The 72,089-nt window shown below is 37.2% G+C and overlaps 2 protein-coding genes across 2 annotated transcripts; one reads left to right on the forward strand and one right to left on the reverse strand.

Annotated features, from left to right (window-relative positions):
- Positions 1 to 11,962: 11,962 nt before the first annotated feature.
- Positions 11,963 to 13,721, forward strand: LOC145115701 (adenine phosphoribosyltransferase 1-like). Its single transcript, XM_079052087.1, has 6 exons — positions 11,963 to 12,345; positions 12,431 to 12,541; positions 12,951 to 13,043; positions 13,134 to 13,283; positions 13,374 to 13,432; positions 13,507 to 13,721. Exons 1-6 carry the CDS (start codon positions 12,036 to 12,038, stop codon positions 13,558 to 13,560), a joined length of 777 nt encoding a protein of 258 aa, XP_078908213.1. The 5' UTR covers positions 11,963 to 12,035; the 3' UTR covers positions 13,561 to 13,721.
- A 15,910-nt stretch (positions 13,722 to 29,631) lies between these two features.
- Positions 29,632 to 30,270, reverse strand: LOC145113380 (uncharacterized). The gene has a single exon (XM_079049484.1). The coding sequence runs from the start codon at positions 30,268 to 30,270 to the stop codon at positions 29,632 to 29,634; it is 639 nt and encodes a 212-aa protein (XP_078905610.1).
- Between the last annotated feature and the right edge of the window lie 41,819 nt (positions 30,271 to 72,089).

Consider the following 72,089-nt stretch of genomic DNA (forward strand, 5'->3'; position numbering starts at 1 on the left):
CAAATGATTATTAATTAATATTTTAAGTCTAGTAAATAATTCCAGTGCGGGTCTCGATAAATACCCAAAATTAGGGTTTCATGACATTAGGGTTTTCCAAACCCTAATTAGGGTTTCCAACCCAAATACTAACCAATTAGTCAAATGGTTAGGCTTTTAGGTCAATTAGGGCTTCATTCGGCCCATTAGGGTTAAACAAGTCGGGCACCACCCACTACCACCTCGGCTAGTGGTGGTAAACGGCGGCTCACGGTGGTGGTGACGGATTTCCTTAATCATTCCGATCAAAATACAATATTACAACGTAATAACCAAATGAACGCACACACACAAATAACATATACACACACACACACACCTAGCCACCCTTGTGGCGGCAGGTGGTGGTTGGAGGTGCTGGCCACCACCTCACAGTGGTGGTGGTGGCTCACTTTTGATTCCAGATTACACACACACACACACGTGCCCAGAACAGTAACACCACCACCCACCTAGTGGCGTACGGCGGCGGAAACAGTAATTGCTCGACATGGCGACATCGGAACAGCCGCTAGAGCGGCAGCGGCAGCGTAGCAGCAACACAGAACGGAGAGTAGAGGAGATGCGATCCTTCACCGAGAGCAGTAACAACGACTGAAACCAACGTCTTTCTTCCGTCCCGACAGCGGCCAGCGACGGCGGAGCTTGGTGGCGACGCAACCTGACAACGATAACGACAGCATGACAAACGACGACTCAGAGGAACGAAGGAACAGCGGTTGAGAAAACAACAACAGCAGCCACGATATCGAGCTTCAATCCCATCGTCGGAACAGTCCAGTAGCGGCAGTGGAGAGACGCCTGCTCGTGGTCATCGTCGGCGACAACCCCGTCTTCAACAGAAATGGTGCAACGGCGGCTGGAGGTGAGAATCCGGCAACACCCAAAGGTCGCATGCTGTCCGTCGTTGGTCTCGGTATCTCCTGTCGTAGAGGAGAGGCGTCACCGGTTGTCTTCGTTGGTCGGAAACACGAGAGGAAAGGAGTGGTGGTGCGGCGCCGGAAGGAGTGAGAGGTAAAGGTGGCGGCTGAAGTTGGATATTAGGGTTAGGGTTACGGAGGGGTGAACAGATATATACCCCGCCCCATAAGGCTTTATCCCATAATGACGCATTTAGTCCCTCATTGTTATTTTCTTTCAATTTAAATCTAATTGTTACCAAATGGCGCCTCCTCCACAAAACCCTTTTCAACTTAGGTCCATAATTTACCCTTTTAGCCCCAGCCATCCAAAATCCTTTCATATGTGGATGCTTGGGTCCACAATAAGGTTGGGCTCCCCTCCTGGTAAGTAATTATTGTCGTTAATATCATATTATATGAAATATTATATGGAGTATGAATAATATACAGACTGATTCATAGGTTTGCCATGCCACTGGCGAAAACGACTTAACAATGCCCTCTTTATTTATATCGACCCAATATACGATATAGCTTCTTAAAACAAAAATTTAAATACATTTTTTATTCAATGAAATGTGTATGCATCAAACTAAAATTTGCAAATATCATCTAAAACAATGCATCAAACTAAAATTTGCAAATATCATTTAAAAGAGTGTTTTGAACACAATCATATTAAAACTTTAGCAATTTCAAATTAACAATACGGACAATATAAACACAAATTCAACAACTTTCATGTAGAAATCACTCATATATTGAGAAAATAGCTATCTCCTAAGCATAATATCAATTAATAAAAAAAATAAAAAAATTATCAAAACCTTCAGAAATATGAGTAAGAAGAATTGAGTCAACAATGGTCTATAATCATCAGCCTAAAAGGAACATAACACAATGAAATTCATAACCAACATTAAAGAAACAAAAGAAAGATTTATCTTGTTGTCCGTTTTAGTTGTTCAACTGTTAGGTTGTAACACCCCTTGCATGGGCCTATTTGAATTGGTACTTTCTAATGATACTTTCTTTTATATATGAAATTTTCAATTGTTCTAAAAAATATCACATTTAAAAAAATGTTTCATAGCTCATCCAATAAATCCAAAAAATATAAATAGTTTGCAAGATCTGAATATAGGCTTAAATATACTTGTGGAATCGTAGATTATGATACTTGAGTTTATAACAACAAAGTGCCAATCGCATATGCTGATATATTGTTCCATAAGATGATTGTGTTCCCCATGGTAAAGAATTATTGTGGACGATGCCCGATTAGAAGAAATATTACCTGAATCTACTTAAATCACATAATCGAACGAGCATTAACTATATTAGGAACATTACCATAAATGTTAAGCACGGAGAATGAGAAATGGATTAAAATCTAAAAAGAAAACTTAAGAGAAAGAAAAATAGATTAATGATGTCTCAGTAGATTTTTGAAGACTTCTACAAAATTTCTTCAAAGTCAAATACTTTTATACTCACTAATATTTTTAAACAATGTGTTGTAGGTCATAAAGCTACAAAAAAATAAAAATGTTATAATTTCGTCATATAGGCTTAAGTATCCTCCATGAGAATTGTAATTGGCTTAGATTGATCAAAGATCCAACTATGATTATTTGATGTTTTATATTATTTTCTACTATCTTGTATTTATTTGATGTTTTGTATTATTTTCTAATATCTTTTATTTTTTTAATTAAATTTCCTTTATTCAAAAATACTTAACGATCACATATGTGGATGCTTGGGTCCACAATAAGGTTAGGCTCCCATCTAGGTAAGTAATTATTGTCGTTAATATCCTATTAGATGATATATTATATGAAGTATGAATAATATAAGGGACCGGTTCATAGGTTTGTCATGCTCCGGGTGAAAACGACTTAACAATGCCCTCTTTATTTGTATCGACCCATAAACGATATTGCTTTTTAAAACAAAAATTCAAATACATTTTTTATTCAATGAAATGTGTATCCATCAAACTAAAAATTGGAAATATCATCTAAAACAATGTTTTCATTCCTTCTTTAAATAAAATACACAATCATATTAAAATCTTAGCAATTTCAAATTAACAATACGGAGAATAAAAACAAAAAATCAACAACTTTTATGTAGAAATGTCTCATATATTTGAGTCCCCAAGTTCTTCCCTCCAAACACCACATCAATTTGACACAATATTTTCCCTCTAGCCACCTACATAATAGCTATCTCCTAAGCATCATATCAATTAACAAAAAAAATAAAAAATAAAATACCAAAACCTTTAGAAAAATAAGTAAGAAGAATTGAGTCAACAATGGTCTATCATCATTAGCCTAAAAGGAACATAATACATAATGACATTCAAAACCAACATTAAAGAAACAAAAAAAAATTATCTTGTTGTCCATTTTAGTTGTTCAACTGTTAGGTTGTAACACCCTGCCATGGTTGTAACACCCATTGCATGGGTATATTTGAATTGATACTTTCTAATGATATTTTCTTTTATATATGATATTTTCAATTGTTCTAAAAAAATATTACATTTAAAAAAATGTTTCATAGCTCATCCAATAAATCTAAAAAATATAAATAGTTTGCAAGGTCTTCATATAGGTTTAAATAATCCTTGTGGAATCGTAGATTATGATACTTAAGTTTATAACAATAGAGTGCCAATCGCATATGCCGATATATGGTTCCATAAGATGATTGTGTTCCCCATGGTAAAGAAGTATTATGGACGATGCCCGATTAGAAGAAATATTACCTGAATCTACTTAAATCGCGTAATCAAATGAGCATTAAATATTTTAGGAACATTACCATAAATAGTAAGCATAGAGAATGAGAACTTGATTAAAATCCAAAAAAGAAAACTTAAGAGAAAGAAAAATAGATTAATGATGTCGAAGTGGACTTTTGAAGACTTCTACAAAATTTCTTCAATGTCAAATACTTTTATACTCACTAACATTTTCAAACAATGTGTTGTAGGTCATAAAGCAAAAAAAAAAGATAAAAGTGTTATAATTTCGTCATATACGCTTAAGTATCCTCCATAAGAATTGTAATTGGCTTAGATTGATCAAAGATCCAACTATAATTATTAAGTATCCTCCATAAGAATTGTAATTGGCTTAGATTGATCAAACATCCAACTATGATTATTTGATGTTTTATATTATTTTCTACTATCTTGTATTTATTTGATGTTTTGTATTATTTTCTAATATCTTTTATTTTTATTAATTAAATTTCCTTTGTTCAAAAATACTTAACAATCATATATGTGGATGCTTGGGTCCACAATAAGGTAGGACTCCCCTCTATGTAAGTAATTATTGTCGTTAATATCCTATTAGATGAAATATTATATGAAGTATGAATAATATAGGTGACCGGTTCATAGGTTTGTCATGCCCCGTCGAAAACGAATTAACAATGCCCTCTTTATTTGTATCGACCCCATATACGATATTGCTTTTTAAAACAAAAATGCAAATACATTTTTTATTCAGTGAAATGTGTATCCATCAAACTAAAATTTGAAATATCATCTAAAACAATGTTTTCATTCCTTATTTAAATAAAAAAACACAATCATATTAAAACTTTAGCAATTTCAAATTAACAATACGGACAATAAAAACACAAAATCAACAACTTTCATGTAAAAATCTCTCATATATTTGAGTCCCAAAGTTATTCCCTCCAAACATCACATCAATTTGACACAATATTTGCCCTCTTGACACTGTCATAATTAGCTATCTACTAAGCATCATATCAATTAACATAAAAAAAAATTACAAAAACCTTTAGAAAAATGAGTAAGAAGAATTGAGTCAACAATGGTCTATCATCATTAGCCTAAAAGGAACATAATACATAATGAAATTCAAAAACCAACATTCAAGAGGGACACGTGTTCCAAGGTAAGTGTTAAGTAAATAATACCAAGTGAATATACCCAGAGTAGCATTTATGATAATTCCTAAATAAACTTGATTGTTAAGTATATAGTTCATACCTTGCTCATCTATTTTTTAGATCTTCTCTTGAGCTTGTTTTGGTCTTTTTGGTCCCTTTTGGAAGGTCTTGATGAGTTAAGACCATTTGAGATGCCAAACCTTGTAGATCTAGATGTTTAGTGGCCTCTTTCAACTTAAAGGTGCAAACTTTTTGGTGTTTGTGACCTCCATGCAAACATTAAGTCAATTATTAAGCTCTTTTGGGATTTTGGGCTTCATTAAGTCATGCATGCACGTAAAGTTGGCAACTTTACGTGATTAACCATTTCAAGGAGGTCAGATCTAGGTATTGGAGCAAGTGTCTTAACCAAATAAGAGCTTAATGCAAAATTAGAAAGACTGAGGAGTATGTTAGGCGTACAAGCTCGTACACGCAACGTACAAGCCATTAAGCGTGTATGCTTAGTGCACAAGCTGAGTACGCCCCGCGTACTCAGTAGTGGGTTGTAGTAATTGGGCCTTCGGTGGTGGGCTTCATTTTTGGACCATAGGAGTTTAGGGCTGTATCGTGGGCCTTATCCTGGTTAGCTTAGGTGGACCAGTCTCCTTTGTGGGCTTCTAGAGTTATGGGTTGGGCCTTTTGGGCCTTAGTCCCATTATTGTAAAAATATGGTTGGGCCCATTGAAAGGAATTGCTTTTGGGCCTTATTTGAAGAGTCTGGACTTAGGGATTTTGGGCCCTGGTTGGATTTGTTTCATAATTTTAATTAGGATATTTTGTATAATTATTCAGTGTGATATTTTGGAGATTGGTAGCTGAGCAGTTATTATTTTCAGCACACTGAGGTAAGTCTCCTCACTATATCAATGGGTCGAAGGCACCAATGTCGGCCCATTATCTGACATGTGGGTTGTTAGTTATTATGAAATTAATTGTCTGAAGACCCCGGGGGTAGCCTGTGACACTTGTGTAAAAACCATGGGGGTAGCCCATGGCACTTGGATATCAGGCCATGGGGGTAGCCCATGGCACTTGGATGTGAGACCATGGGGGTAGCCCATGGCATTCCAGGTAAAGACCATAGGGGTAGCCTATGTCAATCTTATATATGTGGCATGGTATTATGTGGTTGTATGATATTTTGGGAACTCACTAAGCTTCTATTTACAGTTTATTTTGATGTTTTCAGGTACTTCCGGTACTAAGGGGAAGGGCCCTACTTGATGGCACATCGTTCACTCTTAGTAATTTCCGCATTTATCGATATTGATACTCTGATATTTTGATATGATATGATGTAATGGATTTTGAGAAACAAATAATGATTGTAATTTCTATTTTAAAATGAAAAATTTTATTTGGATTTTTGGGCCGTTACATAGCAGCTCTTAATAATCAGAACAAAATAAAATAGACAACCTATTAAATGCTCGAGTGAGCTAAAACAAGATAGAAATCCACGTTTTCACATTCAATATTTCCAATACGTCCAAAGTAATATAAGAAATTGGATTTACAAGCCAAAGATAATATAAGGGTATTACATGCCCAAAAGGTTTCCAAAAAGCATTTAATTTTCCAAAAAGAGACAATATGTCTCACAATAACAAAGGGGTAAAACAAGATCAATCATAATAAGTAAGATGCAATTCATGAAAAATACTCTCAACCCCTTGTCAATCTCAAAGTCCAACTCACAAGCAACATCGGATGTGAAGTACTCATGACAGACAACCAACTTTTGTACTCACCTCCGACAACAAGGTAATGATGATCGGGTGTGAAGAATGCACGACATACAAAAATTTCCGAGTCGCCCTTACACCCACAACAAACCAGACACTAGGGGCCATCCAAACTAGGCCACACGAGGGGGTAGCGAGCCTCTACGCATGGACTTGAGGATTATCTATAAATCTACTCACAAAAAATAATAAGCAACAACAAATGTCCATTTGGGTACCCGGGACCACAAAGTTACACCCATCCTAGCATGATATGCATGTATGAAACAAGTAGGATGCCAAAAATCTCTTTTCTCAAAATAAGCATTTTAGCTTTATATCAATCAAAAACATTTCTGAAAATAATATTTCATGAATGCACAAATAATCCCATACGGGCAACTAGCAATCAAGGATATGTCAAACAGTTTCCAGAAACACAAAATCAATAATAACGGATGTGTACTTCCAATATTTTACAAGAAAAACCAAAAATACAATTGTGTCCATAATACTAAAGAATAAGTTTAACCCCCACAAATAAATCAACTTATTAAAACATATCCTTAATTCAAGAGGACGTTCCCAAATAACAGACTATCATAACGAGAAAATGAAACATATATTTTTATATAATATACATATGTATAACATAAAACAAAATGGAAAACATAAGTAAAATACTCATTTTGGGGACACGTGTTCCAAGGTAAGTTTACTCACCTTAAGTCCTAAGCTTGCAACACTAAAGATCTTCTAATCATTATCTATGTCATTTCCAACTCCAAAATCCCCAAATAAAACACCTAATGTCATTACAAGGTGTCCAAAGACTATAATGCCCTTATATGGGTCAACTTAACATTCTAAGTTCAAAATACCCCAAAATGGTCTATTAAGTCACTTATTAAGTTCTTAATTCCAAAACTTAGTTTTTATGGTTTCAAAACCTTCCTCACGTTAAAACAAGAACGCAGGTGAAAACGGTGCGTGATTTCGAGTCCGAATGAAAAAGTTATGATCAAAACAAGTTTTTCCATTGTGACATGAGATTAGAGCTCCGGACACGACCCGTGTCAAACCCAGCAGGTCAAAGATGGTCAAAATTTCACTTTTAGACATCTTACTGTTGGTCCCAATGCATCCAAAAATCCTACAAGTTACCCAAATGACTCAAGGACCTTTAAATACATGCTAAAACACTTCAATTGACATAGGAAAGGATCTCCAAAAGGTTCATATCATTGGAATAAACATAATTTTCCAAATGGAAGACAATTAGGTATATAAAGCTCAAATTACACCAATTCATTGTGTGTGAATGATAAATTTCAACCAACAAGACCAAACATGATTTCTACAACTTAAAACACATGAGTTAAGAGGTCATGATTATTCACTCATTAACCGAGTCCAAGTCTTCATATGAACTTGAATGAAGCTCAACATCTCATAAAAGCTCAAAAAATATCAAATTGAAGCATGAATCACAATATGCATTAGATTTTGTAATATAAATCATCATCTAAGTATGAAAACAACTTTGCAACAACATTGGTTCACCAAAACTGGATCAATGATTCCTAGAATTGAAAACACCCAAATCATCCACATGGATGTTGGATTTGAACCAAGCATCGAGTAAATCTCACCATAACTCACAATTGACAAATAGATCATGGATTTGGAGTTACATACATTTTTTTTGGGAAAGGGAACTTCCCTAACGAGGGTTTCCGGGTCAGCTTTAGCGCACCGACTAATCCCTCGCTGCAAACATGAGGCTTTGCCTCATGCCCTGGAGTCACTGCAGGCGGACCTCCATGACCACAAGGGCTGAGTAGTGCCAGGATTTGAACATGGGTCAATAGGTTATCCACCATATCTTCCACATGACTTACCAAGTCACCACAACCCAAGTGGTTGAGTTACATACATTCGTAAAGCATAAAATGAAGCTCAGTTCTAGATTTCAGTCACTAGATTCAAATTTCACTTTCTAGGGTTTGGACAACCCATCAAAACAAACCAAATCATCTAAATCTCACAACTATATAGCTAGTTGGAAATTGGAGATGGATCATGGAGTGAAATTACAACGAATTGAATACCATGAATTTAAGGAGAAATCGGACTTAGAGATCCTTATGGATAATAACACGATAATGAAGAGAAAATGAAGTAGAAAGCTATCTCTAGTGGTTAGTTTGAGAAGAAATTTGACAATTCTTCAAGTGGAATCTTCAAGCATCAAAGCATCTTGGAGTTTGATTGGGAAAAAATCATTCATATGGGAGGAAAATGGCTGAATATGTGAGTGATTGAAATGGGGGAAGAATGTGACTTCAAATAGATCCAAATTTGGTCACTTAGGCAACTATGGTCTCTCCTTACAAAAGTCTTTTAAAAAATACTCTAAACTAACTAAAGAACATTTAATATCTTTCAAAACAGTACCTCTCCATCCTAATACTCATAAATTAAGTCCAAATCATTAAGTTGGTAAACTCTCCTAACTTTCACCTGTTTGACGTAAATGACCATTCTAACAAAATACTTTGCTAGACATTAAAATTCTATTATTTTAAAAATACAAAGTAATAGCAAGATTTATTATTATTATTATTTTTATAATTTCATTACATTTTAATTATTTAATTTATTTCGCTTTGTTTTTATTTTATTTCAAATTAAAGAAAAATTTTTATTTTTACCAAAAAGTCTGACACTTTTAGCCTCCAAAACACGATGTTACATAAGTTTTATATTGGTGTCCTACACAAATAAGATGATTTGAATAAAGATAAAAAAAAAACATTAATAATAATAAAAATTAGAAAAAACTTAAACATAAACTAAGGGTAAAAGACATCTACATCTTTAGTAAAAAAGTAAATGAAATTAGCAATTGAACGAAATTAAATCTAATTTAGAAAGTTAAATTTAACTCTTATTTTGAAATTATAAACAAATGTAACCCATTGACTCCCACATTTTATCGACACACAAAATGAACAAGGACCAAAATGAAAGTAATGTTGAAAAGTTAAAAGTTATTTACACAAAGCTTAATAAATTCATTTAAACATTTCATAGATATTTAGCCGGTCATAATTTTTAGACAAAACTGTAACATCTGTCATTAAAAAAACTTTAGATAGGGTCCAAAAAGTTCCAACAGGAAGGTCCAAAATCAAAGTTTTTATGGGTTTTGGTCCCTGAGACACTTGAAAAGTCGATTTTGTCCTTTTCGTTTCTTTTTTCTATTTTCTTTATTTACTTTGGTATTTAAATAATTAAAAATAAAAAATAAAAAATAATCTCTCTCTCACACACACAAAAACACAGATCGGTTTCTCTCTCAGCAAGATGCATTCCTCAACAAACTACTTGTCGGAGCTACTCTCAATACACCACCGTTAACCACATTTCAAAATGGGAAAGAACTCGAAATTCTTCAAATCACTCCTCGGATTCAGGACCACCAAAGCCCCCACCACCCAATCTTCACGTTCAGAGCATAAACAGCCAAAGCGACGGTGGAGTTTTGCGAAATTGCACAGAGATTCCTCAGCGTCGACTCTGGGAAACTTCCAAAAAAATTCCCTTTTTTTAGACCTCCGATGTTAGATCTGCGCGTTCTTGGGCCTCCGATTGTGCTCTGTAACTCAACTTTAGATTTCATCTTCTCCCATAGAGCTGCCCCGACGGATAGAATTTTGTTCAAAACTCGATTTCAGACGTTCAACCCTTCCAGATCAAAAATTGATTAAAAAAATAGATTGGAGATTTCAAGAAGATGATACTGTTGTATATTTGGCCATTGATGTTCCTAAATCGAGGTGGAGGTAGACAGAGACAAAGTTTTGTTGAGAAATCGATATCTTACCTTCAATTTTCATTTCGTTTTTAGGGTTTTGCTGAGATATAGGCTTCGCAGCGCCGCCTGCCATGGAGGTTATCTCCGGAATTGCAGAGCTAGGGTTTCCAGCGATGGTGAAATAGTTATGGTTTTTTTGCTTCATCTTTGTTTCCCAGTGCGAAATAAATGAACGCGAGGACGACAAGGCAAAGGTGTGGATCGGAAGAGAGGAAGGTATCTTACAACCAATTACAAAGCAAATACTTGCCTGAGCCGGAGTCGAGAGAGGATGTGAGCGAAGAAGATACAATGGTGTTCTTGAATGTTGAAGAACAAAGCAATAAATGTGAGTGTTATTGGTTGCTGACGAGAGAGAGAGAGAAAAGGGGGTACGGTGGGTGGAGTCAGAGGGGTAGGGTGATATTTTTTATTTTTTATTTTTTTATAATTTTTTAAATACTAACACAATAAAAAATTGGAAAAAAAAATAATAAGGATAAAATGGACATTTCAATATTTTCAGGACCAAAACTGAAGAAAAACTTTGATTTTGGACGGAAACTTTTTGGACCCTATCTAAAGCTTTTTGAATACCACAAGGACCAATTTTGCAGTTTTGTCTAATTTTTAAGTATGTGTTTTTGAGGGATACATGATTTTGAGGGATACATCTCAATACTCTTTAAACAATATAATATGCAAGACAAAATTAAAAATCAAATGAATGGAATCCGAGAAAGAGCGAATGAACTCGAAAAAGACAGAAAGGGGCAAAGGGCATTAGGACAAAGACGAGTTACCGTTTTGCTCCAATCGATTTTCATGTATATGTTATTGTTCATATAATATAACGATTTTTTATTCGATAATATCATTCAAAGAATAATAAGAGAGTGCATATTCTAGTGTGATATAGACCTCATTACTTTCATGAGTTCATCATCACTTTATTCGATGGTTGCTTGTCTTTATTATTTGTAACAACATTGGCATAAGAAACCTTAGCATTATGATCAACACCCTCCTCCCTCGTAAGTGTAAGTTTTTCCCTTATCCACCCGATTGCGACTGATTATAGTTATAAACTATTTCAATTTTCTTTATTATAATTGGTTACAAACAATGTATAAATGATCTTTTTGTGATAAAAAATGATTACAAATATTAAGATTTTAAGGAATGATTTTTAGGTTTCAAAATTGTAACAAATATAATTATCTTTTGAAATTATAAGTATCGTGAGTAAACTTACATTTTTTTTACTAAATAAAATTTACAAAAAAATAAAAAATAAAAAACCTTCAAATTGTATTTTTGTATTTTTGCGGCAGACAAAAGTGCACTTATCAAAGAAATAAGATAATAACAAGATATTATTATTATTATTATTATTATTTTATTTGTAGTGTACTCCTGGGTTGGATAAAGCTTGTTAAGTACACATACCTATTTGACCAAATTGCCCTCGACGATAACATCCGGTTCATTAACTCCCTTCTTTTCCTCTGAAGAAACCCACTCACGATGAACACGCTTAAAATCAGTTTCGCCGTCCTGAAGAAGCCAACTACATATTTCTTCAGTGGCAATTCCGTCATTTCACTAAAATCACTTACCCCTCCTTCTTCTGTAAAACCGGCATCGATCTCCGGTGGCCCCCGTGTCTACTCTACCTTCGCCGGTGCCGGCGTCCGTACCGACTTCAAAGTGAACTCCTACTCTAATATGGCGGAACCTGATTCCGATCATAAGCAAGGAGATGTCGCCGTCAAAGACGATCGCATTGCTCGCATTTCATCCACAATTCGCGTCATTCCGGACTTCCCTAAACCTGGTACACACACTAACAGTTTTAATTGATCAATTGATGTTTGGATATCTCATTTGACCAATGGATATTGAGGTTTATGTATGTGTAGGGATCATGTTTCAGGATATTACGACGATGCTGCTTGATCCAGTAGCATTTAAGGATTCGATCGATCTGTTCGTCGAGAGATACAAAGACAAAGACATCTCCGTTGTTGCTGGTAATTTCTCCTTTTCACTTAATTTGAAGTACTTTTTGAAGATTCATCGCGAGATCACTAGCTTTTGTGCAGATGCTATTCAGTTGAGCTAATTTTATATGTTGATGCTTTCCCTATTTGCATAAAGTTGAAATCAATGAATTAGTAGGCAGTAGATTCATGCTGATGATTATAAAAACCTGTTAATTTACAAAAGAATCGATTGATTTTAACCTGATCTTCAGCTGGTAGTTGATAATAGAGTAACTATATTTGGTTGTTTGCTACCCTGAACTCATTGTAGAAACCATCAAAGCACCCGATTTTATTGTAGTAACTATAATAGAGTAATTCATTACCTCATTTTAACTTCTCCATAATCAACTGATAAACGAATATTATTTGATGATTTTGGTGTTACAATGCACAGGTGTTGAAGCAAGAGGATTCATATTTGGTCCTCCTATTGCATTAGCCATTGGTGCTAAATTCGTTCCAATGAGAAAACCCAACAAGTTACCCGGTACATCTTTTCTACCATTGACATTAGTCACGGTCTAAGTGTTAGTCTAATAACTAACTCAGAAGAACATGTTATGTCATGTCATGTCAGGAGCTGTTATATCAGAAGAATACTCGTTAGAGTACGGAAGTGACATAATGGAGATGCATGTTGGAGCAGTAGAATCTGGTGAACGTACTCTTGTAATAGATGATTTAATTGCAACAGGAGGAACCTTAGTGGCTGCCATTAACCTACTTGGTAAGTAATTTGATAATTACAATTTATTTATTTATTTGTTTATTTTTTTACCACTTTTTTTAGATTTGTTCAAATTTTGTTTTGTTGCAGAACGCGTTGGCGCGAATGTAGTCGAGTGTGCATGTGTCATTGAATTGCCTGATCTGAAGGTACACTGTGTTGTCTAGACAAATGATGTTTGTTTAAACAGTATTTGATCTTGAATTAATTTTGAAAATTTCAGGGTCGGGACCGATTAGGAGATAAGCCGCTATTTGTGCTCATAAGCTCAACTTGATTTTCGATTATTTATTAAAAGATTTAATTGGAATTGAAGGCTTGAGAGAAAATCATGTACTCGTTGAAATATGCGAGTAGGCTTCCGTTTAATCATTTGCCGTTTCCAAAAAAAAACTATAAGTGGGATCTTAATTCTTAATGTAATGACTGATTTCGTTATTTCCTTCGAGTCTTTAAACGTCGATGAGTTTGTTTACTGTTGCGACAATTTTTTGCTTGTCTCCGTATTTTTCATCATGTTCAGCAAATTTAAATTAAAAACAATTAAATTTAACCAATAGCCTAAGAAATAAAAAATATGGTTTATAATAAAACCAAAACCAAAACTCAAATATCACGAACATAATATCAGTAATCTCCATTTAAGGATCCTGGGTTATAAGTTAGATGACCGATGACACGAAATGGAAATATGAACAGAGAATTGTTCACTAAACTCCCAAGATAAAAGTTTTTATTAATTTCCAAGATGCATCTCCAACCTACCCCCAAACTCCATTTTTCACCCCATTTTTTCTCCCATTCTTCTCCAACGATATCCAATTTTCACCTCCATTTTTTGATATATGAATAGTATTCCCCATATCTTATTAATTTCGAAGACGTCATTAAAGGCTCAAGATTTGAAGGTGTTGTCAAATTTCAGAAATTTACAGTAGACTCAAATTCATCTTATTAAGCACCTAAATAAATACGGAAAAAAAAGTAAAAAACAGTATTACGGAAATAAAATATCCTGCCACAAAAATGGAATAATTTTTTTTTAGGAAATGAGACTAAACCGGGGGAAATTAAAATTGAGGGCTTAAGCTGACTTTTTGGCGATGTCAGCAACAGTTTGTTAGGAACTTGGCCCGAAGAGAGCTTTTCTGCAATGTAAAAACGGACCTACAAACTCCAATGGATAAAAATTATGCACGTTTTAAGTTGGGGTTCTTTTAGCCTTGTTTATCTATTTCTCATTTGTCCATAGGTTAGTGACAGATCTTATATATGATATGCTGGTAGTTCTCAAGATACACAACTTCCTTTTGCTGGTAGTTCTAGCAGAGATACAAGAAATTGAAAGTCTTGGAGAAAGATATAATTTAAGCTGATCCACCATTTAGGCGTTATCCTTAATCTTCCTTGAAAAAAATTTAGTGATCATTGACTCAATTTAATATATGCCTCCAAAAAAAATAGGCTCCATAAGAAGGTATATCATCACCTCATCTCTCACCTCAGATATATTGGGATGACTATGGTTGTTTTTAGCATTGTATTAAGCATTCGGTTGGGCAATATAACCTTTTAATTTTTAATCTAAACAAAAAGTTCTTAATTCAAAAGTTATTTCAAATAGTTTTTTGGAACTTTTAACTTCTGGTTTTTTATGTAATATTACAATTTTAAAAGTCAATAGTTACTTTTGCCCAACATTTATGTACAAATAAAAGCTAGAGCTTCTCGTTTTCAGATAAGAATTTTCAAATTTCAACTAATAACTAACGGAGTCTAGTTTCCAACTTTCATCTAATTTTGGCAAACACGTCCTCAACAAACAAGTCCGCAAACTGAACATGTTTTAAAGATTTATTTAACTTATACTATCAAAATAAAAAAGGAGATGTTTGACCTTTTGGGTCATTGGCCAAAAACTATGATGACTTTATGAATTAGGAGTGGACTTCTAAATTTTTGCTACATTGATCTTTCAGTTCTATAGGAGGTTGACTTTTTAAGTTCTTTGACTTATTATGCATTTGAAAACTATGATAATTGTTGTTAGTCAAAACTTATGCTTAACTTTATATATATATATATATATATATATATATATATATATATATATATATATATATATATATATATATATATATATATATATATATATATATAAACAAGAAGAAAGAGGGTTACAACCAATGAGATGAATGTGGTTTCATAACAAAAATATCGTTCACAAGTTGAGCAAAATTAAATATACATCAACATCTGATTTTCAAAGTTCTCAAGGAACTTACTAAAAACAAATATGTCTTTGTACTTATGATGGATCACTTTTTATGCAATTTATTTGGAGTATTTGTTCTATTAATCTAGGAAAGATATCCATGAAAGTACTATCTAGAAAGTGGCGGGTACTATCTAGAAAGTGGCGGATCCAGAATAAAAATTCAGAGGTTGCACAAAATTTTTAGGGGTTGTACTATTAGAAAAAAAATTGTTTCCAAAGAAAGTTTGTCACCAAATCATCACTAAATAGACGAATTTACACTAAATTCACAATTATCAAACATTGTGATGGATTGTCGACGGATTTTCGAAAAAAATCACTAAATTCACATTTGACAGGAAAATTTGAAGGGTAGCGCGGGCTACATAGTAGCTCTAACCCTGGATCTAGATGGTAGCCGATCAATATTTAAGTTGAATATTTTGTTTGGTTAATGATAACATTTGTTTTATATATTAAACACATTGTTGATTGAGTTGGAATTCATATAGTATATAACAAGCTTGCTTACTTTTCAAAAGTAACTTGGTTATATCTAGTCAATTATAGGAACCAAAACTGATACATTTATATATTGGTTTTACGTTACATTTGCGATATAGGCCTCTAGCTTTACTGTATTTTTTGCTTTTAGCTAGCTTTTATGTGTATGTCCTTTAGAAGGTGTGAATTTAATAACATTTAGGCATTCTAGCCCATCAGGATTGATGTCACAATAATATTTGAAGTTGAAACCTGTGGAGCCATTTATAAAGAATAACCGATAATTCCATTTGCTTTGTGGCTTGATTCATGCTTTCCTTTGGAAGTTACGAGGTTGACCCTTCATTTATTTTTAAAACATTTTCGACACTGATTTTTTATTGCATTGACATTAAAAATGTTTTGTTGGACTTGTACACTATTAACAAAGAATAAATAGTGTTTGATCTTTTATCTTAAAAGCCAAAAATTGCAAGTCAAACCCTATTATATGTTGACTTTTACTTCGTTTTCGATTGGTTATTCCTTATTTTTATAAGGGTTGACAACTGACAACAAATAATCATTTTTTTAGGAACAAAAATGATTTAGTATCGGGGATCACGCTTATAGGTTTTTTTTTTACAAGAAGACCGAAAGCATTTTGGATCTTTTATGTATATTTGGATTGACATATATGGATATACTTTCAAAACATGCTAGCGTTTGTGATTCCAACTTGAAAATATTATGTCTCTTCTTGTTCCATGTCCATTTCTTATGGAGCTTAAAAGTTCTCCCCAAATCATCTCATGCATTTGTCTTTCCTTGTATCATCTAAACCTATCAATAAACTTACCAAAAGGTTAGCTTATAGTATAACGGTATCAGGAGTTGACGTATAGATGTCAAAATTTATGAATAAAATAGTGGGTGCATGCAGTGGCGACATAGAGAAATATAAAGGGATACACATTTTTTTAGGGGATGCACAATTTTTAAGGGTTGCACTACTAAAAAAAACTTATTTTTTAATGGTAGTTTCCATCATGAAACTCATCACTAAAAGGGGTATATTTTTACACTTATTAGGACTTTATGACGGGCATCCAACAGATTTATGATGCATTAGTGATAAATTTGTGACGGATTTTGACGAAATTATACTAAATTATGCATTTGACAGTAAAATTTGAAGGGTTGCCAAGGACACTCAGGGACACCAAGTACTTACACCCCTAAGTGTGTGTATTAGCTGTAGGGAATATTAGGGTTTGTGGTGGAGATCTGGATACCGACTTGGATCGTGATATCACTTTCCGAACTGATATTTCTACCCAATGCCTAGGTTACAAAAAATTCAGCCTAGGATAATCCAAGTGGACACTTACGATTCTAGGCACAGAAATCGTAAGCCAAATCGCTAGAGGATTCTGTGAAAGTGTGATGAAAAACGAGAGCTTAAGATCGTAACCCTCTTCTGAAAAGAAGAGCCGTTTATATAATAAACGATATTAGGGTTTCATTAGGTTGGGCCGTCATTAGTTTCTTTGGAAGCAAGTAATATTAATCCGGATTTAATGAGGATTTAGGGTTACCAAAACTAACGAGTTTCGTTAGTTTTACCATAAACACCCTCAAAAATTTGAATTTTCCACTATGGTCCCATATGTAAAATTCGGTGAGGTTTTGGGGCGCTGCCCCAAAATAGCGGGACCCCCGTCAGGGACTCTGCCCCTTGGACCCCGCTAGGGGCGCTGCCCCTAGACCCCGCCAAAGGGGCGCTGCCCCTTTAGAAACCCCGGACCCGGGGGCGCTGCCCCCGGACCTCCGACTAGTCGTCGAACCGGCTTCTAATTCGATCTTATACATGCGTGCACTCCGCACAACCCCGTACATATAATAGAGTACAAATTATGAAGCCCCTTAGCTCACATGTTAGTTTCAGTTACTTGAAATGACATGGTGACACTAAAATCACCAACAATCCTCCCCCATTTTAGTGTAACCCTTAAACAAACATAACATTTATTAAACAAACCAAACTAGTACATAATGAAAATATAGAAACGATTGAATTTCCACTTAGTATCATACATTTTCAAATACTTGAGAATCAGGGTGTTCTAAGAATTGAACCCATCAACCCATTTGAATACCAGAAAGTAAAATACATACTAGTTTATTGAATTTCTAGCAAATTACAACTTGAAACTATTATAAAGCCGTGTGTCCCAATCCTCTGATGATCGTATCAAGGTCAAGTCCACAACCTCTTGAAATGCGGCTACACTTCACAATCACGTAGGTAACTCCTTTCCATGTATCTGCACATACATTTATCAAAGGAATTATTAAGAAGTTAAACTTCAACCTGGCTAACATGCAGAACCGAACACATACATGGGATGAATACTTCATGTGTTCCAATCTATAAGTATGAGCTTTCCACATTGAATTCAACTCCTAACATTATATTAGGAGGGAATTGGGTGTCTCATCATTATAGAATTAAATGGACTTTAATCCCATCCCGATTACAGACTTGTGCACTAAGTCTCTTGTCAGACCTTTAGTCAAGTGATCTGCCAAATTTTGTTGCGATTTCACAAACTCAACTGAAATCACACCATTCATGATTAGTTCTCTAATCATACTATGTCTAACACCTAAGTATCTAGACTTGCCATTATAAACCTGGCTATATGCCTTAGCCAAAGCGGCTGCACTATCACAAAGGATAGAAATAGGTGATATCGGTTTAGACCACAAAGGAATCTCATAGACTAAATTCCTTAGCCACTATGCTTCTTTACCAGCAGCTGCTAACGCAACAAACTCAGATTTCATTGTCGAGTTTGTAATGCAAGATTGCTTCTTGGAAGCCCAAGAAATGGCACCTCTCCCAAACAAGAATACCCAACCAAAAGTTGAGGAATGGTCCTCCATGTTGGTTATCCAACTTTCATCCGAATGACCTTCTAAAACCGAAGGACTTCCCATATAACTCAATCCATAATCCATGGTTCCCTTGAGATACTTAAACACTCTATTCACTGCTTGCCAATGTTGAGCACTAGGATTACTAGTGTACCTGCTCAACTTACCCACAGCAAAAGCAATATCAAGTCTGGTTACTTGTCATGGCATACATCAAGCTACCAATAGCCTTAGAATATTCCAATTGTGAAATAGGAACACCATTATTTGGCATTAATTTCAAACTTGGGTCCATAGGAGTACTCACAGGAGAACAGTCGGTAAAATTAAACCGCTTGAGAATTTTCTCAATATAATGATTTTGAGTCATTACCAAACCTTTGTTCATCCTTTAATTCTTATTCCAAGAATTACATCAACCTCTCCTAAATCTTTCATAGAAAACTTAGATGATAACAATTTCTTTGTTTCATCTACTTGATTTTGGTCGGTACCAAAAATCAACATGTCATCTACATATAAGCAAATGATCACCCCAGCTTTAGTAGCATCATCAAATCTGTTGGATTAGTGTCTAAGTCCATAACTATTTTGGTATGTACTTGACCCGATGGTGCATGGTCCTTTTGAGTTGCCTTCACCAAAGCAACTTGATAGGATGAATTATGGAGAGAAAGGATTAATTATGATTTATTAATATATTATGAGAATAATATATTAAAGGAGAAATCATATTGTTTAATTAATATTAGTCAAGAATTAATTGATAATTAATTTTGTGGCTAAAAGAGATTAATTAAACTTAAGGGACTGGAACTGTAATTATAAGATAATTGCATTTGGGCTATGGATCACCTTGGAATAATAGGTTGGACGAATTCTATGGGGAAACCCATTAGAAATCGCCCAAGGGATATTCTAAAAGGGTCCATGGGCTGCTTAGGGCTTAAGCAGTCAGATTAGGGTTTCCTAGTTGAAAACCCTAATAGCCTACATGTATATATAGTACCCTTAAGCCCCAAAAACGTGGCTAAGAGTTCCTCTAGGGTTTCCACACGTTTTGGGCAGCCTCCTCTTTCCTTATTCTTCATCCTCTTGCTCTTGGTGTTTGTAAGCCATTAGAGGAGTGACATTTGTGACTCTAAGCTTTCTAAAGCCATTACAAGGAGGATTTGAGATTGTTATTGCTACATAACAATTAAGGTATGATCTAAACCCTAATTCATATGTTAATATTGATTATCACGTGCTAGATCTAGGGTTTATAGTCTTGGATGAATGCATGTACAATAGAGAAACCTAGATCCAAGCATTAGGGTTTGCATGAGCACATAGGATGTTCTTATGGCTTAAACCCATCAGTGGTATCAGAGCCTTGATTGGTTTCTATTGTATTGATGCCTTGGTTATTTGTTCAAGCTTCAAAATCAATTTTTTGACTCCCTGACTAATGAACTCGGCGAGTTCCAATGTGGACTCGGCGAGTTGCTCCAACTCGGCGAGTCCATAGAGGAACTCGGCGAGTTCGAGCGTCAGTAAGAGCAGATTTCGGGATTTCTTGCTATTTTGCTTGAGGATACTTGCCTTAATTGTTTTGGGTCTTTAATATTCGAATTTTATCTTATATTTGAGAATATCCTTGATTAAACAAAAGATAATTACCAATTGATTAGATAATAACTTCCTTATATGATTAAAGATTAATTATTTGTATTAATTGGGTAACTTATCTTGCAAGAAATTGAAATTAGGTCAAATTTAGATAATCATTAAATTAATTGTTTAATTTAAATTATTTGCTATTTGATCCTTGTGTTTTTGAAATGTTTCAAATACTTGCCCTCAAGTTTTGGAATTTAAATTTTGATTAAAAGGTTTGATTTGAAATATTTAAATTCTAAACCCTAATGTTTTGAAATGTTTCAAAACTTGCCCTCAAGTTTTGGAATTTAAAAGTTGATTAAAAGTTTAATTTAGAAATGTTAGATTCTAAAACCCTAGTATTGTTTTTGAAAAGTTCAAATCACACCCTTATGGTTTTATTAAATTAATTAAGTGTATAATTAAAAGAGAGTTAATAAATCCATAGTAATATGGTTTACATTTAATTAAATTAAAAGTATGTTTTATTAAATTAGACCACCTAGTATTTTAAAAGTGTAAAATACACCCTATACTATATATAACATTAAAAGTCTAGTATTATATATATGTATGAGTAAACAGTCAGTCTTACCGTTAGTAGGCCTCATTCACGAAGCTAGTCTATAAGAGGTGTTTAAGGAAATTGCCTATAAAATGGCGATTGAATGGGTATCCACTCTTACCCACCGCACTCTTGACTAGTGGAGGGTCGTTAGCCGAACGGGTAGGATAGGACAGATACCTTCCATTATAAGTATAATGAAGTACAAAAGTAACTAAATGCTTTTACAAAATTCCCAATCTTAGTTACTTTAGGCAAAAGTGAATTGATGCAATTCCATGAAATTACACTTTGTGCCCTTGCGAAGACGTTAGTGGAGCGTGTGTGGTTAACCGGCACACTAAATGGTTCTAAGCAAAGATAGCAAAGGGTGACTCATTGTTTGTCATAGTTCGGTGGAGCGTGTGTGGTTAACCGGCACATCGAATAGGTGACTGTAACATTGGGGGCACCATGTAAGTTTGCATGGTTATTCACACCCTGTTTTGTGATCCTCGGCATCCCAGTCACAAATCGAGGGGCATATCGAGATTTAAACATGCCATTGAAATGTTCAATGAATCTCAAAAGATCTAGGAATTTTCAATAGATTTAAAACTTAAATTTCTTTTTCGTTTTTCATGGTGGAAATTAGTGAATCGTCATTCACTTACCTTCAAATGTTCTGTAATTTGGGTTACGGCATCCCTCTCCCAAGTTGCAGAGTATTGTGTTGGGTCCTAGCCTTAATATCTCATTTGGGTGATTTATTAAGGACTCAATCAATCAACTAACTTGAATTTTTCTCCCGTTTTGTAGATGTCAAAATATGACAACTATGGTCTTCTCAAATTCCGTGGAACAAGCTTTTCACATGAAGATGATATTCCACGATTCGATCGAGGAACACGAGATCATGCTTCACTTCCTCCACCTCCTACTATTGTTCTCCCTAACCCACAAGTTCAAAAGGTTGAAAAGTTCAAACTCACTCAAGCCCTTTTGGCAAGTAAACACGAAGAAGGAAAGTCAGTGTGTGCACACGTCCTAGAGATGAAGTCACACATTGATAAGTTAAGAATGTTGGGGTTTGTTGTCTGTGAGGAGCTGGCTGTTGACTAGGTTCTTCAGTCACTTCCTGACTCATATAGTGAGTTCGTAAGAAAGTACTATATGATGAACCACGACGTAACCCTCATTGATCTCACCTATATGCTTATTGCTGTTGAATCAGCAATGATTTGGCGCACTGGAAAAGCAAAGTTGATTGGTGGATCTGCCTTCCAGACCTCTATGGATATAGACAATGGCAACGAAAGGCATGCCATGATCGAAAAGTTTGATCATAAGAGAAAGGCAAAGTCAGAAGTAGTTCCGTGTGTTGTTCCAAAAGAGTCAATTTGCTTTTATTGTCAAGAGAAGGGGCATTGGAGACGAAGCTGCCCTATTTACCTAAGAGATCTAAGAGATGGGAGAGTCAAAACGTATGGCTCTACTTTAGGTAAAATCCATTAAATAACTCTTTTAAGTTCCTATTCTAGATTCTTAATACATAATGTGATAAGATTACATTTTGATGTCTTGTAGGATCGAAGAAAAGAGAGGAATCTTAAGGGAAGAAGTGAGCGGAATCTAATCGTGAAGAAATGGATTTCGATCGCATTACTTGAAGATTAGAATCTTAAGCTACTACTTGGAGTTAGAATAGATTGCTTAGGAATATTTAACAACATAGTTTTTCAGTTGAATTGCATTGTAAGGACAAATTTTTTCCGCAACAATATAAATTTTGATTTTATATTATTTATTTATCCTTGCAATGGCGTGTATGAAAAATTGATGTAAGTGTCTATTATTAGCAATAATGGATTTGATTCTTAATTATGTTATTTGTGGAAAGGTCAAGAATTTACCAAATAGGGAAAGTTTCTCATCGCCAAAGTTTCAATTGGACAGAAACTTGGAATCATACAACTTGGTTGCATGATGAATGAGAAATTTCATATTTGGAAATTAGACTAATTCATTGACAAAGTGTCAAGTGAAGGACTAGGAGATCGAGTACACAAGGTTGTGTGTTGATCAAGTCCACCACAAGAGTAACAAAGATATTCGTCATGATTTACTAAGGTTAAGTAAATATGATTATACTTATGAGATTAAGTGTAATTCTCAATTGATTGAAAGAGTTTCAATAAATAGCAGAACGAATAAGAAGAATCAAGTAGGCAGAAAGATAAAAGTTTCTCTATTCTAAGAAGAAGGGAGAGTACCTTTTTATTATGTTTTATGATAGGTCTTAATGATTAAGAACCATATCTCAATTGATCCTCTAAATGAGTCTTAGTGCAATTGTATGTCTGAGAAGAGGAATCAAGAATTGAAGAAATGGTTAAATCAAGAAGTCAATCATACCTCGTTCCAACATCAAGTCTTAGAGTTAAGATTGTGAATTGAGTGATAAGTCTAAAGAAGGTTTATAACATTCATCAAATGTGAAATTTGAAAAGGTTTTCTTATTCTTGCACAATTGGAAAGTTGTGATGTCTTGGATAAGACAAAGACCAACTAGGGCCAATTTAGTGAAGTGTTTTGTCTTGATAAAAACTACACTAACTCTTGAATATTTGTTTGTCGAGAAATGTTTATGGACAAAAGAATCTTATATGTCAAGGAGTCAGTGGGAGTCTTAATGGTCTTGAAAAGTTTCAAGAACTAATCGAGAATAAACCTTATCGATCATCACTAGCACACGACTTGAGGTTTACAACCTATCGTGTTGACATTATTTTGTTTCTATGCCATTCCAATTAAGTTAATTATGCATGTGAGTTCTATGAGTTCTCATTTGAACGCATAAAAGGCAAGCACCTTGATCAATGAAAAGTACGTTGATATGAAAGGGTGAGCTGCTTAACTACTTGGAAGACATGGTGGGCACTCGTGTTACCATAAGGCAAGAAATCAAGACTGAGAAAGTTCATTCCATATGAGTTTGGATTTGTCGCAAACTTTGGTTTTGACAAATTCGCATGGATAGGAACACATACACCATTAAAATCTAAGTGTCATAAGATTCCCTCCTTCATGAAAATGACTGTGAGGAAATGCTTTCACTAAGAGAGATTTTAAGAAGATAGTGATTGTGAAATTGTATTCTCGAATTCGATTATGGTTACGGCATCCCTTTCCATAATTCGATTGTGAGATTTGGCAATTAGTCTGGATTGTTTAGACACACATATGAACTATCTAAGGCAAAGGTGTATAAGTTTAAGAAGCTTAGATAAAGGATTATCAAAGCATTAGGTATTAGAAATATGAACTTCAGAAATTCAATAAGTATTGTTTTCTGGAAGTTCAGTTGTTTTCTAAAACATGTCAAAGCTAGTGGGAGCATAAGTGTTATGCTTATATGATAATAATCATCATGATAGTGGGAGCATAAATGTTGTGCTTGTATGATTATTAAGGCAAGTATTGCAAGTTAGCAATATTAATTATAGAAAACAAGAGTCATACTTTGCAAAGTCGTAAGGGTTGAATAGTTGTTTTGCTATAATTAAGGGAGAGAATATTGTACTTCGTTTCAAAATCTAAAGCTTAGATTGAGAAATTTTAATAAATTTAGTCAAAGGATACATAGTGTGTTCTTAAATTTCGATTATGATTACGTCATCCCTCTTCATAGTTCGAATTGTAAGAACGAGACACATAAAATATTATGGCAGAAGATGGATAAAGCATCATATCTTTATGTAAGACATTATGCATCGTGTTCCATACACTTTGGTATAGGATCGATTGCAAGTGCTATAATATTTGACCATTCTAAAATTTTCAAAATGTCTAGCGCATTTAGAGGGAAAAAGGACTAGAATCGGTTTTGACTAAAATAATTAAACAACTATCAAAGGACGATCCAAAGCTCGCTGAGGATTGGTCGCTTGTGAGTAGTTGGAAGTATGGTATTGGATGACATTATTATGAATAGATAAGATTCTATTAAGAATGAATTGTCATATGCCAAATATGGAAATGTTTCCATATTGGGAGTTAGATATTAAGAATCTATGTCTAGATTAGAAACTTTTATGCAAGAAGGATGTTCAAAGGAATGTACTTTGAGTGAGAGACATCATATCTATAGAATTGTTTCTGATAGAGATTGGCCGAGTCTTGATGATTTTGAGCTGTGACTTTACGAAAGAATCATTGCATAAAATGTTAGAATCTAGCATAAGTAACAAGAATTTGATATTCTTATACTTGTGATAAGGATTGGGAGTTGTGAAATGAATATGATTGGAAATGTGTTCATTTGATCTATTTCACAAAGAAAGGACCATAGGTAAACATTGTGTGCATGCTGAGAGCATGGGACAAGTGTAGTAATAATTCAAGTAAGAAGTTGATTACCCGAAATAACAAATAATGAGTAACCAATATGGTGATTAAATAAAATGTTTTATTTATACCCAGAGTTTGGGGCCATATGGGATTAGTATTATTCTTGTGTTTCACTTTGCATGTTTTGACTTCCTGAATAATTAAATTATTTCAGAATAATCAAATTATTCGAATGGTCCACAGTCGTTCATATGTTGGAAGTAGGTATGAATGAAGACTGTCATGAATTGGTTTGTAGATTGTCTAAAGTGTATTAGACATAAGCAAATGTTTGCTGCAACGTTCATGAGTGCTTATGAATATGATTTGAGCATTGGATTAAACCCACGCTCACTTGGATCACTTCATGGATTTTATCACGAGTGACTGGTGAGACGATAATATCTTATATTCTTGAAACCGAGATGTGTGAGTTGTATCTTGTGAGTCGGTTACACATTGATAATATGTAAACGCACCAGTAACTTGGTGTCATAAAACATATTGTTGTGTGTGATTCGGTAAGTGAGTGCAAGCAAGCATTGAATCAAAGTTTATCCGTTCCTTTTATCCAAAGTAGGATGAAAGCGATATCTGTGGGCCCCTCGATGATTTAGTGATGACAACTAAGCGCTTGGCCAAGCCGGGACTAATTTGATGTGTTCAATTATAGTCTGTTGTCAGTCGTCATAAATCGGAAATCGGGAAACAACACATAGACAGAGAGAATGATTTAAATCCATGTCTCAGTCTATACGATATCTAGAATGGAGGAATATATGATCCCTTATCTAAAGGACACGCTTCTGATAGGATCAGAGTTGACAGTGGTTTTTGAAAGCTACGATTGCAGATCATGATCTGAAGTCATACACAGAATAGTTATTAGACTTATCCAAGTGGGAGACTGTTGGATTAGTGTCTAAGTCCATAACTATTTTGGTATGTACTTGACCCGATGGTGCATGGTCCTTTTGAGTTGCCTTCACCAAAGCAACTTGATAGGATGAATTATGGAGAGAAAGGATTAATTATGATTTATTAATATATTATGAGAATAATATATTAAAGGAGAAATCATATTGTTTAATTAATATTAGTCAAGAATTAATTGATAATTAATTTTGTGGCTAAAAGAGATTAATTAAACTTAAGGGACTGGAACTGTAATTATAAGATAATTGCATTTGGGCTATGGATCACCTTGGAATAATAGGTTGGACGAATTCTATGGGGAAACCCATTAGAAATCGCCCAAGGGATATTCTAAAAGGGTCCATGGGCTGCTTAGGGCTTAAGCAGTCAGATTAGGGTTTCCTAGTTGAAAACCCTAATAGCCTACATGTATATATAGTACCCTTAAGCCCCAAAAACGTGGCTAAGAGTTCCTATAGGGTTTCCACACGTTTTGGGCAGCCTCCTCTTTCCTTATTCTTCATCCTCTTGCTCTTGGTGTTTGTGAGCCATTAGAGGAGTGACATTTGTGACTCTAAGCTTTCTAAAGCCATTACAAGGAGGATTTGAGATTGTTATTGCTACATAACAATTAAGGTATGATCTAAACCCTAATTCATATGTTAATATTGATTATCACATGCTAGATCTAGGGTTTATAGTCTTGGATGAATGCATGTATAATAGAGAAACCTAGATCCAAGCATTAGGGTTTGCATGAGCACATAGGATGTTCTTATGGCTTAAACCCATCAAAATCTACTATAAACACATTTGTCACATTGGTTTGTCTTGAAACCAGAGGAAAAAATAACTTCATCAAATTTCTGATGCCATTGTTTAGGCGCTTGTTTCAGCCCATATAAAGATTTGACAAGTTTACAAACCATATGCTCTTTACCGCGCATAATAAGACCTTCAGGTTGTTTCGTGTAAACTTCCTCATCAAGATCACCATTTAAAAAGGCTTTTTTCACATCCATTTGATGAATAACCAGATTGTGGATACTTGCCAAAGCAATCAACAATCTAATAGTAGCGATACGTGCAACCGGAGCATACTTATCAAAGTAGTCAATACCGGGTTTTTGTCTAAAACCTTGAATGACTAACCGGGCTTTGAACTTGTCAATAGTCCCATTAACATTCATTTTCTTTTTGAAAATCCATTTACAACCGAGTGGTTTAGAACCTGGAGGCAAATCAGACAACACCCATGTGTTGTTCTCAAGAATTGATGACATTTCATCATCAATTGCTTCCTTCCAAAAGGCACTATCATGAGACTCTATGGCCTCTTGATCAGTCTTATGATCATCTTCAATACTATAGCAATAAGGGTATTCAAGGTTAATTTCATCTCTTGAACCTTCCACTAAATACAGTTGTAAGTCGAATCCGAAATTTTTTGCAATATTGCCTCTTTTGCTTTTACGAAGCTCTTGTGGTTCTTGCACATTACCACCATCTTGACTTTCTGAATTTTTCTCTTTAAGAGCACCAAAAGTCAGATCCTTAGGCCTTTGAATCGATGAAAACCGCATCTCATCAAAAATTGCATCTCGTGATTCGATAACAGTGTTAACCGAAACCGAATCATTTGGTTCTATTACATAAAACCTATATGCCTTGGAATGTTCAACATATCCAATGAATATGCAATCAATTCCACGTTCTCCCAAATTCTTCTTTTTGGGCTCGGTGAGTTTTACAACTGCCCGACATCCCCAAACCCGAAAATAACTCAAATTCGGCTTTTTCTTGAACCAAAGTTCATATGGGACTGTTTTGTTCCTTTTATTTGGAACCCTATTTAATAAATAGCAGGCCGTTAGCATGGCCTCTCCCCAGAATCCTTCACTCAATCCCGAGTAAGACAACATCGAGTTTACCCTTTCCTTTAAAACTCGATTTTTGCGTTCAGCAATACCATTCTGTTGGGGCGTGTAAGGTGTCGTGGTCTCATGAATGATACCCACTGATTGGAAGTATATGGGATCCATATATTCACCTCCCCTATCAGTCCTGAGACATTTAACCGGAATGCCCAATTGCAATTCCACCTCGGTTTTGTATATTTTGAATTTATCTAAGGCTTCATCCTTAGAATGCAACAAATACACATTGCAAAACCGAGTGTAGTCATCAATAAAAGTGACCACATACTTTTTATTTCCTAAAGAAGGAGTAGAGTGGAAATCACACAGGTCACTGTGTACAAGTTCCAAAACAGCTGAATTTCTAGTGACACTAGGAAAGGGCTGTTTTGTTACTTTTGTAAGCATGCATGTTTTACATTTATCAGATGTCATATCAAAGGCTGGAATTAATCCATCTTTTGACATCTCATGCATCCTTCTAAAGTTGACATGACCTAATCTTACATGCCAAAGCATAGATTTATCAACATTAGAAGCAGAAGATACAAATGCAGAACTCTGAACAGGTAATAATTTGTCAACAATATTCAAACGAAACATTCTATTATTTAAATATCCAAAGCCAACAAACAGTCCACCCTTAGACAAAACAAACTTATCCGACTCAATAACTTGTTTAAAATCATCAGAATTCAAACAACTAGAGCTAATAAGATTCTTGCGAATCTTGGGAATAAAGAAAACATCAAATAACCTAATTGTCTTTCCAGAAGTAAATTCAAGACACACGACACCTAAACCACAAATAGGAATAAAAGAATCGTCTCCCATTTTCAGCACCGATCCATCTTCAAGCGGAGTTAATGTTTCAAACATCCGTTTATCCTTGCATACATGGTTCGTTGCACCAGAGTCGATCCACCAAGCAACATCATCATCCTGCACATAGAATGATTCAGGGATAAATGAAACATAATAAACATAATTCTGATTAGAATTATCAAAGTTAGTCAAAAACTAACCTCCTTTAACTTGGGCCGAAGATCCGTTCACTTTCCCATTGGCTCCACTGTTTCCAGCACCATTGTTGCCCAGATTCACACGACAATCACGCTTGCAATGCCCAACTTGATTGCACCTCCAACAAACCAGATCCTTTCTCTTTTTGTTGGAGTTGCTTGGGACATATTCCTGCTTACATTTGCCATGTCCTTTGTGGTTCTGGTTCCTTGTTTTGTTTTCAACCATATGAACCGAGGGCTATCCAGGTTCAACTTTTCCTTTGGTTTTTTCAGATTTGTCACTTTCCTTCGCACGAAGAGATTCTTCAATACGAATGTGACTAGCAAGTTGAACCAATGACAGTTCCTCCTTTTGATGTTTCAAGTTATGTTTGAAGTCTTTCCAGGATGGAGGCAGTTTGTCAATGATAGTGGACACAACAATGGATTCATCCATATTCATACGGTGCAGTTTAAACTGACCGTATATGCCAAGGAGTTCATTGTACTGTTCACTGACAGACCTTGAATCTTCCATCTTATAATTATTAAAGTCACTGACCAGAAACTTCTTGCTAGAAGCATCCTCAGTAATGTATTTCAGTTCAAGGGTATCCCACAACTCCTTGGCACACAAGGCTTCACTATAGATATCAAACAATGCATCAGACATACCGTTTAGAATGTGACCTTTGCAGATGTAGTCATCATTATCCCACTTCTGTCTCTTTCTTGTCTCTTCAGCCGTCTCAACAACACCTTCTACAGGCTCTGCTGGTCTTGGAGTAGTCAGCACATATGCTGCTTTCAGAGTAGTCAGCATGAAGTGCATCTTCTTCTTCCAACGCCTGAAGTCGACACCTTCGAACTTCTCCAGTTTGGCAAACTTGGTAGTCATCTCGCGGATTGAGTCACCCATCTCCAGGAATAGAAAGTATCAGTTCGATTGTAAGGAATATTAGGGTTTGTGGTGGAGATCTGGATACCGACTTGGATCGTGATATCACTTTCCGAACTGATATTTCTACCCTATGCCTGGGTTACAAGAATTTCAGTCTAGGATAATCCAAGTGGACACTTACGATTCTAGGCACAGAAATCGTAAGCCAAATCGCTAGAGGATTCTGTGAAAGTGTGATGAAAAACGAGAGCTTAAGATCGTAACCCTCTTCTGAAAAGAAGAGCCGTTTATATAATAAACGATATTAGGGTTTCATTAGGTTGGGCCGTCATTAGTTGCTTTGGAAGCAAGTAATATTAATCCGGATTTAATGAGGATTTAGGGTTACCAAAACTAACGAGTTTCGTTAGTTTTACCATAAATACCCTCAAAATTTTGAATTTTCCACTATGGTCCCATATGTAAAATTCGGTGAGGTTTTGGGGCGCTGCCCCAAAATAGCGGGACCCCATACAGGGGCTCTGCCCTTTGGACCCCGCTAGGGGCGCTGCCCCTAGACCCCGCCAAAGGGGCGCTGCCCCTTTGGAAACCCCGGACCCGGGGGCGCTGCCCCCGGACCCCCGACTAGTTGTCAAACAGGCTTCTAATTCGATCTTATACATGTGTGCACTCCGCACAACCCCGCAAATATAATAGAGTACAAATTATGAAGCCCCTTAGCTCACATGTTAGTTCCAGTTACTTAAAATGACATGGCGACACTAAAATCACCAACATTAGCCGTTCTAAACCTATCAATAAATTTTGTCATCGTTACATAACCTATCAAACTACTAATAACAACTTAAACATAATTGGTCCCATATGTTATCAATCAACATTTTATAACATTTTGACTCTAACTAGTATTGCAAGGGAGGAGGGGGGGGGGGGTATTTGCTAAAGTTTATAATAAATTCGTATTCAATAAACTTTGCATAATGATTTTCTAAGAACATTTGTAGTAACGGAGGAGAGAATCAAACACGGGTTAGACAAATTTATGGGAGGTACCGACGGTACCTCCAAGGAACCATCCCTTATTTAGCGGATTAAAAGTGGTGGGTTGAATGAGTTTCATACACAACTTCACTAACCCGATTCTATCATTTTCAACTCATCCAACAATCACTTGTATATTATGCATCAAAACTTATACCAAAAACTATTTTGTATGTTTTTAATAGTTTCTAAATTAGTTTGTATATTTTTTATATTATGTAAATTAGTTTTGTAAAATTTTTATTAATTTGTGTTTATTTTAAAATTAAAAATTGAATGGGTTGGAAAAATGGAAGAGAGAGAAGAGAGAAAATATAATGTGAAGCTGATATAACAGTGGGTTAAATGGATTGGAAGAAAATATTGGGGGTGAATTATTTTGTATCTATTCTACCTCTTTTGATACAAGTCTTAAAGCAAGACATGGTTTCATACAATGTTTTAAAAACCGATTTGAACCGGCCGGTCGAACCGGTTGGACCGGGAATCGGTTGAAGGAGCAGTTCAACTATCACCGGTTTTACATTGATTTCTGAACTGGATTAAACCGGCCGGTTTTTAGAAAAAACTGATTCAACCGATTAAAATAAACGGTTGAACTGGTTAAACCGAATAAAAACACATGGAAAATAACAATTTACATAATAAACTTTGGTGATTTTTTTATATCTATTTAGTTTTCTCTAAATAAAAACATATGATAAATGTTATAAAGTTTTTTGATATGTTTGTATTCATTTAAAACTATATTTCGTTATGGTATTATACTTTATTTTTTCTTTTTAACGTATATGGATTGATGTAAAACACTAAACTTATGGTTATGTGTTATTTTAATGTATTTGGATTCATCTACAACTTATTTTTATGTGTATTTTTAATGTTTGAATTTGTAAACATCAAATTCATGATTTATATATGTATGTATGTGTAGGAAAATAGAAAAAAACATGAAAACTATAGAAATCGGTTGACCCGGCGGTGGAACCGGTTAAACCGGTTGAACCGAGAACCGGTCACCATACCAGTTCAACTAAAAAACCGATTTTTAAAACATTGGTTTCATAAATCCTCATTGATTGTTGATTATTATGAACTAATGAAGCGTCATCTGATTGTATCTATTCTACCTCTTTTGATACAAGTCTTGTATCTATTCTACCTCTTTTGATACAAGTCTTAAAGCAAGACATGGTTTCATAAATCCTCATTGATTGTTGATAATTATGAACTAATGAAGCGTCATCTGATTGAGAAGTATTAGAATCGTTTATTTAGTTCCAACATTCCAATAATTGTTAGTTACAATTCCAATTCCAAACATTAAGATGGTTACCTGCCTATATTCACCTTTAGTATAAATGGCACAAAAATATATTTAGAGACCCTAGATGTACAAACACTAATTCATAACAATTCTGCAAAAAAATTGGTTTCTAAATTTTCAGTGTGTTCGTAAAATAATTTTATATATATAAGGTAGAACGAAAATTGTAGACTTCTTTTTGCAATAATGTGACTACGTGAGAATCATGAATCTAGATATTTATTTATGTTTTACCAAATGAATTGTTATTCACAAACAAACAAACGGCTAAACTTAACCCGTTTCAATATTTCATTGTGATTGCCTACTAAATAAAATATCTATACATTCAAAAGTCAAAACTTAATGTATAGACTTTTAAAGGCCTGGAGTTTCTCGTGGAGATGAGATAAGCCTATTTAAGAATTAAGACAATTATTTATACAATATTCTTCCTTAAGCGTAATTATGTTATCCCTAACAAAGATAATATAAACTTGATTAGAGTTTAGTATTTAATATTTATATATAGTTAAGAATGAAGTTGAAACTATGACTCTGGCTATTCATATAGTAAATTAAAATGCTTAGTAAAATACTATTTTTTCTAATGGGATATTATAAATGCTAGCAATTAGCTAAACAAATAAAATAACAATTACAAATAATTAAAAGCTAAAACTGAATTTTAAAGCTAAGATATTCAGTTGACATTATTTCTTTTTTGTTTTCACGAGTACAAAAAATAATTGATAAACAATCTTGTCAAAAAAAAAAGCGTCATTATCATTCAATTGCTTTGGTCATAAAAAATTATAAAAAATCTAAGAGTTTCTAAAATTCCACAACATCTAATTATTAGACGATATATTTTATATTATTGTAGGTTTATTATAGGTTTCAACCATCTCTTCTTCCCGGTGACCATCATTGTCGTCGGTCATGCCTTGAGACGAACCTCCTCCACCGAAGGGTGCTCTTCATCCTGTCTACATTGTTACAAATATCCAGAACAAAGTAAGAGTTTTGGATAGCGTTAAAGTCACATATTCTTCATGTGTCAAGCTTTTTAAGTTTCATGCTCGCGGATGCAAAGTTATGACCCACATCAATGACACTACACCTCCGGCTACAACAACGGCTGATTATGAACATTGGTTTGAAATCGATGCCATTGTCTTGTAGTAGATCTACGGATCATTTTCTGAAGATCTCCTCAATCGAGTCTTAGACAACGACACCACTGCCCTCACTGTGTGGGAAAAGCTTAAAAACATCTTTCTCAACCACAAGGACTCTAGGGCTGTTGTCCTTGAACATGAATTCAGGAACCTCACTCTCAGTTCAATGAATTCCTTTGAATATTACTGTAAAAAGTTGAAAGATCCTGCTGATCAGTTACAAGATGTTAAGAGTATTGTCTATGAAAAATGTTCGGTTCTCCAATTGGTTTGTGGCCTTCCTCCAGAATATGACATTGTAGTTGCCTATAATCACCAAAATTTACCTGACTGGGATACTGGTCGAAGCATGCTTCAACTTGAACATAATCGCAAACAGGCATGTGAGGGGCACTCCTCCACCTCTGTTGGGTTGACTGCTGCTACTACCCCCGCTGAATCCAACATCGTTGTTGATTCTCGCTCACAGCCGCCTTCTCGCTCGTTTTATGGACCTCCTCCCAATCGAAAATTACAGAAGGTCCCCAACAGGTGTGATCGTCCCACCCACAACTTCGACAACTCTTCTCAGCATTGATCGTCATGTCCCTTCGGAACCGGGTATGATGACTATGGCCGCTATGCAACCCCTCCATGGTGGGCAATGATGCCACCACCATGTCCATATCCAACTCAAAATGGTTGGACATATCCTTGGTACCAGCCACAACGCCCACAATCAAATCAGTCCAACCGTTGGCCTCCTCAATGACATTCTGACGCCACATCTACCAGGTACCATGATACTCCTCAAGCCCACGTTGCTGGTTCCTTTAATTCCCTTGAACCAACTGATATTGGATCTGCATTTCAAGCAATGATGTAACACCTCGTTTATTAAATAAATAAATAAATAAAATAAATTAATGAATGAATAGTATCTCCAAATCAATAATTATATAGCAAGGTGTTGGTTTCGAGGAGTAAATTGGCATAATTTAGAAGTTTGGGAGTTAAAAGTGTAAGTTCCGGATTAGTTGTGTAAATATTTATGAAGGTAGGGACCACTTGGTAAATTATTGGGACTTAAGATGGATAGATTATGGGAAGCAAGGGCTAAATGGTAAATTTCGGACTCAATTTGTAAAGAGTTTTGAAGGATGGGGTTAAAAGGGTAACATATGGACTTTATTTGAGAATAATTTGTAAAGGAGGGGCTGAATGGTAACTGTGGGACTAAATATGAAAGGAATTATATGAGCAGGGGTGGGAAGAGTAAATTATGGACTTTCTGTGAAAAGAATCCTATGGGGAGGGACCATTTTTGACATTATCGAATGAAGTTTGAGTGGGTGTCGGGTATATAACTTCTGATGCCCTCACTAACCCTAACCCTAATAACAATTCATCCACCATCTTATCTTCTCCACCCTCCCAGCCGTCACCTCCTCGCCACCACCGAAGGATCACCGGAGCAGCCGCCTTGTTCCGTCGCCGGCGAAGACGAAGAGGCAGGACGAGATCGGGAAAAATATGGTTCGTGGGTGCTATTACGGTTCGTGGGTGGGTCGCACGCTCTCTCTTCATGTCTCTTCTGTTGCTGCCTCAGCCTACGCCCGCCGCCGTCATGTTGCTATCGCCTCCGGCCGTTGCTCGTCGCCGAGAAGATGGTTGCGGCTGCGTTTCTTTGTTTGGTGTGGACTGCCGACTCGCATCTGTTCATGGCGGTGCTGTATGGGTCGTTTCACGTATGGGTGTGTGTTTCAGATCATGTTGGCGTGTGTTTGTGCGTTTGTTGGCCGGAGATCGCTCGGACCACCATGGCAGCCAACCATGGTGGGTGCTGCCGATACTACTTCTTCTGCCGCCACCAGCCACCGTGAGAGGTGGCTGGGTGCGTGTTCTTTGCGTGTGTAATTCCGCTGAGTGTGTGTTTGGGTGTTTTGTCGAAGTTCACGGAAGAGCCACCGCCACCACGTACCACCGTGTCTGGGTGGATTTTAGTGAATGTGTGTGTCCATTTGGTATCTTTTTCATTGTAACATTGTAACCGGAGCTAGAATAATAAAAAGAAAACTCAAACCACCACCGTGAGGTGGTGGCTGCCGCCACCAACCGTCGTGGTGGTTGGCGGTGTGCTTTTGCTCGCGTGTAGTTGATTTTTGGATGCTTGGACAAAATGGACTAGAAACCCTAACTACCACCGTGAGCCGCCATTGACCACCACTACCCGAGGTGGTAGTGGGTGGTGACCGACTAGTGAAACCCTAATGGGCCTATTGAAACCCTAATTGACCTAAAGATTTGGTTTTGGGCCTATTGGGCTATGATTGGGTTGGAAACCCTAATTAGGGTTTAGAAAACCCTAATTTTGGAATCATGGATTTGGACTTATCGGGACCCGCATTTTGGGCCATTGGAATTGGACTATGTATTAAGCCCAATCACACCATATGATTTATCTTAGTAGAGTGGTGTACTTAATGGATTAAGTCCTTAATGGATTAAGTGAGAAACACTTAACCCTAATTATCATTTTATGTGAAACCCTAATTTCACTTGGGCTTTGAGTTGGGCCTTTCTATTGGGCTTTGGTGATTGGGCAATAATGGGCCATCCAAGAACAATCAATGGACTAGAATAATTAGATGGGCTTTAGGGTAAGGCCCATATGAAGGTTTGGGCCTAATTTGGAAAATTGGGCCATAGATGGGCCATAGTTTGGGCCTTAATGATTGTATGATATTGGGCCATTAGAATGTCAAATGTTGGACTGGAATAAATGGTTGGGCCTTAGAATAAGACCATGTAAAGTTTTGGGCCCAATTTGGAAAATTGGGCCATATGTTGGGCTTTGATTCATAGTTTGACCTTTGGGCCTTTGGATTAGGCTTTGGGCCTGAATCAAGCTAAGTTAGGGGTAAAGTAGTCTTTTACCCCAAGCATGGACTTATGGATATGTGTTGGGACCTAATTATTAATTGGGTGTTATTTTGATGATTGACAGTTCGAGAACCTGTCATCCAGCAGCTAGAGTTTTGTCTACGGGACTTCAGCAGTGTGAGGTGAGTTACCTTCCAGTAGAAGTGGGTCTAAGGCACCAAGGCCGACCCACTAGTAGTTGATTATAGTTGATATGATTGTCTCTGTGATAATTGTCTGGTTTGCTACTACCTGGTATGTTTATGTGATAGTATGATATGTTATATGTGATAGTGGTAGTAGGAGGGGAATAGTCCCCGAGTTCGGTTGTTAGGACCGAAGGGTAGGTCAGCACCCCAGATATGTCTGACAGTATGATTATGTTATGATATGTGTGGTAGTAGTAGTAGGGGGTGAAATAGTCCCCGGAGTTCGGTTGTTAGGACCGAAGGGTAGGTCAGCACCCCAGAACTACTTGACATGGGTAGGTCAGGACCCTAGAACTGCTTGACATGGGTAGGTCGGCGCACCAGAATGGCCATACAAGGTAGGTCGGCACCCCAGAATGGCCGGACAGGGTAGGTCGGGCACCTCAGAATTGCCCGGCAGTATGTATGTTATATGTTATTTGGTATGTGGTATGATGGGGAAACTTACTAAGCTTTGTGCTTACAGTTTACAGTTTTGGTTTCAGGTACTCGTTTTCAAAGGAAAGGAGTCGGCTTTATCGCAGCGCATCACACTATGTTTTCCGCACATGAGATCTTTGGGATTACACTCTGATATGGTTTTATGATAATATGTTTTAATTATTGACACTTTGGTTTTGACATGAGATATTATTATGAATGTTTTTATACCGTTGGTTTTATATAATAACTTAATTAAAATGAAATTTTTGGTCTTAAATTTTGGGATGTTGCATTGGCATAGACTATGAAGACATTCAACCCAGTTGCCAAACCCACCACGATTCGAACCATTATTACACTGACAGTCTCTCGTTTTTGGCATATTCATCAGCTCGATGTCAAGAACTCATTTTTGCATGGTCACCTCACCGAAACAGTTTTTATGCATCAACCACCGGTATTTGTAGATCGATCTCATCCAGACTATGTATGCTGGTTGGGTAGATCCTTATATGGCCTCAAAATAGTCCCTGCGAGCTTGGTATCACCGTTTTGCCACGTATATAACCTCCCATGGCTTCAAAAGTGCCTCCACGGACACCTCCCTTTTTGTCTATCGGAAAGGGCAAGACGTTGTATACTTATTACTATATGTTGATGACATCATTCTCACTGCTTCTAATGAATTATTTTTTCAAAGTGTCATCAACACACTTTCTAGGGAATTTTCTATGACCAATTTGGGCCCTTTACATCATTTTCTCGGCATTCAGGTCATTCGTGCATCTCGAGGTCTTTTTCTATCACAATCACAGTATGTAAAGACATCCTTGACGGGGCAAATATGACAGGTTGAAATTCGGCTACCACTCCCGCATACACCTCATCTAAGCTCAGCGCCACCTCTGGTTAAACTTTGCAAGATGACACTGTTTATCGAAGCCTAGTTGGAGCTCTTTAATACCTTACATTTACAAGGCATTATATGTTGTATGCCATACAACGAGTAGATTTATTTATGTATGCACCAAGGGAACCCCATTTTAATTTCCTCGAACACATACTTCGCTACTTGAAAGGAACCTCAGATCAAGGTTTTCACATCCATGTGCCCCTAACCTTCGCAATATGGCTTATTAGAGTTAGTTAAGATTGGAAGAATCCACGTCATCCACGTTCTTACCGATCATCAATATGCATACCTATTCATTAAGGGTCTTCCTCGACAACTCTTTCACCGTTTCAAATCCAGTTTAAGCATTCGACCACCTCCTGCTCCAATTGTCGGGGAGTATTAGACGATATATTTTATATTATTATTGTATATAGTTTCCTGTATTATCCATTGTATTTCAGTTAGGTTTATTATGTATTATACCTATATATTATTTCATGTATCAATGAGAAAGACAAATGATTCTTGGTATCCTTTACTAATGTTGTTATGTCATCTAAATGAATCGTAAACAGTAAAATCAACTACATATATTCCTTTTGGAAGATTTTACATGTTATTTTGTTGAAGTATTTTGGTTTATTGAACTCTTTTATTGCCTAGCAATATGTTGCTCTGAGTGGAACATTTTCCGGAACTGATGTATTTGGTTGTGTTGAATTAGAGTAGTATTTTTCTTTGTGTAATTTTTGCATTTCTGCTGTATATTTACTTTTAATGTGAATTCCAAAATTATGACATCTTATGGAGTTAAGCCTAGTACCAACCTAAAAATGTAGTATCAAACTTGAAAATATGAGTTTTTTAGCAACAAACATGATGAAATGTTAAATGAATTCCCACTTTTTGAAATTTTCTTTACAAATTTTTAACTTTCCCTAGCTAGTTGAAATGAACAATGTTAGAGACTATGAACAAGGCTAGATACAAACGACGGCTAACAACACACCTTACTCTGTACACAAAGATACTACTACCCTTACCCTCTTTCTTTTCTTCAACACTGAATTATACGAAACGGAAACCAAACCTAGACCAGAGAAATTCCATCCAAACTAACCAACATTTAACGAGGTTGCTAATGCGTTGTGCACATGACTTCAGGCTCATACTCATAGCTTTTTTTGGCTTCTCCCAATACCTAACCACTTGTCAATGATTTCCACCCTAGCTGGAAAAAGGCACCAAATTTTATAACCATTAGATTTCTGAGGTAGGGAGTTCGACCCGTGTCAAACCCTCTTAATAGTTTCTCATTTGGGGAATTTTCCCCTGGAATCCTTATGGGGTCGTGTCTTCCCTATTGGATGATTCGATCTCGGACACTTTGCTGAAATACGTGAAGGGGCTTACGTTCACACAATCGTTGTTCCAAAAAAAACCATGCAAGTCCCACCAAATACAAATAGGGATTGAAATCATTGAATATAAGTCGCAATATGCCAACATCACACAAAGACATGAGGTGATAGATATTGTCCACCTACATATGACAAACATAAGATCGTATCATCAATACCTCTAAAAAAAGCTTTTGTATAGTAGGTAATCTATCCATTAACATTCTCCAAACCATTATATTCACCTTCTTAATAACAAGAATGCTCCATTTGGTAGGCTCATTTTGTAGTTAAAAGGCTTGTTAACTAAGTGAAGATAAAATAGTCTATTTAATAATAAATATTAGTATTATTGTTGTTTTATAACATTTCAAATGCTACTATACTACAATTAAAAAAAAAGGTACTATACTACATAAGTAAATTATCACACAGATCATCCATAATACTATCGAATAATAGATTTTTACCTATATTGCAACATCGGCTTTGAATATTTGTATAAAAAAAAATGTATGAACCATTTTCAATATAATATTTAATATGTTAGATGTTTTTTCGACCTTTCTTGTATCCATTGAAATATATGTGTTATAAAGTACTTAATTTAATAAATAAGAAATTGCTCGTACAAAATGTTTGGTCCTTTTGTTAATCGGCTAGTGGTTGATGCTTTTTCAATTGACATGATTAACTAATTAATTTAGTTTCATTACTTAATTAGTTTGTTTGACTAATAAAGGTCATATGAGTCTCCTTATTTATTTTTTTTTCTTTTCATCTCCATATTAATCGAAGGATTGCTGAAATACATGCGTGGTTCACGAAGCTATAATATATATATATATATATATATATATATATATATATATATATATATATATATATATATATATATATATATATATATATAGGGTTACGTTAATGTGAGACGGCCTAATTTTGTGAGACCGTGAGACGCAATCCTAGCCACTCATTTAATAGATAAAACAAAAACATTTTTAAAATGCAAAATAATTGAAAATTTTCGAAATATTTTTCAAATATTATTTTCAAAATATATATTTTCCAAAAAAAAAATAAAAAAAAATAAAAAAAAATACCAAAAAAAATAAAAATAAAAATACATTTTTTTACATATTCTAGTACAATATTAGAATATTCTACATATCTGTCAAATCTAGTTGAATATTCTAACATTCTAAAAATCACATTAGAATATGTATAGTGTAATATTCTATTAGAATATTTCATGTATTTTAAAAAAAAACGGTAATTTTTTTATATATTTTTTAATTTTTTTTAGGTAAATAAAGTTCCGAAAATAATAATTAAAAAAAATTTTTTTAGATTTTTCCTTTTATTTTGCATTTTAAAATTATTTTTAGATTTGGTCTCACGGTCTCCCAAAATTAGCATGGTTTCAAATGAACCTGAACATATATATATATATATATAGGGAGAGAGAGAGAGAGAGAGTGAGAGAAAGAAAGAGAGAGAGAGAGAGAGAGAGAGAGAGAGAGAGAAAGAGAGAGAGAGGGAGAGAGAGAGAGTTATGTTCAAATGTTTTCACCAAGTATTGTGTGCACATATGAACAGTGGCAAATCTAGAACCAAAATCAACGTGGTTCCTTATATAAATGAAATGGAAAAAGGTATGAAAATATAGGTCTTTTGGCAAAAATAAGGTAGTTTCTTATGTTTTTTTATATAGAATTTTTGTATTAAAAATGAAAAAAGGTAGGTCCTACGACCTACCTTGAGTATGAATAGCTACGCCCCTGCATATGAACCAATCAGAATTTAGCACAAATTAAAATTTTAAATAAATCAATGAGGGTAAATCAGTAATATTGCATGTATATTAAATAAATTCCAAAATTAAAATCAAATCAAATCCCTATAAAATTGCAATCAGTTTTTAAACCCTACAAAAACCACCATAACAAAAAGTAATCGACGGCCTCCTCCTTCCTTATTGCTACTGTTGCCGCCGACGTGTTCTTTCCCCACAGATCCAATACTTTGAACGGAAAGATTCCCATCATCATCTTCACTCATGAGATTTAACTGAAAAGGAACATTAACAGACATGTCCCTACAGACATCGAAAGATCGAGTGGTTAAGAGGATCTTACAATAGGAATCCCTTAAAGGAATTCCCACAACATCTAAGTCGATCTTTTCCTAGACATCATCAAGGACTAAAAGGATATTCGTTATGGTAGCTTCCACCCTCATCTTCAGTATTCGAAGAATTCTGTTGGCTAAACTGTGAGTGGTGTCTCCTGCTTCCACTTTTAAATGAAGTATCTTGACAATCTGAGTCTGAATCATGCTCAAATTCAAGTCCCTAGAGACTTGAACCTAGATCACGATATTAAAAGAATTTCGAGAGGAATTGCACAAGTGATTGATCAAGGTTTTTTCCTACTTTTTTTTTACAGAAATTGTGATTTGTTTTTCTCCCTTTGCACTGATTTCATGAATCTTTCTCATGCTTTCGGTACAATTTCTGGTGTTGTGAAGGTGTTTGGTGTTTAATACAACTTGTTGAAGGTGTTTGACATTATATTTCAAGGTAAAGCTATGACAATTTTATAATGCACAGAAGGTGTTCGATAGAATTCATAAGAGAAGTTTCAAGGCAAATTCTCGGTAATTGACTAATTCCATATTTAAAACACACTTCTAGTAATTTTTACAATCAACATGCTTGTGAAATATTTGACCAGTTGTGTCTGTGGTAAGGATGAAATTTCCTAGCAAACATTTCTAACACACCCATGTACTCTGCCATATTTTATGTATTCTACCAGAATATATATCAAGATTTTGAAGAATCTATGCATTATTAAACTTGTAATTCTCAGTAGGATACCATTAGTGTTTGTTTTTTACTTTTTCTCTTTTGCAATGTATAAAAAAACCCAATTGGTGTTGTTTTTTAGAAGAAATTAGTCTATTATGATGTGAAAATTGAGTATGAGGTGTGAATGGATTTGTGTATATTCTATCAGAATTTATTTATATAAATCCATTCCTTCAGAATGTGTGTATTCTAGCAGAATGTATTTTATGTATTCTGCTAAAATTTATAAAACAAATCTTTTCAACAATATTATTTTAGAATGGATTAATGTTTTTGTTAGATTTTAATGGTTTTTTTTTCTTTTTAGGTTTTGAAGAGTTTTTCATTCATGTGGAAAAGAAAGAAAATATGGAGAACAAGAGTGTCTTATAGTAGAATGTATTCCGCCAGAATGTATAAAATGAATCTTAGCAATATTATTCTTTCAGAATGAATTAGAGTTTTTTGTTGGATTTTGATATTTTTGTTCCATTTTTTATAGGAATGACTTGAAGACCTTATAGGAATGACGTGAAGAATGAATCAAAGATTGATCATACTCACAGTTTAAAAATGTTGTTGTTTTTTAAGAATTACACTCGTTATTCTTTCAGAATGTTGTTATTATTCAAGAATGTTTTTTTTGTATCACACTCATAGAATATAATTATTTGAGATATTATTAGTTCAAGAATCGATTTTGTATATTGTTTCATAATGTACTTATTCATGTTTTCTTCTTATTTATGTATTTTTAAAGGATGTCATAAACTGTTATTCTAACGTAATGTCATTATAAAAAAATTCATTCTAATAGAATCACATTTTGACAGAATAAAATAAGCTATAATCGGTTATGATTACAAATTAAATTAGAACTGAAATTGAATTATTTTTTTATAAAAAAATCAGAATTATCCCTTTAATTTTGAAAATTTCCTTCTTTTAAATATACTTAATTGTCTAAAATACCCTTTTAATTAAATTTGAGTGATTATATGGTACATGTTACCCTATTGTAATATCGTAGACCTTCAGATCATGAACATTGATTTTATTCATCTATTGGTCCAGAATTGTGCTTACGGGCACACAATAGATGTAAGAAACAAAATAAACTAGATATATATATATATATATATATATATATATATATATATATATATATATATATATATGAGATTGCTCCCCTGAGATTAATAAAAAAAAATAGAGATTGTGAGATTAAACATCAGCCAATGGAACTTAACGTTAATTTCCGTCAACTGTTAAATGATGCAGGGGTATAACAGTGAGACTCCAGACGGCCCAGAGTCGGCAGTTAAATGATGTAGGGGTATAACAGTGAGACTCCAGACGGCCCAGAGGGTCATGGGGATTACCGAAGTGATACTCAAGACGACAGAGATGATCCAGCAGGTCCGGAGTAGACTCCAGACGGCCCAGAGTCGGCAGAAGAGTTACGTCGACAGACGACGATCATACCTGGAGTTTCAGGTAGAAGATATGGTCTTCCTGAAGGTGTCACCTTGGAAAGGTGTCATCCGGTTCAAGAAGCGGGGCAAGTTGGGCCCCAGATACATCAGACCGTTCAGGGTTATAGCCCGGGTGGGCAAGGTTGCGTATTGGCTGGATCTGCCAGTTGAGCTTAGTCAGATCCACAACACTTTTCATGTCTCCCAGCTGCGGAAGTGCTTGGTATACGACTCCGCAGTAGTGACCCTAGAGGATATTCAGGTGGATGACAGCCTGAACTACATCGAGCGAACAGTAGTCATCCTCGACAGGAAGACGAAGGATCTAAGGAACAAGAGGGTAGAGTTGGTGAAGGTGCATTGGTGGCACCGCAAGGGTTCGGAGTGGACATGGGAGCCAGAGGATGAGATAAAGGAACACTACCCCGAGCTATTTCCAAGCGCAGCAGACTTCGAGGACGAAGTCTAAAATAAGTGGGGGAGATTTGTAACACCCAGTTCCTGGTATGTATTTAAAGTTATAAGTTATTCATTTTTGTACAGGAACTCGACGAGTTGGAGGCCCCAAACTCGTCGAGTAGAGATGGATTTGGACGCGGGTTATGAAGTCTACTCGATGAGTTGAGACCCTCAACTCGACGAGTAGGCCTGGCAGAATGAAACCTTTTTTTTAGCTTTTCAAAAAAAAAATTTACAGTCTCCATCGTCCCAAACCCTAGCCAATAAACCCTAATCCACTTTTGGAGAGTTTTGAGCCATTTTGTGCATTCTTTGTGATTTTGAAGCTTGTGAAGGAAGGAGAAGCTTGGGGATTCAAGAGGAAGCTAGTAGATCCAGAGTTTGAGCTGCATTTCTGACTCATTTGAGGTATAAAGTTGATACCTTGGCCTTCTATTACTTAGATCTTCATTTAGGGTAGTATGTTGTCACTTTTGGGCCATATTGAAGTCATTTTCGGGATTTAAGTATATCATGAAGTTGTGACTTCAGATCTAGGTACTCATGAGCTTATGAGGCTTAAAGTTGCTAGCTTTATCAAGCTTTGGCCCTTCTCCATGCCCTAGATCTCTTATATAGCTTAGTTTTGGTGTTTCTAGCTTCATGACACCATGCATGGACGTAAAGTTAGAAACTTTACGTGGAAACTTAGTCCTAGGGGACCAAATCTATTGTTTGGAAGCATTGAACTCGATTGGAAACGAATGAATGGGTGTAGACTAAGGGAACTCGACGAGTTGTTCATGCAACTCGGCGAGTTGGATCGTGATCCCCAACCTTTTCTGATTCCTGAGCAAACTCAGTGAGTCTAGGAGACGACTCAACGAGTAAGTTAAGGTTTTCCGAGTTTTTAAGATTAAAGAACTCAACGAGTTCAAGGAAGGACTCAACGAGTTGTAGTGAAATGTCCCAATTCTGTTGATAAGAGAAACTCGACGAGTTTGTGCAAGAACTCGACGAGTTGGATCGTGATTTCAGGGTTTATGATTCATGGAACTCGACGAGTTGATGGACCGACTCGGCAAGTTGAGTCAACTCAGGATGTTGACTTTGACTAGAAGGCTGACTTTGACCAGGGTGTTGACTGTGACTTTGACTTTAACCAAAGTTGACCTGTAAGGGGTTATGGGTATGAAAAGGTAATTAAAGAAGATCTTTTGTGTGTTGGAGATTGAGTGGAGTTGATTTCAGAGCCGAGGACAGTTCAACTACTTCACGACATTTAAGGTGAGTTACCTTCCAGTAGAAGTGGGTCGAAGGCACCAATGTCGGGCCACTAGTAAGTGTTATAGCAGATATGATTGTCTTTGTGATAATTATCTGGTATGCCACTATCTGTTATGATTTATGTGCTAGTATGTTATGATATTATGTGATAGTGGTAGGAGGGGTAGGATAGGCCCCAGTACCGATCGAAAGGACCGAAGGGGTAGGCCAACACCCTGATATGCTAGGCAGTATGTGAGTTATGTGTTTATGTACTAGGATATTATATGGTAGAAGCAGGGGGTGAAATAGTGTAACGCCCTGTTCCGAATCGCTTTCTTAATTCGAGACTGTGGCCTGAAGATGGGTTATCATTAGGCTTAATGCCTTTGGAAAGAGACATCTAGACCCATTTAGGCACGGATAATGTAATTGAGGTGATCCGAGAGTTGGGTTGTGCCTTGGAGCCAATGGGTATATCGGTAAAGTGGCAGTTCGATCTCTTTATGACTTTTGAATTTTCGTTCGAAAGGTTTTGAGGTGAAGATAAGTTGATATATGTGTAGAGCTTCTCTCCACCTTTCCGTGGATATAAAGAACGTAAAAAATGGAGTTGAAACGAAGAAGTTATGGCCGTTTGAAGTTGTAGTAGTTCGGGTGAGGGATCGTTGACTTGTTGACCAAGTTCATTTAAGGCTCACGACGTGAGCATTAAAGGCTCACGACGTGAGGAGCGCCTGATGCTCCAAAACCCTAATTTTTGGGTATTTAAAGGTATAAGATGATTAGGGTTGCTTCTCCTCAGCCTCTTTCACTCCCAAGACCTCTGGAAACCCTAATCTCAGCCCCCATTGAAGTTCTTGGTCATTTTGATGTTATTCAAGAGATTTTAGAGGCTTTGAATCTCATTAAGGAGAAGAAGATCATTGGTGGTGCATTGGTTAGCTTATTGGGTTCATCATCAGCTAGTTGTGGAGCTTTTGGACCTTTGTAAGTCTTCAAGTTCATGCCTTTCCTTTCCTTGCTTGCTAGATCTAAGTTTCCATGCATTTTATGGCTTGTAATGTTGGTTAGCATGCATGGAGTCCATAAAGTTGGCAACTTTATGGATGATGGTTATATCTTAAGCCTTATAAGTCTCATATCTAGATTTTGGTCATGGTTTTGGACTCCAAGTTTAAGTCATGTACTGGACATATGTGACTAAAAAGCTTCGATTTTTATGGTCCTTGGGGTCAAGGAAGACCCTATAAGATGTCCCATGTTAAGGCTTAATGGATTAAGAGCTTAATGCTCATTTTTGGTCAGATATGGACTCACGACGTGAGGAATGAAGCCTCACGACGTGAGTACATATTCGAGGAAGTTCCTGGACTGAAACTACGACCCCACGACGTGAGCATGAAGGGCTCACGACGTGAGCAGCCCCTATGCAAGTTTTGGACTCTTTGATTGTGGGCTAGCTTGGTATTGGACTTGTCTTTTGGTTTGGACTCATAATGGACTAAGGATTTTAGAGTAATGGACTTCTGGTTGGGCTTGCCTTGCTGGGCTTTCCCTAATGGGCCTTGGATAATGAATAGGGCCTTAGTAGGCCCAATGTAGTTAGGCCTTGATTGGGCCCAATGGGCTTGGACTTTGGGCTATTGGAAAATCATTGGTTCAGAAAAGTAATTGGCCCGTGGGGAAAGGCCCATGTAAGGGCTTGGGCCCAATTGATGGATATTTATGGATTTAATAGTTTTGGGCCTTGGTTGTGAATCTTGTTGGGCCAGGGGTGAAACGGTCATTTCACCCCAAGTAAGGACTATTGGGTTTTGACTAAGTGTTATTTCGGTATTGATAGCTCAGGGAGCCGAAGGATCAGCAGTTCGAGGAATTTCCAGTTAGCAGCTAGAGGATTATTCGCGGGATTTCAGCAGTGCGAGGTGAGTTTCCTCTTATTTGTATGGGTCTAAGGCCACAATGCCGGCCCATTTAGTTTATGCATGATAGGAAGACCCGGGGGGTTAGCCCTTGGACTCAGCTATGTTATATGTTCCGGATTACGATCCGATGACGGGGTAAGCCCGAGGAATGTTTATATGCTTCCGGACTTCGGTCCGATGTCGGGCGGGGCCCGAGGAAGGTTTATATGTATGTTATTCCGGACTAAGGTCCGATGTCGGGGCAAGCCCGAGGAATGTTTGCATGATAGATTATACTTGTTGTCTGTGTGATACTTGTATGTGCCTGGTAGGGAGGTCAGTGTGGGCGAGGTCCAGTATCTCATCATTAGCTGAGTATGGATGGGGTTCCATGACTCATCAATAGCAGGACAGGGGCGGGGCCCAAGTAGGCGTGGCCTTAGGACATGAAATACATTTAGAGTATGTTTTCTTTATGTGCTAGTATGATTATATGATATTGTTGTATGTGTATAGCGGGCGGGGCCTATAGACAGGCTGGGCCTAAGAGAAACAGATATGTATACCGAGCGGGGCTCGATGCCAGGCAGGGCTTGATGTCGGGCGCGGCCCGATGCCGGATAGAGTCCAATGTCGGGGGGGGGGGGGGGGGGCAATGTACCGGGCGGGGGCCCAGTATATGTGCTTATGTGTATGGTATGTGGTAGGTTGGGGAACTCATTAAGCTTTGTGCTTACGGTTTTCTGTTTTGGTTTCAGGTACTTCCAGTTGCAAAGAGAAGAGCTCGGGATGACTGCATTGCACACACCAAGATGTTTTAGCCTGGGATGTTTTACTCTGATATAAGGAACATGTGTTTTGATATGATATTCTAATTTGATACAATGACTTATGTTTTTGGATGAAATGATTTTGATAATTATGGTTTTATTTAATGGTTTTAAAACGAAATTTTTGGACCGTGTTTTTGGGATGTTTCAAATAGTCCCCAGTACTGGTCGAAAGGACCGAAGGGGTAGGCCAGCACCCTGATATGCTAGGCAAGATACCGGTCCAAAGGACCGAACGGTTTCGCCAGCACCCTGATATGCTAGGCAAGTTACCGGTTGAAAGAGACCGAAGGGGTAGGCCAGTACCCGGACAGACAGTATGTTTATTGTATGGTATGTGGTATGATGGGGGAACTCACTAAGCTTTGTGCTTACGGTTTTCAGTTTTTGTTCCAGGTCCTTCTTCTTCGAAGGGAAAAGAGCCGGCACGATAGCAACGCATCACACCACGATTTTCCGCACTATGATGTTCTTGGGATTTGTACTTTGACATTATTATCTTATGACTTGTTTTAAGAAATATGACTTATGGGATTTTATGATATGAGATAACTTAATGATGTTTTCAATAATCTGTTTTATGAATTATTAAATCAAAAATGGAATTTTTGGTCTTGGATTTTAGGATGTAACAAGTTGGTATCAGAGCCTTGGTTTGAGGGATTCGGACACACCTTCGGGGGTGTATGGACTCAAATAGAGGGTTTGAAAGATTTTTACAAGAAAATAATTTTTCTAAAATTTAAATAAAGGGTTTTTGAGAAAGGACAAGGTGTGTGATGCGTGCAGTCGGCCGAGCTCAAGTAAGTTTCCCCAAGATACCCATACATGTTATGTTATGTTATGTATGATATGAATTGAGAATATGAGAACTGCATGCTAGATTAGGGCTAAGGATCTAGGAAGGATGCCTTATATGCCTATTGTATGTGTATGAGAACTGCATGCTAGATCGGGGATAAGGATCTACGAAGATGCCTTATGTGCATGCTGTATGTGCTTACTGATTAGTCAGTGATATGATGGCCTGATTAGGATATGCTTGGTTTTGGTTACTCGATGCCCAAATGCTGCTTGCTTTGTGCGTTTAGGAGTTCTAGTTATCTTTATCTAACTAGTAAACGAATATGTTAAGTTACATATTACGAGGACTAAATAATTTTAGAAGGTTAGGTTTAGCCCTATTTCGTAGCTCTCGTTTGAGTCTAACCGTTGTAGGGAGAGACCTCTCATTCGAAGAATTATCTGGTCTTAGTAATATGTAATGGTATTCGCGGGCTAGTTAGGTAAGGGTAGCATAGATTTCTTATGTAGCTGATGGCGGAGAGTGGGTCGGATATTTACCCTAGGATAAGCCTAAGATGAGATTAGCATGGAGAGCAATATCAGTAGAAGGGACTTGGTGAAGTCAAGGTAATCCTTGAGGAAAGTACGGATAGATGTGAAAGGTAGTATGGGGCCATACTACTAAAAGCAGAGGATCCTTACTCGAGTCAAGGAGAGTTGAGATAGAACCAGGGAACTTGTAGAGTGTGTGAGACCTCTCGAGATTATGTATGACCCTGACGATTATGTGTTTTGTTTCAGAATGGTGGTGACACGTCACAGAGCAGGAGGTTCAGGGTCTGGGTTAGGTTCAGGTTCAGGTTTGGGTTCGGGTTCTGAGCCGGTTGATGACGGATTACGCGAGTTCATCGCATCTGAGATTACGAGAGGCATCCTTGAGGCGACCCCAGTGATTTTCAGGTCGATCAAGGAAGGGATCATTGAGCTGATGGAGGATCGCCTAAGGGCATTCCAGAGTGACATGGCATCTGGCCAGTCAGGGAGGCATACACTCTCCTTCAAGGATTTAAAGGGATGTGGTGCACCAGACTTTCACGGGGTGAAGGACCCTATTGTGGCCATGAGATGGATTGCAAACATCGAGTCTGCATAGTTGACGAGCTTCTGCCCTGAGGGGTCGAAGGTCCGGTATGTTGCGGGATGTTTGAGAGACAAAGCTAGAGACTAGTGGGAGGTAGTCAGCGACACGTTGGGAGCCCCAGCCATTGAGGCTATGACTTGGTCGGACTTTGTGACCAGGTTTAGAGCTGAGTTTGTGCCAGCTGTGGAGATCCAACAGCTAGCCAGGGAGTTTTTGGATATGAGACAGACTACTGAGTCGGTGGCGGAGATTACCACCAAGTTCAGGGAGAGGGATTTATTGGTGCCTCAGTATGCGGGTGACGAGGAGATGAAGAAAACTCGGTACCATGACATGTTGAGAGCTAGCATTCGGAAACATGTCAGCTACTCGGCATGCCCGACTTTGGAGGACATGATAGCGAGGGCGAGGGGGAGGGATATCGATATAGAGCACATCAGGAAGAGGAAGGCGGAGACTGGGCAGGCTACTGGGGTTTCGGGGAAGAAACTCAAGGGATACGACTCTAGGTCGAAGGGTCAGCAGGGCCGGAGCCGCTGTGGGAAATGTGGCAAGACGCATGAGGGAGTTTGCAGATTAGGGTCATCGGCCTGCTATAAGTGCGGCAAGCTTGGGCACTTTGGCAGGGATTGTACTTTCCCTACCCCCACCCTTCAAACATCAGACCTGATTTGCTTTCATTAAAATCAGAAGGGCCGTAAAAAGGCCAACTGCCCGAGACTGACATGAGGAGCGCCAGTGGTGGCGCCAGCTCCAACGACCCTGCGGATCACGGATGGCCGACAGGGAAAGACAGATGCTCCAATTGTGAGGAGCCGAGCCTTCCAGCTGACCGCCGAGGAGACGCGTGCCGCACCGGATGTGGTGACGGGTATGTTTTCTTCTCCCTAACTCTTATTGCATGTCGGTTATGATATTTATGTTCTATGTTTTATGTGTTTTGTTTAGGATCGTTCCATGTGAACGGTATCCCAGTATAGGTGTTATTTGATACGGGGGATACCCGATCATTTGTCTCTCTTGCACTCAACAAGAGGTTTGTTGAGTCTTCAGGCATTCCTTTAGAGGTCGAGATTGCTGACGATCGGTCCGTCCGAGCATCTGAGGTCTACAGAGATTGTGTCTTGAGGATGTATGACGAGCGTTATTTCGTGGATTTGGTTCCCATTCCTTTGAGGGGAATGTAACACTCGTTTTTCTAGCCTAGGCATTAATATTAAGGTGATAGTCTAGGTTAACCTTTGTAACTCATTTTGAAGAAATGAAAAAGGAATTATGTGAATTCTATGTGTTTTATGTGTTTTATGCTTAATTACTAGGAGTTAATTAATTAAGAATAAAAATGAGCGTCGAAAATAAATATTAGATAAAGCCGATATCTATTAAGAAAGTTGTAGTGGTCGTGACAATGATTACGGATATATAAAGAATGCCGAAATCCGAGTTATAACGAAGAAGTTATGACCTGTCGAAGTTTCACGACAAAACCGGCTCGGTGCTGAATGTCGTAAAAAGTGAGTTTTTGATAAACTACTTTTTAGCCTTAGTGATCTAAACGAAACTCGTAGTGCTCGTTAAACCGAGAGTAGGTATAAAAAAAACGCCCAAATCTGACTTCGTATGAGGAAGTTATGATTTTTCGAAGTTTCAGCTTAACAGTAGACAGCTAAAAACTCGAATTTTAGATCGAGTGATTTTTAGCCGACACGACCTAAACGAGAATCGAAGGTCTCGTAAATAGTAGCATAACGGTAAAAAGTCTAACGAAAACGGACGTCGGATGAAGAAGTTATGAATTTTTGACGGATTTCCTGTCCCGGTCTGTTAAAAATAATAATATAAAAATTAAAGTCAAAATTAGCCGATGAAGTCTAAACGGAAGTTGTAGAGCGTAATTTTACCTACGCGTGCATATAAAGAACGTCAAAAACGGAGCTCGTATGCGAAAGTTATTGATTTTAGAAGTTTTTGCACAAAAACCGAGAAAATTCGCATAGTCACGATTTGCCACGTCACCCTCGCTTAGAACGTGCCACGTGTCCGAGATTGGTGAGTCAGGCGAGCCACGTGTCCGAGCTGCTAAGTCATCTGAGCACCTGACCTGATCCGAAGTGGTCCAGTAGCGATGCGACACGTACCTTCTTGCACGAGACCGAACCCTCGCACCATGCCACGATGCCTCTACTTCGGACCCTAGACCTCGGTCCAGTAAGGAACTGCCAGCAAGCCTTCGCAGGTGCGAGCCATGTGCGAGCCATCCCCTGTGAGTCCTCGGATCAGCACACTTGGAGGCTTCTCAGCCGTTGGATCAGGTGGCTCGCCCCTATAAATAGAAGGGTGCGAGACCTCCCGGGGGTATTTTGAAAACTTGTCAATTTTAGCCCCTAAACCCATATTTCTTTCATTCTAACTTCCCCCGAAGCCCCGATATCGATTATAACCCCCGGAATACGCCACAAAGTGCCCGTGAAGCCCAGAAAATTTCTCTTTTCGGTTTCGAAGCCCAACCTTTGTAGAGCCCGGTTTCTCAATAAAACTCCCAGTTTTATTAGAAACGAACGTTTTAGGAAACTAATTGCTGCCCGATTTTCATCAAAACATGTGAGTGTGTAGTTACTTTCACTTTACACATAGATATGAAGTATTTAGCTTAAAATACGTGCTATGTGTAAATATGTTAATTGTTTATTTGAGGTGACTGTTGAATAGATGTTTTATACAAGTTTTAAACTGTATATGTATTTTATCTACAAATATGTTGGGTAGAACATGGGTAGACAAAATAGTCGGTGGGTGTTAAAATGATGAGAGGCCTCGGTGTCGGTGTTGTTGTTGGTGTTCTTGTAGTCGTCTAGCGGAGTATAGATGACGATCACGGACCTTTCTAGACAGTCCAGTGGTACACTAGCAAGTTCGCAACTTGTAGGTGTTGATGAACTAAATGTTCATTGGTGTACTCCAATCCCCCTCATGGTTGCCTTTAGGACATGTATGGCTAAGGAGTCCCCTTAGCAGTAGTGTCCAACCCGATGATATTCCTTAGGCTAAGTCCCTTGTGTTAGGTGTTTAGGGACGTAAAGTGAGGACAATGGGAATGGGTAATCAGGGTTATTGTTGATTGGTGAACTTAATATGTTATTATTATTGTGGGTTGAAAACCCTATATGCTCACCAGGCTCCCAAGCCTGACCCACTCAGCTTTTTATGATTACAGGTAGTGGACCCCGAGCATAGTCGGAGGACGATGAGAGATTTTTTTGGATTATAGGCCAGTAGTTGTAAATAACAGTTGAAAGGTTTATAATGTCTTGTTTATGCTTTTGATCTGTATCGGAACATGACATCTCGAGGTTTTGATATATATATGGAAAATATATACCTTCTTAAAGAAGGGTTTTGATAAACTTTTATCATGTTTTATTTTGGGGACCTATTCCGCAACATCTTTTGAAAAGATTTCTCTGATTTTATTTTAAAAATCATAAATTAAATCGGTCTTTTCTGGCCGAGAAATTAGGGGATGTCACAGTTGGTATCAGAGCATTAGTTTAAGCGAACTAAGAAATTGTAGGATTTCTAGACTTAAACTTAGAATGCTAAGTTAGAAAACCAATTTATAACGTTGCAGAAGGGGAGTATGACCGTTGACGAGTATACGAATAACTTCACAGACAAAATGGAGTTTGCTTTTCGTATTGTCCCAGATGAGCTGGCGAAAATTGACAGGTATGCAAAGGGACTTCCATGGGAGTATGCGGTGCCAGTACATCAAGCACTTACTTTGGAGTCAGCTATCTGGGCTGCCAAGTCTGTTGAAGATATGATCAAGGGGAGAGCCGCCAGCAAGGTTGAAGTTGGCGAAAAGAGAAAGTTTGAAGGAACTTCAGGTTCCAATAAAAAGAACAAATTCTCGAAGTTTGGTTCGAGAAAATTCGGAGGAGGAGCCGAAGCCAAGTGGTGTGACAAGTGTAAAAAGAAACATGCTGGGAAATGCAGCGTGGGAGTCACTTTAACAAGTGTGGAAAGCCAGGGCATTATGCCAATGAATGCACCTTCAGTAATAACGTCTGTCATGGGTGCCATGAAGAAGGGCATATTTTGAGGGATTGCCCGAAGAAGAAAGACGCAGCGACACCCAGTCTGCCACCAAAGCCGAAGGCGAGAGCCTTTCAGATGACACTCGAAGCTGCGAAAGAAGAAGTCGATGTCGCTTCAGGTACCTTTCTCGTAAACGAATTGCATGCCCAAATTTTGTTTGATTCTGGAGCCAATTACTCCTTTATATCGCATGAATTTGGTAGAAAACTAGCTTTGCGTGTTGATAGACTAGTTAATGCTTTATTAGTCGAAATTGCTAGTGGCAATTTTGTACCTGTTAGCCATCGTATGAAAAACATCGTCATTGACTTGGATGGGAATAAGTTCCATGAGGAATTATTGCCTATCGAGTTAAATGGTTTCGACATAGTTTTAGGAATGGATTTGGCTTAGCGCCAATGATGCCGAAATAATGTGTAGGAAGAAGATAGTTAAAGTAAACCCGCCATGGAAAGAGTCGTTTATGGTGTATGGAGACAAACACATAGTAAATTCTGGAATCATTTCCCTAATGAAAGCCAGAAAGTGTTTGGCCAAGGGGTGTACATCATATTTAGCGTTTGTGATCGATGCTAAGAAGGAAAAGAAGGAGGTGTAGGATATTCTGGTGGTGTGTGATTATCCGGAAGTCTTTCCTGAAGATCGTCCCGGATTGCCCCCTGATCGACAAGTGGAGTTCCGTATCGACTTGTTACCAGGAACGACGCCGATAGCCAAAGCACCTTATCGATTAGCGCCAACCGAAATGAAAGAACTTATGACACAACTTCAGGAGTTATTGGACAAAGGTTTCATTCGACCTAGTTCATCATCCTGGGGAGCCCCTGTGTTATTTGTAAAGAAGAAAGACGGGAGCATGAGAATGTGCATCGATTACAGAGAGCTGAATAAAGCGACGATAAAGAACAAGTACCCGTTGCCGAGGATCGATGACTTGTTCGATCAGTTGCAAGGATCGAGCTATTTTTCGAAGATCGATCTTAGGTCGGGGTACCATCAACTAAAGGTGAGGGAGCAGGATATCGAGAAGACTGCGTTCAGAACAAGATATGGACACTATGAATTTTTGGTTATGTCGTTCGGATTAACCAATGCCCCAACAGCTTTCATGGATTTGATGAACAGGGTTTGTAAACCATACCTTGATAAATCCGTGATAGTATTCATAGACGATATCTTGATCTATTCGAAAAGCAAGCAGGAGCATGAAAAGCATCTGCGTGAAGTGCTAGAAGTTCTGAAAGAGGAGAAGCTGTATGCAAAATTCTCCAAATGTGAATTTTGGATTCAAGAAGTCCAATTTTTAGGTCATGTGGTTAACCAAGATGGAATAACGGTTGACCCAGCAAAGATTGAAGTTGTGATGAAGTGGGAACAACCAAAAAGTCCCACGGAGATTCGAAGCTTTTTAGGATTAGCCGGATATTATCGCCGATTTATCCAAGGCTTTTGTTCGATCGCTACTCCATTAACAGCTTTGACCCACAAAGGAGCTACTTATGCTTGGAATGAGAAGCATAATGAAGCCTTTGAAAAGTTGAAGAAGAGATTGTGTGAAGCACCGATTCTTTCGTTACCTGAAGGAGTTGATGACTTCTCAGTCTATAGTGATGCCTCTGGAGTTGGGTTAGGTTGTGTTCTGACCCAAAGGGATAAAGTGATAGCGTATGCATCGAGGCAGTTGAAAGTGCATGAAAAGAACTACCCAACTCATTATATGGAGTTGGCAGCGGTAGTATTCGCCTTAAAGATATGGAGGCATTATATTTATGGTACTAAGTGTAAACTTTTCACTGATCATAAGAGTCTTCAATATCTCTTTAATCAGAAGGAATTGAACATGAGGCAGCGGAGCTGGCTGGAACTACTCAAGGACTACGACTGTGAGATACTTTACCACCCTAGTAAAGCAAATGTTGTTGCTGATGCTCTCAGTCGGAAGGTAAATCTTGAAAAGAGAAGGCCAAGAGCGCTGAAAATTGAAGTCGTCTCGACAATTGTGGAAAGTATAAAGAAAGCTCAGGAGAAAGCTTTGGAGAAAAATGACCGGAAGGAGGAAAGTTTGGGAAAAATGTTGGTGTTTGATATAAACGGTCAAGGATTGAAGGTATTCAAAGATAGGATTTGGGTACCTAAGAAGGGAGGAGTAAGAGGTCTTCTGATGGAAGAAGCTCACAAAACCATGTACTCGATTCATCCCGGCAGTACGAAAATGTATAGGGATCTAAAACCCTATTACTGGTGGCCGACGATAAAGCTCGATGTTGCTAAGTATGTGGCTGAGTGTGTAACTTGTGCTAGGGTTAAGGCACAACATCAGAAACCGTATGGGAGTTTAGAACCTTTACCTGTACCCATAGGTAAATGGGAGGACATTACCATGGATTTTGTGACTAAACTGCCCAAGACAAGGAACGGTCACGACATGATTTGGATGGTCGTTGATCACTTCACTAAGAGTGCGCATTTCATAGCCGCTAACGAGAAATGGTCTATGGATAAACTTGCGAATTCTTATGTGAAGGAAATTGTGAGGCTACACGGTGTTCCATTAACGATTGTATCCGATCGTGACAGCCGTTTTACCTCAAGGTTTTGGAGGAGTCTACAAGAGGAATTGGGTACCAAGTTGTGTTTGAGTACAGCTTACCATCCTCAAACCGATGGCCAAAGCGAACGAACGATTCAAACATTGGAGGATATGCTGAGAGCATGTACCCTAGAATTCCAAGGTAACTGGGATGAACACTTACCTCTAGTAGAATTCTCCTATAATAATAGTTTCCACTCAAGCAATAAGATGGCACCTTATCATACTTTGTATGGGGAAAAGTGTCGAACGCCATCATGTTGGTTGGAAGCTGGGGAAAAGCAGTTTATGGGACCTGAGATAGTCCATCAAACTGCTGAAAAGTTGAAAGTGATAAGGGAGAGGATGTTAGCTGCTCAAGATCGACAAAAGAGCTATGCTGACAAGAAAAGACAACCGATATCCTTCGAAGTTGGAGATTCGGTTTTACTTAAAGTCTCGCCGTGGAAGGGACTTATAAGATTTGGTAAAAGGGGAAAGTTGAGTCCAAGGTTTATTGGACCATTTAAAGTTCTCCAGAAGATCGGGAATCAAGCTTACAAGCTAGAATTACCGGAAGAACTGCAGGGTATTCATAACACATTTCATGTGTGTTATTTGAGGAAGTTCACGGGAGATGTGCCCGACATAATTCCGATTTCTGAGTTAAGGGTGGATGAAAACTAGAGGTTGATTGAAGAACCTGAGGCGATCGTTGTCCGTAAGACTATGAAGTTGCGACCCAAGATGGTTGATTTAGTGCTTGTGCGCTGGAAACATACGAATGGACCAAATGTCACATGGGAAACGGAGAGTGACATGATGAGTCCCTACCCGCAGTTGTTTGGTGATATGTGATTCCGGGGACAGAATTATCCTAAGGGGGAGAGAATTGTAACACTCGTGTTTCTAGCCTAGGCATTAATATTAAGGTGTTAGTCTAGGTTAACCTTTGTAACTCATTTTGAAGAAATGAAAAAGGAATTATGTGAATTCTATGTGTTTTATGTGTTTTATGCTTAATTACGAGGAGTTAATTAATTAAGAATAAAAATGAGCGTCGAAAATAAATATTAGATAAAGCCGATATCTATTAAGAAAGTTGTAGTGGTCGTGACAATGATTACGGATATATAAAGAATGCCGAAATCCGAGTTATAACGAAGAAGTTATGACCTGTCGAAGTTTCACGACAAAACCGGCTCGGTGCTGAATGTCGTAAAAAGTGAGTTTTTGATAAACTACTTTTTAGCCTTAGTGATCTAAACGAAACTCGTAGTGCTCGTTAAACCGAGAGTAGGTATAAAAAGAACGCCCAAATCTGACTTCGTATGAGGAAGTTATGATTTTTCGAAGTTTCAGCTTAACAGTAGACAGCTACAAACTCGAATTTTAGATCGAGTGATCTTTAGCCGACACGACCTAAACGAGAATCGAAGGTCTCGTAAATAGTAGCACAACGGTAAAAAGTCTGACGAAAACGGACGTCGGATGAAGAAGTTATGAATTTTTAACGGATTTCTTGTCTCGGTCTGTTAAAAATAATAATATAAAAATTAAAATCAAAATTAGCCGACGAAGTCTAAACGGAAGTTGTAGAGCGTAATTTTACCTATGCGTGCATATAAAGAACGTCAAAAACGGAGCTCGTATGCGAAAGTTATGGATTTTAGAAGTTTTTGCACAAAAACCGAGAAAATTCGCATAGTCACGATTTGCCACGTCACCCTCGCTTAGAACGTGCCACGTGTCCGAGATTGGTGAGTCAGGCGAGCCACGTGTCTGAGCTGCTGAGTCATCTGAGCACCTGACCTGATCCGAAGTGGTCCAGTAGCGATGCGACACGTACCTTCTTGCACGAGACCGAACCCTCGCACCATGCCACGATGCCTCTACTTCGGACCCTAGACCTCGGTCCAGTAAGGAACTGCCAGCAAGCCTTCGCAGGTGCGAGCCATGTGCGAGCCATCCCCTGTGAGTCCTCGGATCAGCACACCTGGAGGCTTCTCAGCCGTTGGATCAGGAGGCTCGCCCCTATAAATAGAAGGGTGCGAGACCTCCCGGGGGTATTTTGAAAACTTGTCAATTTTAGCCCCTAAACCCATATTTCTTTCATTCTAACTTCCCCCGAAGCCCCGATATCGATTATAACCCCCGGAATACGCCACAAAGTGCCCGTGAAGCCCAGAAAATTTCTCTTTTCGGTTTCGAAGCCCAACCTTTGTAGAGCCCGGTTTCTCAATAAAACTCCCAGTTTTATTAGAAACGAACGTTTTAGGAAACTAATTGCTACCCGATTTTCATCAAAACATGTGAGTGTGTAGTTACTTTCACTTTACACATAGATATGAAGTATTTAGCTTAAAATACGTGCTATGTGTAAATATGTTAATTGTTTATTTGAGGTGACTGTTGAATAGATGTTTTATACAAGTTTTAAACTGTATATGTATTTTATCTACAAATATGTTGGGTAGAACATGGGTAGACAAAATAGTCGGTGGGTGTTAAAATGATGAGAGGCCTCGGTGTCGGTGTTGTTGTTGGTGTTGTTGTAGTCGTCTAGCGGAGTATAGATGACGATCACGGACCTTTCTAGACAGTCCAGTGGTACACTAGCAAGTTCGCAACTTGTAGGTGTTGATGAACTAAATGTTCATTGGTGTACTCCAATCCCCCTCATGGTTGCCTTTAGGACATGTATGGCTGAGGAGTCCCCTTAGCAGTAGTGTCCAACCCGATGATATTCCTTAGGCTAAGTCCCTTGTGTTAGGTGTTTAGGGACGTAAAGTGAGGACAATGGGAATGGGTAATCAGGGTTATTGTTGATTGGTGAACTTAATATGTTATTATTATTGTGGGTTGAAAACCCTATATGCTCACCAGGCTCCCAAGCCTGACCCACTTTGCTTTTTATGATTACAGGTAGTGGACCTCAAGCATAGTCGGAGGACGATGAGAGATTTTTTTGGATTATAGGCCAGTAGTTGTAAATAACAGTTGAAAGGCTTATAATGTCTTGTTTATGCTTTTGATCTGTATCGGAACATGACATCCTGAGGTTTTGATATATATATATGGAAAATATATACCTTCTTAAAGAAGGGTTTTGATCAACTTTTATCATGTTTTATTTTGGGGACCTATTCCGCAACATCTTTTGAAAAGATTTCTCTGATTTTATTTTAAAAAGCATAAATTAAATCGGTCTTTTCTGGCCGAGAAATTAGGGGATGTCACAGGGAACAAGGTTATCATAGGCATGGATTGGCTAAGCCCTAATGGGGCGATGATCGAATCTAAGTAGCAGTTGATTCGTGTCAGGTACCCAAGTGGGGGAGAGCTGGTGATTCAGGGCGAGAAACCGCAACGAGGACTAGGCGCTACCTTCAGCAGGGTTGCGTAGGGTATGTCGCCTACGTTATGGATACCCAAGAGGCGGGTAAGGCGAACGTGAGTGACGTGCAAGTTGTGTGGGAGTACCCGGATGTATTCCCAGAGGAGTTGCCTGGGATACCTCCGGAGAGACAGGTGGAGTTCTGGATTGACCTAGTCCCTGGTGCGGCTACGATAGCCAAGGCACCATACTGGTTGGCTCCTCCCGAGATGCAGGAGTTGTCTATACAGTTGCAGGAGCTGTTAGACAAGGGATTTATCAGGCCGAGCAGTTCACCTTGGGGAGCCCCGATCCTGTTTGTGAAAAAGAAGGACAGATCGCATCGGATGTGTATAAACTACCAGGAGTTGAACAAGGTAACGGTGAAGAACCTTTACCCACTCCCGAGGATTGATGATCTCTTCGATCAGCTTCAGGGGGCATCTTGGTTTTCCAAGATCGATTTGCGTTCAGGCTATACCAGATGAGAGTCAGATATGAGGATGTACAGAAGACTGCTTTCCGGAACTCGCTATGGCCACTATGAGTTCGTGGTGATGCCCTTTGGGCTCACCAATGCCCATGCCGCGTTCATGGACCTCATGAACCACGTATGCAGACCGATGCTGGATCGGTCTGTGATAGTCTTTATTGATGAAATCTTGGTTTACTCCAAGACGCAGGAGCAACACTGGGAGCACTTGCGGGAGGTTTTGGATACCCTGAGGAGGGAGAGCTTGTATGCCAAGTTCTCCAAGTGCGAGTTCTGGTTGTGTGAGGTGCAGTTTCTGGGCACCTTGTCAACCAGCACGGTATTTTGGTCGACCCGGACAAAGTAGAGGTCGTGATGAGATGGGAGGTTCCGAAGTCTCCATCTAAGATTCAGAGTTTCCTCGGGTTAGCAGGCTATTACCGGAGGTTCATACAGGATTTCTCCAAGATAGCAGTACCCTTAACCCGACTAATGAAGAAGGACGTTGTATTTCGTTGGGGGCATGAGCAGCAGGCAGCGTTCGAGACGTTGAGGCAGAGGTTGTGCGAGGCGCCGATCTTAGCCCTACCAGAGGGCATTGAGGATTTTGTAGTATACTGCGATGCGTCTATTTTAGGTTTGGGCGCAGTGTTGATGCAGAGAGGGCACGTCATCGCCTACGCCTCGAGGCGGCTAAAGCCTCACAAGGCGAACTACCCGACACACGATCTGGAGTTGGGGGCGGTTGTTTTCGTCCTCAAGATTTGGCGACACTACCTCTATGGGGTCCGTTGTATTATTTACACGGACCTCAAGAGCTTGAGGTACCTCATGGATCAGCCGAACCTGAACATGAGGCAGCGTCGGTGGTTAGATGTGGTGAAGGACTACGACTGTGAGATCCTCTACCACCCGGGGAAGGCCAATGTTGTGGCCGATGCACTTAGCCGCAAGGCATTTGCAGCCCTGATCAGATACATCTTTCCAAGGATAACAGTAGTGACTCCGCTTCTGGAGAAGAACCGGGAGGCTCAGCAGGAGGCAATGAAGGAGACACACCGGAAGAGTGAGCGTATCGTGGGCCATATTTCCTCCTTCGACTATGATAGCCGCTGGTTGTTGACACCTCACCGCAGAGTGTGGATTCCGTACGCAGGTGGTGTGCGCCAGATCCTGATGGAGGAGGCGCACAAGTCCATATTTTCCATCCATCCTGGGGTGACAAAGATGTATAGAGACCTTCGCCCTGATTACTGGTGGCCCTGCATTAAGCGGGATGTAGCCTGGTACGTCGAGAGGTGTATGACCTGCAAGAAGGTCAAGGTCGAGCACCATAGACCTCACGACAAGATGCAACCATTGGATATCCATGTGTGGAAATGGGAGGATATTACTATGGATTTCATCACGAAGCTTCCCAGGACCGCACGGGGAGTGGATTCGATTTAGGTCATCGTGGATCGGTTGACCAAGAGTGCCCATTTCATCCCAATCCGGGAGAGTATTTCGGCCGAGAAGCTGGATGACATCTACATCAGAGAGGTAGTAGCTCGACACGGAGAGCCAGTTTCCGTGATTTCTGACCGAGACGTGCAGTTTACCTCCAGATTCTGGAAGAAATTTCATGACGACTTGGGTACTCGTCTGCACTTTAGCACGACTTTTCACCCGCAAATAGATGGTCAGAGTGAGCGGACCATCCAGACCTTGGAGGACATGTTGCGGGCATGCGTATTAGACTTTGGTGGTAGCTGGGATACCTACCTTCCCTTGGTAGAGTTTTCCTATAATTATAGCTACCACGCAAGCATCGACCGTCCTCCCTTTGAGATGCTTTATTGGAGGAAGTGCAGAACCCCGATATGTTGGGGTGAGGTTGGAAAGAGGGTCATGGGGAGTACCGAAGTGGTACTCAAGACGACAGAGAGGATCTAGCAGGTCCGAAGTAGACTTCAGACGGCCCAGAGTCGGCAGAAGAGCTACACTGACAGACGACGATCAGACCTGGAGTTTCAGGTAGGAGCTATGGTCCTCCTGAAGGTGTCACCTTGGAAAGGTGTCATCCGGTTCAGGAAGCAGGGCAAGTTGGTCCCCAAATACATCAGACCGTTCAGGGTTATAGCCCGGGTGGGCAAGGTTGCGTATCGGATGGATCTGCCATCTGAGCTTAGTCAGATCCACAACACTTTTCATTTCTCCCAGCTGCGGAAGTGCTAGGTACACGATTCTGCAGTGGTGCCTCTAGAGGATATTCAGGTGGATGACAACCTGAACTATATCAAGCGACCAGTAGCCATCCTCGACAGGAAGACGACGATCTGAGGAACAAGAGGGTAGAGTTAGTGAAGGTGCAGTGGCAGCACCGTAAGGGTTCGGAGTGGACATGGGAGCCAGAGGATGGGATGAAGGAGCACTACCCCGAGCTATTTCCAGGCGCATCAGACTTCGAGGACGAAGTCTAAAATAACCGGGGGAGATTTATAACACCCAGTTCCTGGTATGTATTTAACGTTATAAGTTATCCATTTTTATACAGGAACTCGACGAGTTGGAGGACCCAAACTCGTCGAGTAGAGATGGATTTGGACACGGGTTATGAAGTCTACTCGACGAGTTGAGAACCTTAACTCGACGAGTAGGCCTGGCAGAATGAAACCCTAATTTTAAGGGTTTTGCAACATATTTAATCACCTTAACCTCCAAAGGCTGGTCTCATTTACAGCCTCCATCGTCCCAAACCCTAGCCAAGAAACCCTAATCCACTTTTGGAGAGTTTTGAGCCATTTTTTGCATTCTTTGTGATTTTGAAGCTTGTGAAGGAAGGAGAAGCTTGGGGATTCAAGAGGAAGCTAGTAGATCCAGAGTTTGAGCTGCATTTCGCACTCATTTGAGGTATAAAGTTGATACCTTGGCCTTCTATTACTTAGATCTTCATTTAGGGTAGTATGTTGTCACTTTTGGGCCATACTGAAGTCATTTTCGGGATTTGAGTATATCATGAAGTTGTGACTTCAGATCTAGGCACTCATGAGCTTATGAGGCTTAAAGTTGCCAGCTTTATCAAGCTTTGGCCCTTCGCCATGCCCTAGATCTCTTATATAGCTTAGTTTTGGTGTTTCTAGCTTCATGACACCATGCATGGACGTAAAGTTAGCAACTTTACGTGGAAACTTAGTCCTAGGGGACCAAATCTATGGTTTGGAAGCATTGAACTCGATTGGAAACGAATGAATGGGTGTAGACTAAGGGAACTCGATGAGTTGTTCATGCAACTCAGCGAGTTGGATCGTGATCCCCAACCTTTTCTAATTCCTGAGCAAATTCAGTGAGTCTAGGAGACGACTCAACAAGTAAGTTAAGGTTTTCCGAGTTTTTAAGATTAAAGAACTCTACGAGTTCAAGGAAGGACTCGACGATTTGTAGTGAAATGTCCCGATTCTGTTGATAAGAGAAACTCGACGAGTTTGTGCAAGAACTCGATGAGTTGGATCATGATTTCAGGGTTTATGATTCATGGAACTCGACGAGTTGATGAACCGACTTGGCAAGTTGAGTCAACTCAGGATGTTGACTTTGACCAGAAGGCTGACTTTGACCAGGGTGTTGACTGTGACTTTGACTTTGACCAAAGTTGACCCGTAAGGGGTTATGGGTATGAAAGTGTAATTAAAGAAGATCTTTTGTGTGTGGGAGATTTAGTGGAGTTGATTTCAGAACCGAGTACAGTTCAGCTACTTCACGACATTTGAGGTGAGTTACCTTCCAGTAGAAGTGGGTCGAAGGCAACAATGTCGAGCCACTAGTAAGTGTTATAGTAGAGATGATTGTCTTTGTGATAATTATCTGGTATGCCAATATTTGTTATGCTTTATGTGCTAGTATGCTATGATATTATATGATAGTGGTAGGAGGGGTAGGATAGGCCCCAATACCGGTCGAAAGGACCGAAGGGGTAGGCCAACACCCTGATATGTTAGGCAGTATGTGACTTATGTGTTTATGTACTAGGATATTATATGGTAGAAGTAGGGGTGAAATAGTCCCTGATACCAGTCGAAAGGACCGAAGGGCTAGGCCAGCACCCTGATATGTTAGGCAAGGTACCGGTCGAAAGGACCGAAGGGGTAGGCCAACACCCTGATATGATAGACAAGTTACTGGTTGAAAGAGACCGAAGGGGTAGGCCAGTACCCGGACATGTTAGACAGTATGTTTATTGTATGGTATGTGGTATGATGGGGGAACTCACTAAGCTTTGTGCTTACTGTTTTCAGTTTTTGTTTCAGGTCCTTTTTCTTCGAATGGAAAGGAGTCGGCACGATAGCAGCGCATCACACCACGATTTTCCACACAATGATGTTCTTGGGATTTGTACTCTGACATTATTATTTTATGACTTGTTTTGAGACATATGACTTATGGGATTTTTTTGATATGAGATAACTTAATGATGTTTTCAATAATTTGTTTTATGAATTATTTAGTCAAAAATGAAATTTTTGGACTTGGATTTTCGGATGCTACAAGCATCATCTGCACCATTATCAATAACCTCAAAAGCAGGTTTCTTCAGATTGATAACAATAAGATATATGTGCTTTTGCCTAAAAACCAGGAAAAATACCTAACATCAACATGTATAATATTAGAAAGAAAACATTAATATATATATATATATATATATATATATATATATATAACATCCTTCAAAACCTTCAAGTCTTTATCACCAGAAACATTGAGAGAGAAGTTGTCATTGAAAACTTTATATTTTCCAGTTTCCTTCAAATGATTATATTCAAATGACAAAGTCTGTAATATAAAAAAAATCAAAAATGATTATATAATAAAATGTAAATATTTAATAAAAAATTAATTAATGATTATCAAAATATGAAAAGAAAAACAAAAAATAAAATCTTACAGTATCAACATTCATGAACAATCTGAGTGGAGAATTAACAACCTCTCTGAATTTCTCTTTATGATTTGGTATACGAGACTATTAATCAATAACACTTACATGCAAATAAGTTTTTTATAAAGACTTTCATAATTAGCTCTAAAACCCATAAGATCTGATTCCATAAGCAATACCTATCCCTGTAGATATTTATTTAAATGTTATTAAAAATTAAAAATTATAATTATGAAAATAAAAAAATTTATTTAAAAAAAATTACTCTGGATTTCCTTGAAGACTGAAAAGCCATTCATAAACAACATTTTCTACTTGTGTCAAACTTGGTTTAAAATCAATTAGTCTTTCCTTAAAAGGTGACTTATAAACATAATAAAACTTCATTTCTCTCTTTCCTTTGACATCTACTTCCGATGTTCCTTTTTCATTTATACCTTTAGGTTTGCCAAACTTTGTTTTTGATGTACTTTTTTCATTTATCACTCTAGCATGGTTGGAAATTGGTTTTGATTACCCAAAGGGGGTGCAAAAGAAACTGGACTAGCATCAATAACATCAACATTTGGAAAAACACACTCATGCCCACCAAATGGTTTTCCCAAATAAACTCTATCCTTAATATTTTTCTTAGTCATCCGTTCAGGAGAACTTTGACTTTGATATGCCTTCTTGGAACCTTGAGAATCTTGACTAAATGCAAGACTAAAACTTGGACAAGAAAACTTCTCAAATTTCCCTTCTCCATTGTCATTTTTCAGTGATTGAGTCTCGTTTGAATCCTTCCATTGTATAATTTGTAAACCTTCTTTAGCAGTTTCTACCAAAAACAAATTATAAAAATCATATATGAGTAAACAACAATTATAAACACAATCATATATGAATAAACAATAATTATAAACTAATTACCTCCATCTTTATTTATATTTGAACATTCTTCTATTGCTTTCCCTAAATACGAATCAACTTCAACACCTTCACCTTCTACCACACATTCTCCATCTTTCTTTGCTTTAGAAAGTTCAACTAATACTTCAACAAAACCTTTCAATAAACTTGGATGAATTAATTCTTGGATGAATTAATTCATCTTCTTTCTTCTTTTCTACAATAACTTTATCAATAGTATGATCTGAAATTACTTCTTTCTTATGATCATCTTCAACCAAATTTACAGTCCCTAAATTATTAAAATCATAAGTGAATCAACTATATAACATATTCATATATATTTTATGTATAAAAATACATAAATAAATACTTACCATCATCAAATTCATTTTTCTCAAAACCAGTCAAATTGTCATTCACATCATCTTCAACTCGTTTCTGATTTATACAACCATCAACCAAGTTTTCAGTACCTATAAAATTCAAATATAAAAAATTAAAATCATATATGATTAAACTCTATATAATAAAAACACAAGCTTACCTTAATCCACAGTTTTAAGAAAACGTTCAACAACTGGATCGCACATAAATTGACTAAAAGATACACCTTCTTGACTATCAATTAGACCAACATTCTTACTAACATTTTCGACAACAGAATTTAAATTCATGGCCTCTTCTTCATTGAATCTACTTCCATTTCGTTGTTCATCATCTTTCTCATTCAAAAAATCATTATTTTTACCAATATCGTCCTCATATGCATGATCATTAACATCAACTTTACCTTCAACATCATTTTTACCAATATTGCCCTCATGTGGACAACTCCCATCCCCCTGAGCACCACAACATTTCCCTTGATCATCATCTTCAACATTTTCATGATTACTCAGAAAATCATTCCCATAATCTTCATCATGATTTACATCTGTGATTTTTTCATCATCATCAACTTGAAAAAAAGCAGGTGTCAATATCGGTTCTTTACTTTGGTGTGAAACATAATGGAAATCAAGACTTTCTGTGCTTAAATCTTCAACAGGACGTATATGAAATTTTACTTTCATACACCTACATAAGAAAAAATATACTTAAAAATAAAATACTTAATCATAAAAAGTCATAAATGAATACACTAATAAAATAATAAATGATTAAAACTATAAAATTACCTCCACAACACTAACTTTATTAACATCAAACTCTTTTTCATCCTCATCACATAAATCCTCATCACCATCAAATTCATCCTCATCACCACCAGATTCCTCCTCATTATACTCAGATTGTTGACATTCTTCTTCAACATGTGGTTCATTAACATCTCCACATCTAAATCCTCCATTCTCTTGTAAAATATCCTCAAGAAACCTTATCTTCTCTGACGTCCAATAAAAAATAGTTGGACGTTTACGTGTGACTTGAAAATGATCAAACTTGAAACTATCCACATACAACTACAAAAAACATATATAACAAATAAGTTAACTTTCTAAAAATATTTACTTATACAGTTTAATATATCATTAATCATAATATATATGAATAATCATATATGATTATACAATCATATATAAATCAAATATATCAGTAATCATAATATATATGAATAATCATATATGATTATGTTGTGTGATATATAACTAATCATATATGATTATGATGTGTAATATATAATTAAACAAAAATTAGACTATATAATCATATATGAGTATATAATCATATATGATTTATACAAATCAAATTTGTCATTAATCATAATATATATGAATAATCTTATATGATTATGTTATGTGATATATAAATAATCATATATGATTATACAATCATTTACGCTTAAAAATAAAAACAAACATATTTTTACAACTAAAAAGAAGATTTCATATTAAAAATTAGCTCACATACCATAAGGTATGTTGCTGATCCATAAAAGAAAGAAGAATCTTTCTCTGGGTTGTAAACCTTCTTCGTCCTTACCAAACAATCGACAATGAAATCGCACCAGTCAATGCTACTTAAATATGTATCTCTTCTGATTAAATACAATGGATTCAGATTACATTTACCCATGCCTGTAGACTCACAGAATGTATTAATAAAAAGAACCAAAAAATTGATTCTAAAGTTATCATCCGCTGCACTAGTTCGAACAAGTTCATTCTTTAGTTGTTTCAATCTCAATTTATCAATATTTCCTTACTGTTTCTTCCACTCAAACATACAACTCTCTTCATTATTCTCGGAAATGTAATCCATGTTTGAAAGTAATGAGCCACCGGATGGTAATCCTAACATCTCATGAACAGATTTACTATCAACACTAACTTGACAATTCTCAAACTCCACCTTCAAAGTTTCAAAATTAAAATGATCAAGAACATAATAAACAATCTTTAACGGTATGTCAATCATCTTCATCCGTAACAAACTCCCAAATCTCATAGCCTTAACACAATCCTTATGTTCTCTACTTAAACCTTGAATAACACCCAACAATGACCCGTGTGAACATATGTTCTTCAATGAAGGAAATTCTTTTATAACAACAACTTTTTTTTTTTATCTTTCTTCACAACTTTAGCTTCTCTCTTTGGTTTATTTGAATATCCAGGGAGACTCTGAAAATCAGAATCATCTTCATCAGATAGTTCACGTTTCTTGCTTACAGTTTTGACCTTCTCAAAAACTAATTTCTTTCCCTTAACAGTCAGGTTCACTTTTGGTTGTTCAATAACTGTTTTTTTGGATTTCTTTGACCGTGTTTGCACAACCTCCTTGGCCTTTTCTTTTTTGGAAGATGATCGTGTCTGCCTTGAGCTCTATAAATTACCTTTTTTAACTACAATTTTTATTAGAAAAAATAGTGTTAGTAAAAAAGAAAACATAATACATATAGTCAGTTACAAATGAAGAAACATAATCAATGATTATAGCAAAAACAAACCTTTATCATTTTTAACCTTGGAATTTTTCTCTACATATCTTCACTTTCCTTCTCATAAACAAAAGCATTTACTACACAAAAAATTAACATAATTAGTAATTAATACAGAATAAAAATGCATATGACTAATAAACTATGATTTTAAATCACATAATCACTAACGATTATAAAAACATACATTTATCATTACTATTTACTAATGATTATAAACAAACGTATAAAATCATTTATGATTAGAACTAGAAATAAACATACAACTAAATGTTATGTTCAATCCACTAGAAAAAATCACAAAATCAATTATGATTACAACATATACCTTTAACATTTCTTCTCTTTGAAATTTTCTCTTTAACTTCTCCAGAAAGATCTTCATATTCACGTTTGATACAAAAAATACATAACCACCAGATATTATAATCAATTATGAATAAAAAATAATAGAAGAAAATGAGACAAAAAATATCACAGAAACCTCTTTGAACATCGATTATTTGAACTGTACCTTCCGAAATAACACCACTTCTACCGCCTTCGAGATTTTTTTTATATTTTTGAACTTTTTTCGAACTTAGTTTCTTTTAAAATCCTTATCTTTAAAAATATAAACAACTACTTACATCAAAAACCACAACAAACAAACATAATAAAAAAACAGATGAACTGTAAACGAGAAAAACATCAAAATCAAGTAAAAATGACGAAAAAACTATTGAATCAAAACAAAATCATCATTATCAACATAAAACTACAGTTAAGTAATTACAAACAAACATGCATTATCAATAAAATGAAAAATTACTCGCATTCTAACCTTTCATTCTGATTAACGAATAGGCGACTTCGTTTAGATTTTCTCCTGAAGACATTTACTGATTTTTCAAACTTAATTTGCACAACTAATAAGCGAAAACTAGGGAAATGAGATAAAGAAAGAAAAAGAGGGTTTTTGTGAGAGTTTCTAAGTGATATTTTGATCGAGAAACAAAACAAGAGTATAGGCGGTTACAGTATCGTAGCCTCTCCAAAACTGAAATGATTCTTTGAAAAATTACAATACTAGCCCTACAATGGTTACTAACGGCGTTAATTTGAAAAGTTACCAATATATTTACAATTATGCCACTGCCACATTTTACAAATAAAGATCCTAACATCAAAGGGCTATCCACCTATCTCACAATCTCTAATTTTTTATTAATCTCAAGGGAACGAACATATATATATATATATATATATATATATATATATATATATATATATATATATATATATAGAGAGAGAGAGAGAGTGAAACTTAGGTTCATATTTGGATGAACATCTATTGTGCGGACGTGTAGACAATGCTACTCTGTGAGAATAACTAAGATAATTTGTTGTGTGGTAATGTGAATACGTTTAACCTTACATAACTATTATCATTATCACGCATTTTCCGTAATTAAATCGTCTATAAAAGTATTATGGACTTATTTTTATGATTCTTATTTTGTCAGAATGTGTTGTTGATAATCATATTATGTAAGAATGAGAATGAACGAAAAACGATGTGTGTGAACAAAAATGAATAAAAATTAGTGAGAACTGATGATAATGACGATATTTATATGAGGTTGAACGTATTCACATTACCACACAACTTATTCTCTTAGTCATTCTTATAGAATAACACCGTCCACACATGTTCGTACAATAGATGTCATCCACATTTTAACCTATATATATATATATATATATATATGTGTGTGTGTGTGTGTGTGTGTGTGTGTATATATATATATATATATATAAAGTTCAATAGCGAACTCTTTAAGAGGGAACGAACCAACGAACTATGCATCAATAAACTGCATAAGTTTTTTTAAAACAAATAGGACATTTACCAAGGGAAGATTTAATATCCAAACTTACATCAGTGTTGCAATCTTGTTCACCCCTAATCCTGATCCTCAAGTCATTCAACAAAGGCCAACAACTTCTTGCCTAAATAATTGTTAACTGGATCAACCATGTGGGTCTTTTGGGTTCAAGATTACTTGAAAGGTATATACTTTGTTGGAAATTCATTGATGTGAAAACAATTTTTCGCTAACTTGATCGGCAATTAACTCCAGATCATTAATATAATTAGTAAGACAAACTTCTTCATTTTTTCATCACATCTAGCTTTGTATCTCCAGTCTTTTAAAGTGTTTTAGTAACTCTTTATTTCTATACATGATCAAGGCATGTGGTCATTTGAGAAGGATGTTTACGTAGGTAGTTCCTTGATCAAAATATATGCAGAAAACAGTTGCATTAAAGACGCACGACACATGTTCGATAAATTACCTCAAAGAGATGGGATGAAATGAGATTGAAAGTATATGAATTTCAAGCAGATAGGTTTCAGATTTCAAATTTCAAGTAAAGTTTTAAAAAATCTCATGCATTTGATTGATGTATTGCTTTTTTTTTTCAGCATTTATAATTTTTTTACTTAACTTTGA

This window comes from Lactuca virosa, chromosome 1 (assembly GCF_052849685.1).
Source record: "Lactuca virosa cultivar CGN04683 chromosome 1, Lactuca_virosa_CGN04683_v6, whole genome shotgun sequence".
Classification (NCBI taxonomy): Eukaryota; Viridiplantae; Streptophyta; class Magnoliopsida; order Asterales; family Asteraceae; genus Lactuca; species Lactuca virosa.

Bases quoted from the DNA above. Each gene is read 5' to 3' on its own strand.
- LOC145113380 (XM_079049484.1), bottom strand. From the start codon at position 30,270: ATGACTACCAAGTTTGCCAAACTGGAGAAGTTCGAAGGTGTCGACTTC.
- LOC145115701 (XM_079052087.1), top strand. From the start codon at position 12,036: ATGAACACGCTTAAAATCAGTTTCGCCGTCCTGAAGAAGCCAACTACA. The intron at 12,346-12,430 runs GTACACACACTA...ATGTATGTGTAG, and splicing joins TCCGGACTTCCCTAAACCTG to GGATCATGTTTCAGGATATT. The intron at 13,044-13,133 runs GTACATCTTTTC...ATGTCATGTCAG, and splicing joins AAAACCCAACAAGTTACCCG to GAGCTGTTATATCAGAAGAA.